The 68,401-nt window shown below is 49.8% G+C and overlaps 4 protein-coding genes across 6 annotated transcripts; 2 read left to right on the top strand and 2 right to left on the bottom strand.

The window, feature by feature from the left end:
• The first annotated feature begins 4,625 nt into the window (after positions 1 to 4,625).
• CLK3 (CDC like kinase 3) lies at positions 4,626 to 17,183 on the top strand. 2 transcript variants are annotated; one of them, XM_062584249.1, is made up of 13 exons: positions 4,626 to 4,685; positions 5,598 to 5,746; positions 8,285 to 8,498; positions 10,736 to 10,829; positions 11,103 to 11,169; positions 12,838 to 12,954; positions 13,391 to 13,557; positions 14,065 to 14,159; positions 14,539 to 14,668; positions 15,174 to 15,256; positions 15,647 to 15,726; positions 16,499 to 16,589; positions 16,774 to 17,183. In XM_062584249.1, the coding sequence occupies exons 2-13, from the start codon at positions 5,598 to 5,600 to the stop codon at positions 16,957 to 16,959; spliced, it is 1,473 nt and encodes a 490-aa protein (XP_062440233.1). In that variant the 5' UTR covers positions 4,626 to 4,685; the 3' UTR covers positions 16,960 to 17,183. The 2 variants fall into 2 exon arrangements, with proteins under 2 accessions (XP_062440233.1, XP_062440232.1); XM_062584248.1 differs by lacking the exon at positions 4,626 to 4,685 and adding an exon at positions 4,939 to 5,200.
• Positions 17,184 to 21,347: 4,164 nt separating this feature from the next.
• Positions 21,348 to 46,431, bottom strand: EDC3 (enhancer of mRNA decapping 3). 2 transcript variants are annotated; one of them, XM_062584246.1, is made up of 7 exons: positions 46,391 to 46,431; positions 43,709 to 43,890; positions 41,810 to 42,123; positions 35,680 to 36,015; positions 25,248 to 25,401; positions 23,161 to 23,378; positions 21,348 to 21,887 (listed from the first exon to the last, which is right to left on the bottom strand). In XM_062584246.1, exons 2-7 carry the CDS (start codon positions 43,870 to 43,872, stop codon positions 21,553 to 21,555), a joined length of 1,521 nt encoding a protein of 506 aa, XP_062440230.1. In that variant the 5' UTR covers positions 43,873 to 43,890; positions 46,391 to 46,431; the 3' UTR covers positions 21,348 to 21,552. The 2 variants fall into 2 exon arrangements, with proteins under 2 accessions (XP_062440230.1, XP_062440231.1); XM_062584247.1 differs by lacking the exon at positions 46,391 to 46,431 and having other exon boundaries at positions 41,810 to 41,891; positions 43,709 to 43,783.
• Positions 46,432 to 47,193: 762 nt separating this feature from the next.
• On the bottom strand, positions 47,194 to 53,803 carry LOC134144524 (cytochrome P450 1A4-like). The gene is made up of 7 exons (XM_062583523.1): positions 53,727 to 53,803; positions 51,334 to 52,207; positions 50,587 to 50,713; positions 50,019 to 50,108; positions 49,807 to 49,930; positions 49,098 to 49,184; positions 47,194 to 48,116 (listed from the first exon to the last, which is right to left on the bottom strand). The coding sequence occupies exons 2-7, from the start codon at positions 52,165 to 52,167 to the stop codon at positions 47,810 to 47,812; spliced, it is 1,569 nt and encodes a 522-aa protein (XP_062439507.1). The 5' UTR covers positions 52,168 to 52,207; positions 53,727 to 53,803; the 3' UTR covers positions 47,194 to 47,809.
• Positions 53,804 to 61,253: 7,450 nt separating this feature from the next.
• On the top strand, positions 61,254 to 65,645 carry LOC134144607 (cytochrome P450 1A5-like). Its single transcript, XM_062583664.1, has 6 exons — positions 61,254 to 62,099; positions 63,160 to 63,286; positions 64,006 to 64,095; positions 64,184 to 64,307; positions 64,753 to 64,839; positions 65,339 to 65,645. Exons 1-6 carry the CDS (start codon positions 61,266 to 61,268, stop codon positions 65,643 to 65,645), a joined length of 1,569 nt encoding a protein of 522 aa, XP_062439648.1. The 5' UTR covers positions 61,254 to 61,265.
• Positions 65,646 to 68,401: the final 2,756 nt, after the last annotated feature.

The raw sequence follows: 68,401 nt of genomic DNA, 5'->3' as shown, positions 1-68,401 counted from the left end.
GACTCACTGATCTCCAGCCTCTGTCCCTTGCACATGTCCAAAGCAGGTTTCTCTTACCAAGACCAAGTTTCTGCTTCCAGACCACTACGTCGTCATCTTCCTTTACCACAATGGCCAAGTCATCAACACCAAGGAGACCAAGTCCATTGCTGGCTACAGCCCTGTCCAGAATACACCCTTCCTCTTCAACATCCCTACTGGGGACATCCAGCAGCAAGAGCTGTCCTTGGAGTTCACTGTGATGCAGGTGTGCAGGATGGAGATGCGGCTGCGCCCGTGGCCGTGGTCAGAGGTTAGTGCTGGTGACCCTGCACACACGAGGTGGCCTGCATCGGCAGGGCACATTCATGCTCGGGAGCATCTCCAGTGTCTAGTGCTACCTGCTGTGTGGGGTCAGCCAACACTTGCGGGAGGGGCACAAGCAAGCCCAGAAGAGCTATTTCTTGCTGTTTATAGGAGGCTGCTGGGCTGAGCTGGTTCTTCTTGGGGTAATGGGTGTTTCTAACTCTGTTTGAAGGCCATCAGCTGTGCTCTACACTGCTTCTCCCCCTCTCCTACCACGGGCTCCTGTCCACTCCTGCAGCTACACCCTGGGCCGAGTACACGTTGGCCCCAGTGCCCCCAAGAGAGGGCTGGTGCTCTGGAAAGAGAAGTGCAGCCGCGGCCAGGCGGAATCAGCACGGTGGCACTCAATCCAGCCTGAAGCTCTCAGCCCCTTCCCTTAACCTTCCCTACAACCCATTGGCAGGGCTTGCTGGGACTCATCTGCTCCCTGGAGCAAGTGAATGGGCACCTCAGTGCTTTGTGCACGAACAGGGCAATTTCCAGGCATTGGAGAGCTGAGGTCTCAACACATACGTTGCTGTGGGAGAAGTCTCAAATCCATCTCCAGGGCTGGAGATGAGCTCTGGTCAGCACAAACCTCTCCTGAACTGCTCCCAAGGGAAACACGCCAGTCTGAGATGGCTTCAGCCTAGGAGAAAGGAGAAAAACAGGCTGCTGGGAGCACAGCAAGAGCCTTTCTTCACTGTGCGTCTGCTGGATGCTTGCTCTGTGCCTGGACAGAGGGAGAGCTCTGCCCATGTCAAACCTCAGCAGCGCAAACAGAAGGGTGGGAAGCCCCCAGGCCATGACACCTACCCAGTGCATTGCACCGCCAGTCTGCTGATGGCCACCATGGGGGGATTTTGCTCCTTCAACCCATGTAGGTGGCCCCGATCAGCCCACCTCTCTCCCTTTCCATCAAGTCCCACAGCAGTGAAGAACCTCCCCAGAGCCTTCCTCGTCCCTCGGGGCTAAGACACAGCCCAGCAGGTTACCAGCAGGCCCCAAAGCTGGGTCAGCTCCGGGAGGGGAGGCCAGGAAAGGCCAGCTGAGCTCAGGGAGAGCTGGAGCAGCTCTGCTGCTGCCCGCCCTGTCCTGTCTGTGCCCGCTGCTGTGAAAAGGGAAATACAAGGAGGTTTGTTATGCTAACTCCTCACTGTCTCCTGAGCATCAGCCCCAACCCGTAAAACATCAGTGCTGAAGGTACTTGCTGGATATTTTCAGTTAATTACCAGCCCAGATGAGTGGCCATTAAATAAATAAAGAGGTTGATACAAAGCACGACTGCATACATGCGTGTGGGAAGGGGAAATCGCTTCCCACCCGGGTGGTGCTCGCTGCTCAGCCGCGGGCCAGCGGTGTTTATGCTCCACCTTTAGGAGCAGGAATCGATCTCAGAGGCGGTGGCCCTGTGCCCGGGACAGCGCAGGGATGCCTCGCCCCAGCCCACCCCAGAGCGGGCAGGGTGCTGGGGGATTCGAGCTGCCTCCTCTCCAGGGGCGCAGCTCCTGGGCGCGTGGGGAAGGCGCTCGGGCACGCCGCGGCAGCGGGAGGACAAGGGTTTTGGCAAGGCGAAGTCGCCGGGTTGGTGTCTCGGGCAGGGTGCTGGTTGCAGGCTCTACCTCTCACGCCCCTTCATTCCTCTGCTCCCGGATTTCAGAGGCCAGGCTGGAAGTCCAGACAGGACAGCAGATGGGCAGATGAGTGCTGGGGCGCAGGCTCCCGCGGGCTGCCCGGCCTCCCGCCAGCACCCTCCCGCCAGCACCCACGCTATGGGGTGGGGATGCACCGCTGCTCCCATGCCGGGGACGGGGAGGCCGAGCCCCTGCAAGGGATGTGGCCGCCTGCCCTTCCCCTCCCCTCCCTTCCCTTCTCCTCTGCCCTCTGGGTTTTCTCCCGCAGTGGCACCCTCGGGCTCCGGTTGCCGTTGCTGCTGCCCGGGAGAGCCAGGGTCTCCCGGCTGCAGCAGCCCCGTGCGCTCGGTGCCTCTTGCCGAGGTTTCCCTGGGGTGCGGGTCTGGGCAGCCTGGAGGGCTGCAGGAAAACACAGAGCAAGTCAGCTGGCCGCGTGGAGTTAAGGAGGTCGGGGGGGGCTGCAGAGCCCCCGGACGCCCGCGTGCAGGGAGGACGGTCCTGCGGCGCCTCTCAAAGCCCTGCACTGCAGAAGCCGCTCCGGCCACGAGCACGTATCCTGCTCGGCACAGCACCGGCAGCGTGGCCCTGCGGAGCGCGGGTCACGGCTTTAAGGTCTTGGGAGGGGACCCTCACCCACGCTCTTGCCAGCACCTCCCAGCTCCGTCAGCCGCAGCAGCCCGCTGGGACTGGCACACGCGGTGGGTTTGCTGCCTGGCAGGCTGCTCGACAGCTTCAAGGCTAAACAGCAGCCAGATTTTCCTAGCGCCGAGGGAAGAGCTGGGACCCCCAACAGCCCCTACTCCCAGCCGTGCTGCACGCAGGTTCATCAGAAACGTCCCCCGCGGGCGCTGGCTCTCGGCCGCGGCTCTCCGCGGAGCTGCCGGCAGCGGAGACGTGGCTCTGCCCGCGCCCCGAAGCCGGCGGGTGGGACAGGGACACCCGCGGAGGCCGGTTGCCTCCAGCCCACGTGCGCAGCTCCCGTCTCTGCCCCGGCGGCAGCCTTGCGCCGCGTCCCTCCCGCGTCCCTCTCCGGCATCACCACTGTCTCCAGCAAGGATGCTTTAATCTCCAGCTCATTTTTTTTTCTACTTCTTTCTCCCGCCTGAGTTGCCTCAAGGCCTGGTCCCTGGGGAACACAAGATTCAGCTTAACAAAACAGCCCCTGCCCCACAGAGCCCCTTCGACACCAAGACTTGGCCATGCCAGGTCCGAATCGAGGGCGGGAGCCCCCTTCCTCGGCACAGAGCGCCCCGCGCTGCAGGCTGCCTCGGGCCGAAGGAGAGCCCGACACCCAAGGGCCCCCGCGCCCCCTCTTCCCAGCCCGCGGGGACCCCTTCCCCACGCGCCGCCGCAGCCGGATTCACGCCGCACATCCCCTGCTCCGGACTGTCGCACCCTGGTTCTGGCCTGGATCACCTGATGTCTCCCGCGTGTTCAAAACCAGAGCAAGGGCAGCCCAGGCTGGGGCTGGGCTCAGCCTGCGCGGGCCAGGGACGCCCGAAGGGGCTGCAAGGACTCCTGTGCCGGCGGAGAGGGAAGCGGGCAGCGGACGCGCGGGGCGACCTGCTGGGTGCTGTACGAATCATTTCCACGCTTCTCTCATTCGCTGCAGCCCGCGTCTAGACGGGATGGGATGTTGGGATGGCTTTCTCGCCACGTGCAGCGCCGAGCGCGCTGGGGCTGGCTCGCAAGGACACCTCGAGGCCCTGGTGCCTGGTGGGACCTAGGTGTCATTCCCTGTTGCTAGTCTGCTCCAGCTGCAGGCACTGCTCCTGCAGCTCCGTGGGCCTGGAAGTGCCAGCTCAGAGTCGACCTCTTCCAGGGAGGCCTGGGCCAGGGGGGGGACGCGGTGCTGGCGCCCAGCCAGCCTGTGAGATGCTCCCCAACGCCCTGCAAAGCCCTGACGCCTGCCCTGTGCAGCGAGAGCCCCGGCGGCCTGCAAGAGACAGGGGCCGACGCGCGCAGCGAGACGCGCCCCGCGTCCCGGCACCCGCGGGAAGGAGCGGCGCGCCGCGCTTGTCTCCGCCGGGCCGCGCCGAGAGCCTCGAGCAGACGAGGCTGTCGCTAGCTTTCGTCAGCCCTGAGCGCCCCGACGAGCAGCAGCAGACACGGGCGGACGCTACAGCACGCGAGACGGGGCGAAGCAGCGCGCCGGCCTCCGCGGGGCTGCCCCACATCCACGGCTCGGCTGTGCACCCCGCCTGCCGGGGCATCCCCGCCGCGAAGGAGATCCCAAGGCTTGGAGCAAAACAGCCCGTACGAAAGCAATGACAGCGCAGGCCCCGGGGGGCGGGGGAGGCCGGCCGCGGGCTTCCCGGAGCGGGGCGCGAGGACCTCGGGGTCCCCCGAGAATGGAGGGGGGACCCCCGCCCGCGCCGCGGCAGGGACAAGGACACCGATGCAAGCCAAAAAAAGGAAAAAAAAAAAAAAAAAAAAAAACAAGAAGAAGGGTGGCAGACGGGGCACCACTGCCAGCACGGCGCGCTCAAAACCCAAGTTGTTTAAAGCCCGAATCGGCGATAAATTCTCTGCGCACAACCCCCGTGGAGGACCGGGGTCACCGAGTGCCCGCCCAGAGCGGCCGCAGCGGGGCAGGGGCGGCGCGCGGCGCGCGGGCGGGGCCGGGAAGCGGCGGAAGCGGAAGCGGCGGGCGCGGAAGTGGGAGCGGCGGGCGCTGCTGGGCCGGGCCGCGGCGGCGGGCGCGGCGCTGAGGGGGCCGCGGCGGCGGTGAGCGGGGCCGCGGGGCGGGGGCACCGGGCAGGCCGCGGCGGGGCGGGGCGGGTCGCGCTCGGGCCCGCGCCCGGCGGGGTTTGCGGCCCATGAGCTGCCGTCAGCCGCCGCCTCCTGCCCGGGCCTCGAGCGGGGTCTGCGGCCTGGGCCTGGGCGAGCCGCCGGGGAGCCGCCGCGCCGCCCTGCCCTGCCCCGGCCCGGCCTCCCGGTCCGGCCGCGCTGGAGCTGCGCGGGCGTGCGCTCCCCCGCGGGAGCGGGGACCCCGGAGTTGCCTTAGGGCTCGTGTCTCCCGTGCCTTTGCCGCTTCTTACGGCTCTACGCTCGGCGCTTTTAAAAAGCACTTTCCAGTCCCCGTCTGGCTTAAGAGCCCCGCAGGATAGATTATACGTGGCCACAGAGGAGACACAGGGGGGCCAATTTATGTACAGATCGTCGTGAAAGGCACCGGAAAAATAAATGATAACGTTCTTCTAGTAACTTCAGCTTTCTGAGAGGACGCCTTGAAATCTAAAGTATGATTTAATGACGGCATTCCTGTAACAGTGTCAGTGCTGGCTGCGTGTTCGCGCGGTCGAATGTCTCGCTTCTGAGAGATATTCAGAAGCCACCTGGCAAGCTGTGTAGGTGACCCTACTTGAGCAGAGAGGGGGGCCTAGATGGTCCCCAGAGGTCCCTTCCAGCCCCAACCTTTCTGTGATTCTGTCACGAAGGTCTCGTTTGAATTCTTGCATGATTTTTTTGTTGTTGTGCCTTCCAGAGCTCTTTCCCGAACCCTTTAGGGCTGTCTTTGTCCCCATCCTTCTTGTTCCATGGGGCAGGAAGCTTTGTGATTCTTTCAGGAATTGGTCAGAGCATGAACCAGTCAGTGTTTTGAGCAGGTGCTAAACTGGAAATTTTTGGTGTCCTTAGATGCATCACTGTAAGAGATATCGGTCCCCTGAGCAGGAGACCTACTTGGGTCACAGATGGAAGAGGAAGAGGTCTCATAGCAGAGACTATGATGGAAGATTACGATACCCACCCCGGAGGGATTTTGCAAGGAGATCACGGTCTAGAAGGTAAGAGTTGGTTTCATCAAAGGTTAGCGCTTCTGCTAGGCAGCTGCTCCGCCGCTGGCATGCAGCTGCAGCTGTGGTGCAGGCTGGATTATGCTCTTAACATACGCTCGTCGCTGATCCTGATCAGAGCTAGCCCTGAGAGGTGACAGGTTTCTTTTCCTAATTGTGGATAACACAAAACTGTAAATCCCAGAGATGGAAGTAAATGGCGTATTTGTTTGCCTTCTCTTAGGCATTTCTGCCTCTGTATCTAGCCAAAAGTTCTTCCCAAAATAATGACATGTCTTTAATATTAATGACAGAGAACAGTCTGCCTGGAATCATGTTTCCCAGCTCTGATGGTGCAGAGGCATTAAAGTCTTTCTCTCTTGACAACCCGCTTTTCTTTTTTCCTCAAATTTCAACTCAAAGTAAAAATTCTTTTACCTCACCTATACTGTCAGAAAGGAATTATAAATATCTGCTCTATTATACCATAACTCAAACTGAACTCCCCTGTTCTGACCCTGGATTTTAATTTTGATCCTTTTGTTCAGTGTTTCCACGGTAACAAACAAATTAGCACACAGGTGCTGAAAGCACAAAGGATAACTATCATCTGATAAAAGATCTGTGGTGAGGGTTTGGGAATAGAGGCAGGAGTGCTAATAGGGAGCTGTGTGCTGCTACTTCATGGTGGGGAACAGAAATAGGTTGGCTGTCCTCGCTGCTGGGTGGTGCTGGAGCTTGTCCAGGCGCTGTTCCACTGGCTCAGCTAGCAACTGAGACTTTAACAGGGCAGGTGCAGCTAACAGGGAATTGAGTTCATCTTTGAATTCCTTAATTGCTCTATTGTTTAATTTCTGTTCTGGATCTGGGTTGTGCTTACTTGGAAGAAGTGCATTGTGAAATACAACTGATGGACACAGTGGACTTTTCCGTTTTCATCTGATGGATTATTTAGAACAGATTTGGATGAAAACCATCTTTTGCTGGGGGAAAACCTTTTTGCCCCTTTAGGCTCAGAGCGAGAGCTTCTTACAGGTCTGTTGGTCTCCTCAGTATCTGAGCCCTTCACATTCTCCACTGTTGTTTCTTAATCCTCTGTGTCTTGAAAGTTCACACTGAAATTTCACAAAGATATGTTTTGAGTGGAGTATTGGTGTGGAATAAAGCTATTTTTTGCTTGTTTGTTTTGGATAGTTTAGTAGTGACCTAAAGCTGCTGCTATCTTGGCAGACTGTGAAGCTATTTGTTCTTGATCCAAGACAAAATGAATCACCTGCTTACTGCACACACATCTGCGTACTGTTAAGCTGTCAGCAAGAGAGCCAGACGTTGCCAAAGTAGAGAGGGGGGAAACAGCGAAAGCTCCAATTTCCAGAGTGGAGCAGTTGCAACAAGGTGTTGGTCAGAGAGGCAGTTGCTTTTTGCGCTCAGCATAAGACAGCATAAAGCTGGCTAGTCATTGCCCAAAGTACTGCTGTTAATCACACTTTGTGTTTATCATCTCTCATGGAAAGTCAGTATGCTGTTTTTGTTTTCTCTGAGTTGCAACGTCTCCTACTTAAACCCTGGCTTGTCATTCAGTAACATGTGAATCAAGACTTGCAGTAAAGGTAGTATTTTATTAGATCAAGAATAACAGTTGGGGTAGGGAAAAAGTCATGCTTTTGGAGGTACAAGCAAACCGTGGTTAAGTGATACTGTGTTTGTTGTACTGTCTAAAAATGTAACCGTAACAGTTCTGCCAAGAAGGCCCATGGGATTAAACTGCGATCTGCAGAGCGTAAAGCAGGAGCTACAGAACTGTGGTTCTAGCTTGAGGCACTTCCAGCTCACAGGTGCTCTCTAACTGAGCGCAGAGGAACTGTTGGTGTGCTTCAGTTAATATGCACATATGGTACCTAAAACAGCTTATAGCTACCGACAAAGGGAACTTCGTCTTGTGGCCCTCCATGACGCGTGGTTTACTTCACGGGTTCGCAACCCTTGGTTGTCAGGGCAGGCAGGGGTTTGGCTAAACTGCAGAGTGCAAACCTTTTGTGGCTTTCACTAATGATCTGTTGAGTTGTTGTGCGTCTGTACATGGAAGACTTGCTATTTAGGGGACTCTGATCCCCACTGGGGTGATGACTAGTGCGCTTCTGCTGCGTTCAATTCTCATTTGTGTAAAAACTAATAAGAGTCCTTCCTGAGGGAAGAGGAATTAATGTTAGAAAAATACTTGCGTACGGTGGTGGAGGTGGCTCAGGTAAGGCAGGCAGCTCAAATCCAGCTCTGAGTATGTGGGTAGTTTCCCCTCTAGCTTCTTTAAATGTGGATGTGCCATGCTATTTTCTTTAGCTAACCTTCTCCTCCTCCTTATTGGAGAAACTTGCCTGAAAAGTGGCCAGCATTGGAGCTATAGCGGGGTGGCTGTTTGAAGGCAGGACGTTGCTGTTGTCTCCCTGCCACCAGGTAGTGGGAAGAAGAGCTCTTACTGTCAGCAGGACTCTGGTTTGATTTTTTTTTTTCCCGCTCTTCTGGCTTACGAAGGGTTTTTTGTTTGTAATGCAGCCATGACAGGATGCCTTACCACAGGAGATACAGAGACAGGCGGGACAGCGACACCTACAGATTTGAAGACCGAAGCCCGTCTTTCGGAGAGGACTATTACTCGACCCGCGCACGGAACTGGCGGCGGTCCAGAGGCAGAGAGCAGCACCGCGCGAAGAAGCATCAGCATCACTGCCGGAAACGCAGGACCAGGTCTTGTAGCAGTGCCTCCTCGGTGAGTAGCGTCCAGAATGAGTTCAGGATTGTTCACGTTTTTAACTGTTCTTTTACCTCCTTTCAGCTCTGAACACTCTGGGTGAGTACCGCTAATCCCATTTTTGTTTGTTTTGATTATGTGGAACATATAGTCCAAAATCTGTGTCTTGTTAAGATGGAAGCATTTGTGGCTATCGGGTTTGACTAGTCCAGCCCCTGTAGCTCTAATACACGAGGAAACTAAGCCGTGTTCTTACGGCCGGGGAGGGGATCGGTGAACGCTTCAAATGGTGCAAACGCATGATGTGTTAAAAAGGGTGAGTCTTGGGTGCAGGCCAGCCTGGCTGCCGTGTCGCTCCTTTTAAGGTTATGTGTGAGAAGGGTTTCAGTTCTGCATATCGGTGCTGCTCTAGGAGGTTTTGGTATGCAGCGATGGTACCAAGCACTCCTGTGAAGGCGTGTTGATTGACTTGTGCCAGGATCCTGTGCCATATAGGATCATTCAGCTGTATCAAGGCTTACTCTTCTGAGTCATTAGCCGTGTAGTTATTAACTCCTGTCCTACACTACTTAGAGGCTGCCACCTTCTGAGAACATGCACATGTCCTCTTTGGCTATTTTTACACAAGTGTCCTCGGACTTCAGCTTCTTTGAGAACTTCAGTGTTTTTCACCGAATTATAATGCAATATGTTATCCCTTGCCTTAGATACTTGGAGGATTGACAGGGAATATTTGGCACAGGCTGGGGAGACTTGCCCCAGGACCTGGAGCACCGTGGAAGTGTTGTGAGGTATCTCTGCTTCACTGCTTCTCTCGCTCCAGTAAGGAACGCTTCTGTCATTCACAAGTTCATTGTTTGTAGATGTTATTACAACCAAGTGACCAAGTCCTGATCCCTGCAGTTATGCTAGATAGCTGCATGGCTTGGAACTTCTGATGGTCTGTTGCTTTCCTCCCTTTATTTCTTTGCAGTTGACTTTTTAAGTTGCGCCTTAGAAAAAGGCCAAGTTATGATTAAAACTCTCTAAGACTGCGTGTGTGTGAGTGGCGGTACAATGTACAGGTTTGGCTGGCGTGATCTAAATCCTTTGAAGTCCCACAGCTGTCTCAACTGTTCTTTCTGCCTTCTTCTCCGTTTCAGCTGACGTTTAGGGTTTGTTTGTAGGTCGTTATTTTGAACTGGTAGGGGGGTGTGGGGTGCAGTAGAGAAGATGGATAGAAGTTCAGGCATGGAAGTTTAGAGCCTTGTTAGCATTTCTTTGGCTGCAGAGACTGTAACTTTTTTCTTTTTTTCTCCTCTTTTTTTTTCTTTTTTTTCTTTTTTTAAACTAACTAGAAAAGTTAAGGTATTGGGACAATTTGCTCTGTGGTCCCTGGATCCTTCTGGGAATGTTCGGCTGGTTTTCCAGTAGAAGCTAGTAGTAGCAGGGGTGATTGTGACCTCTAACCTTTAGCGGACACTGGAAGTTATGAGTGAAACACTCTCTGTCCTGTTCCTAAAGTTCTTCCAGGCTTAAATTTGCATCTCAAGAAAGATGTGCAATACTAGGTCTGTTTGCATTCAGTCAGGCTTGTAGAGATAGGATCAGCTTTGTTGTTGGTTCTGTGAAGAAGGGAAGGGCTGATTCGTAGCAGGGGCAGGATACGTCTCTGTGTAGCTGGTGATCTATTAATTGAGGTACAAGAGAGCAGACTGCACAATGGGAGAACTGCTACTCTGGCTTCTACTGGACAGCTTGTCCAAACTGACAACTTGTATACCCATCGTCACGTTTGCCAGCGGAGAAAATGACATTGTTCTGGCAAAGCCTGTGTTCTTCTTCCACCTCATTCCTCTGGTAGCATCCTCTGGTGCTGTAGAGGAACCTGCTCCTCTGTGGCAAATCTTGTGGGGAATGGTGGTGCCAAACCAGTGACTGGAGCTTCCCAGCTGCTGCTTCCCTTCAGAGAAGAGGGGGGCAATTTCCTGCTTAGAAGCTGCTGCATCAGACACTGTAGCTAATGAGAGAGTTTTCTTTATATACCTGTAGCTGTTGATTACTTTTCTGTTTTGAAGTTAGTTTGTGTCTTGACGTGTCCCTTGCAATATCCCTATCGTTATATATGCTGTGTGCCTTATGAAATGCTGGGATCTGGAAAATCCAACCACCGACGCACCGTCGTCTCCACCTTTGAATGACAACACAATCTGCCACTCGGAACTGCCCGCTGTGTGCGCTTGGTCGTGTGCCGTTTCGGGGGGCGGTGTGTACAGAGAAGCCAACAGAGCAGTAAGCGCAGCAGGAGCGTGGAAGATGACAAAGAAGGCCACCTGGTGTGCAGGATCGGCGATTGGCTCCAAGAGCGATGTACAGCCACCTTTCGTAAAACTTTACCTCTCTACTTTCTATCCCCATGTTAGACAAGATCTCTCTTTTTTTGTACTGGAGGGGTCTCTAGTATTTATTGGTTATAAATGGACTGACCAATAATTGCCTGAGGCAGACAATAGACACTTGAGTTTTAAAGAGTGTAGCAGTGAGAGACAATTTTTGTTTTGACATTTTATTGCTGTGAAATTGCAGGACCTCAGCTCTCGCCAAACCTCAGAAGTTCATATCCACTCTTGTTTTCTCTCCTAGATGAAATTGTCGGCAGCCTTGGTGAAGGCACTTTTGGCAAAGTTGTGGAGTGTGTGGACCATGCCAGGTAGGCACCTTTCACTTCCAGGTGACTTGCCTGCCCGTTGTGGAACAAGCTCAGATGTGCACAAGCGTGGCAGGATTAATGCTGCCAGTTTTATGTGGGCTTGGGACTCTACAGGACTGAAGTGTTGCCATCTCCCACTTGTCACCGTGGTAGAAGTTACTCCTCTTAGCAAGTGGAAAGGGGCCTCGTTCGTACCTCAGCCATCCAAGGTTGCAAACTGATGTGTTAATCCAAGCAGTGGAGTTCAGCAGCTGAGGGCTTAGACACAGACTCTGTTCTGCTGCCCTACAGTAAAAGCAGGGAATTTAGGCATAGAGATGGGACAGTCAGCTGGGGAAAGTGACCTCTTAATCTGCCAGAGTACTATTTTTCTTTTCTCCTCTTCTGCAATTACACCTGACCCTTGTCTTTCTGACCTGGGCCATGGGATGAGCGTAGTGCAGGAACTACTGGGATCCTCCTGCCTCTTCAGAAATCTTCCTGGCACAGTTGGAGAGGAGGTGTCTGCTGGAGTCAGTGACCTCATCGGCTGCTGTGTCAGGATGTGGTGTATTTGCAGGGCTTTCTGCAGCTCTCTTAGGAGTGTTACTGAGCAGTAATAGTCTTTCAGTGTGAGTACTTAACTACTGGACAAGTTGGAGTGAGGGCAGAACATCCAGAGCTCCCATCTGTTATTCAGTGACCTGCCTCTTCCCCCCCACACCTTTTTTTTTTGTCCCCATACTATCATATGGTCATCCCAAGCTTGCTGAAGGTTACCTCCTCCCTCTGCCCGTTAGTATTTCGTATTGAGTGATTGCCAGGTGCTTGCTCAGCAGTCTCTCTGAATGGCATGTGCAGTGTGACATGGCTTACCTAGAGGCAGGCAGTGGGTGCGTGGTCTGTTGTGTATCCTTGGGAAATTCTGTGCAGCTGTAAAGGCTTCTGCAATGTCCTCTTTGCTGTCTGGGCACTTCTGGTGCTGCTTGGCTTCATGCTAGTGAGTTTCTGTCTTGGCCTTTTCTAAGGTAGAAATAGGGTTTTGGTGGCAATTTGTGTAGCTCTGTGACTTGTTGCAGGATAAACAAACTCTCTTTTTCTTGGATTTCCACATTGGTTCATGTACACTCAAATCACAGATGTTTTCTGGTTAACTTGAAATACTGGTAATGGTTGGGACTCCCAGCCATGGACCGTCTCATAGCAAGCTGGATTTTGGCAAAGGGGAGGCTCCTGTTCCCACCAAAGACTGCACGAGTGAAGTTCCCTCTCCATGCATATCCCTTTCTCCCCCCCCCCCCCCACCCCGAGTTCCTGACTCCCATCAAGCCTGCAGCTGCTTTTGATCTGGGCCAAAGCTGTCTTGAAACAAATGGGAGAAGGAAACCCTGGAAGGGAGATGGAGAAAATAAGGCTATGTCAGATCCACCCCTTGTGTGTGGATCTCCCCTCAGGCCCAGCGGGGCAGTTCTCTGCTCCAAAACAAACTGGGGAACACCTGTAATTGAGATGTAAATCCTTGGCAAATCTTGACAGGACAGTTGGGACCCAGAACTGGCTGAACCTCTTTCCTGCCAGTTACTGTGGTTGTGTTTTCCAGGATATGCACTCTCAGTGGATTGAGGATGTGTCTGTGGAGGTGACTGCGGCTTTTTCTCTGACTTCATCCCTCTATCTCTTCCCTTACAGAGGCAAATCTCAGGTGGCACTGAAAATCATAAAAAATGTTGGAAAGTACCGAGAAGCAGCGAGGCTGGAAATCAATGTCCTGAAGAAAATCAAAGAGAAGGACAAGGAGAACAAATTGTAAGTTCCTGCAGCGGCCTCAAGATGGTCAGTGCTACTTTCTAGAGATAGGGCATCTGTGTAGACAATGTGCAGAGTAATGCTGGGCTTAGGACTCGAATACTCACTGTTTGTCTCCTGTGTTAAGAAAAAAAAATCTCTTCTGCCTTTTGGAAGAAGAAGGCCTTTCTCTACTTACGTATGCAAATACTCCTACTGAGCTTCTCTGCTGAGAAGAGCTTGCTGCCTTGTCCCATTTGAGTTGGAGATTTTTATAGAAAGGCATTTCAGCAAGGGGAGGCCTCTCCTGTGGAACAAGAGGCGTTGTGGTGCTTCTGAATCTGCTGGCTCAGAGCATTTGCTTACCAGCCACTTCTGGAGTAGGCAAAGGCTGGGAAAACTGCTGTTCTGTCAGGTCACTGAATGATGATTAATCCTCACATCTTTTTCTCTGCAGCTTGTGTGTCCTGATGTCAGATTGGTTCAACTTCCATGGCCACATGTGCATTGCCTTCGAGCTTCTAGGCAAGAACACTTTTGAGTTCCTGAAGGAGAATAACTTCCAGCCATACCCTCTCCCTCAGATTCGGCACATGGCCTACCAGCTCTGCCATGCCTTGAGATGTAAGTTACCTGGGACTGGCCTTCGGGCTTGCCAGCCGACGTTTGTTCTTCAGTACCTGCTTTTTCTACCCAGGCATTAATAATAGCTGAATATTTGAGGTATTTTTTTCCCCTTGTGTGAAGCTTATAAAAAGATGTGAGATGCTGGTGTCTGTGGAGGACAGAGCAGGGAAGTGGTCTGGAGCAGCAGTCTTTAAACATGCTCCCTTTTTCTTCTGAAAGGAATGGCAGGGAGACTTGTAAGCTCTCTTTTGCAAAAGTGCTTTGTCTGTACCCAAAATATCTAGCTAGGCTAAGATGTGCTCACCAGAATAGTTTGGGAGGTGCTGAGAAGGAGCTGGTTTGTCACAGTGTCCGGTGTGTGGCTGCTCTAGTCCAGAGCTGGAACTCCCCTGGGGGCTGAGGGAGCTTTGCTTGGTTCACGGGGCAGAGCTATATATATATGTATATGTATGGTTTGGTGTGTGTTTCTTGTAAATCTTTCTCTTCTCTTCCCTACCTTTGCAGTTTTACATGACAACCAGCTGACTCACACTGACCTCAAGCCAGAAAACATCTTGTTTGTCAACTCAGATTTTGACACGTTGTACAACGAGAAAAAGGTGAGTTATGTCTGAAAGAAAGGTGAATAGACAAGGGGTGACTTGCCTCCTCCTCCTGGCAGAAATTGGATCTTCCTTGTTCTGTATATGCTCTAAGGAGCTTCAAAGGTCTGTTCCATGAGAACAAAACGGAAGTTGGGTCTTTTCCTTCTCCAGTGTCTTCCAGTAGCTCTGAGGTTCGTTTCAGTGGTTCTAGTCCATGAAGTGGAGCATTCAGCTGCTTTCCTTAACGCTGACCAGAGACGTAAAGAGCTCCAAGTCTCACAATTCTATTCCTTCTGATGATTAATGCAGACATGGCAGTTCTGGGACTCCTCAAAGCTTGCCTTAATCCTGAACCAACTATTCAAAGCTCTGAACACTTCTTGTTTCTTTGCAGAGCTGCGAGGAGAAATCTATTAGGAACACAAGCATCCGTGTGGCAGACTTTGGAAGTGCTACTTTCGATCACGAGCACCACACCACTATTGTGGCTACCCGGCACTACCGTCCACCAGAAGTCATCCTTGGTGAGTAGTGCTGGGATCTGGGGAGCCTTAGCCAGCTGAAGGAGAACAGTTGTCCCAGCGGTGCTGTAGGATGATGCTGTCTCTAGGAAAATGAGCTGAAAGCTCAATTTCTGAACACGACTTGGGGGCAGCCTGTTCCATGCAAAGGAAAGTAAACCTGTGATGCCACTGCTGCGGGAAACAAGGTTCCCCACTGTCTCAGTGGTCCAAAAGCCCTGACTGCATGAAAATTATCCATGGCTAGTGTATGCCCTTCACCAGGAGTGCAGAGGGCTAAGAAATGCCAGTAAGACTTGTGAGCTGCTCAGATTGGCTCCAGGGGAGCATGGGGGTCAGCACAAACCGAAACGGAAGCGCCTGTCTCTTGTGAGACCGCTTGCCAGCCTAAGGCCCTGCAGAACGCACAGATAACTTCTAGGTTTGTTTTCATCCAGTCCTTGCAGTCCTAAATACAAAATAGGAGAAACCTGGTGGGAGCTCAAAGCTAGCTTTATTCTCTTTGCAGAGCTGGGCTGGGCACAGCCATGTGATGTCTGGAGTACCGGCTGCATTTTGTTTGAGTATTACCGTGGCTTCACGCTCTTTCAGGTATGACTCTTGCAAAAAGCTTCGTACCCTTAGACCAAACTAAGAAGCCTTAATATCTCAAAATGCTAGCGCTTAAATGGAGGGAAGGGAAATGCAGACCAGGCACTGAAAATCAGAAACTGACTTTCTGTGTGTTAAAATAAGCACAGGAAAGCCTTTAGGTTGAGAACTCATGACTTACTGAAAGGACAAGGTTCAGATCACTTTGATTTCTTCACTGTACCTGTGAAGAATAGAAAATGAGAAAGAGAAGACGAAGTTTGAATAGACCTTCATCATTCCTGACGGAAGCTTGTCTCATCTCACCCTGTACTTGTACAGGTTACAGACCTTTTGTTGTCAGATCTCCAAGTTCTTAAGTAATGCACCATTGCTCCTTTTCTTTTGCAGACTCATGAGAACCGTGAACATCTTGTCATGATGGAAAAAATCCTTGGGCCAATTCCATCTCACATGATTCATAAAACCCGGTAAGAATCTGTTCCTGAATTCTGACAGTCCAGTCAAGTGCTTGTCGTGGCGAATTAGTCAGAATATCAATTCTCCGTCCACATACGAGGCCTTAGCTATGTGGTTATAAACCTGCGGAGACTTTGTGTAGTCTAGAAGAGTTGCAGAGAGCATGTGGTGGCTTTTTTTTTTTTTTTTCCTTTTATGAACCTGACCACAGGCTTTAGGGAGAATGACTGAGCAGCTTATGTACTGCAGAGATTATAGTGTTAAGCCTGTAGGCTTAACCTAAAGGAGCTGTGGTGCTGTATGCATGTCGAGATGGGCAGCTATTGCTGAGAAGCCATCTCAAGCAATTCTTGATGCTTCCTAAGCCAAAAAGTTTTTTCTTTAGTTTTGTCTTTTTTTTAGTGTAGTAGCTGCCTGTAGCTTGCAGTGTGAGGGAACGGGTGAGCTGTACTCCTGCTCACGGCCTCTTTGGATCATAGAAACTATTGCCTGTTCTGTAGCTCTTTCTCTGTGCTGCAGAGAAACAGCAACTTTCCCTTTTTCACCACTCTAAGGCATATAGATAAAATGTTTTATTCTTCATTTACAAGGGAATCTAGCTTGACTTTTTGTTTCTCTTCTTGAGTAACATTTTGCTCCTCTCATGGTGGAGAGGTACAGAATGGGGGGAGGTATTGTCACTGAACCTTAGAGGCCGCTGCTTTCCCTCTGCCTGTGCAGATAAGCTTTTCTGCGTATGTATGTCCCCAAAAGAGCTCACTGAACACTCTCCCTTGCTCATAGGAAACAAAAGTACTTCCACAACGGGAACCTGGTGTGGGATGAGAACACATCAGATGGGAGATACGTCCAACAGAACTGCAAGCCCCTGCGGGTAGGTGTTGCTCAGCGGCTGGTGGTGGCTAGCTCAGGAGCGGGTGACAGCTGTGATGTGGTTAAAGGTCCTGGCAGCGTAATTGCAGCCACAGGCCTCTTTAGGAAGTGGAAGCAGATTGAGGTTACCCAAAGCCTTATCTTACCGGAGCGTTGCACCTCTCTCCCACCCTGTTCTATTTCAGACATACATGCTGCATGACTCACTGGAACACGCACAGCTCTTTGACTTGATGAGGAGGATGCTAGAATTTGATCCTTCCCAGAGGATCACGTTCTCCGAAGCTCTCCTGCATCCCTTTTTTGCTGGCCTCTCTGCAGAGGAAAGGATGCTGTGTGGTCGAAGCGCAAGCCGGGATCTGAGCAGATGACAGTTGGGGTGGGTGATTGCCTGCTGGATTTGTATATACCGGATTGGTCTAGCCTCTGCAGTTCAGCTCTGGTCACCCTCTTCTCTCTCAGAGTTCAGAGGTACTGGTGTACACTGTGACATGGACCCTGGATAGGGGAGGGGAAGAAAAGCTACATTGGAAAGCACAGATTTGTCTATTTATATGTTGTAAAGTTAAAATAAAGTGTTTCTTATTGTTTGATACTTCCCTGGTAGGCATGCATAGGGTGGTTTTGCTCCCAGCTTTCTTCTCTTTTCTGCAATGAAAGAAAGGAGGAGCTGCGGAAAATGATCAGGAAAGTAAGTAGCAGGAATCTTTGTTTCAGTGGAGGGCAAAAAGTGAGGATAAGTGGACCAGGCTCTCCCTGGTCTCCGTCCCTGCCTGCCTGAACGGTGTAGAGCAGAGGGGAGGGCTTGTTCCAGATGTGTTATCAGGCTCTAGAGCAGTAGCAGACAAATGAACAGTTGCACATGAATAGCACACATGAATAGTTGCGCTTTATTTCAGGGCATCCCCCAGTAGCGGCAGGAATGAGTCATTACAAACGTTAGGTCACAAATGAAATATCAAGCAGTTACATAGTGCAGTGATCTTCACATGTTAGTGACCAGAGCAGCACTCATGGGCAGTTCCTATGATGGTGGTTAAGGTTATGGTAGAAACTATCTCAAACATGGATAAAAAAATGTTGCATTCTTTAAATTAACTCTGGCAATAAAGGAGAAAGGGGGAGAAGACAGGGGCCAGACCCCCCCCCCCCGCCCTTGGTCTTGTAGAGTGCTCCACCAGAAGTGCTCACACCTGCACATGAGATACATTTCCCAGAGGTCAGGCCTGCGTTCCCTTCCTCAAGTAAGCTTTTGTCTCAGAGCAAAAGTACAGTCAAGTGCCCAAATCTACTCTCATCCTAGGAACGTGAGCACACAGTGAAGCTTTACTGTGCAGAACACAACCCAAAGCTCCCTGCTGCACCATGAGCGCTCTGCCCAGGTTAAGTATTAGGAAACATTTCCCTTATAAGAAAAGCTCACACACACACACACCCCTATTGTGTAAAACTGCCCACTGTATTTTCACTTAAACTTCTGGGACGGTGTTGCTGCACAGCTGGCAATACATGGAGCCTTAGTGCTTCCTGGAGCTCTGCAGCAGTAAGTAAAGATACGATCCCAGCTGCCATCCCTGCAAAAGGGTCTCCGCCTGCCTCAGTGTGGGCCTGTAACTTCAGCCAGCGGCACAGCAGCACAGAAGCTGAAAAACACCTTGTGATTTAGCCTTGACTGCTTTACGCTTTAACTGCTCTAAGTGTACAATCTACAGTTTAATACCAAATCCAGACAAGTCAAGAAACACTTGCGGCCTGGTTCAAGGAAAGCAGAAAGGTGAAACAGCAGGTTCTCTTAGCAAGTGGCTTGGGCAAGGGAAGGTAAAAATCAGAGGACTAGAACTAACATTGCTACAAAAAATGATCAGTGGATGCTCTTCCACCTTGTTTAACCCAGCTGCTGCTCCTCTGCCCAGTGAAGACTAGGTCTAACTGAAACAGTTCAAAGAAATAAAAGGCAGAGAGAAGCCTTGCATTTGTATTTTAAATAACCAACCCCACTGCTGTCCCTTACCAAGAGGGGTTGAGTCAGAACCACAGCTTGTTCAATGCCATTACAGTTCAAGCTGAAACATGGTTCACCTGAGGAATAGGTGCTTGAGTCTTTGCTCTGTCCTTCCTCTGGAAGAGGAACACCAACTCGAGGGCAGAGCGCTGACAATTCACAAAAGTCATCGAGCGGCTCAGTGTGAGCACTAAGGCTGTTCAGCATAAGCCAGTGGACATGGTTCAGTAGTCTGACCCTCAGCTGGGTAAGAAGCGCACAGAAACCAAGCGGGGCAGAGCCCTTCATCCTGCTGAGGTAGATACGGCGAGTTCCACGCATTTTGGCAGGGGAAGTGCTGTAGCTGAGAGCTTACACGCCTGCACCCTGCAGCAATTAGCCTAGTGCTCACAAGTCTCATGCTTGTAGTACGAAGCAGCTGGTTGCCATGTTCCCAGAAGAGACAGTTCAGTGGTGCTAGAGAGTAACAGGAGGTGGATCCTCCCCCGTTACTCAGGGTTTTCAGGCAAATTAATTATTCAGTTGCTTCGTTTCACCTAGGGAGGTCTCTTCCCTCCTCCTTTGATACACTTGGCCTTTGTTCTAAGCAGATGAAGGGCAGAGACAAGTGCCTGATCTATAGATCAGCATCGTCACTCGTAGCACAAATGGCTCAACAGTTCTGTTACACAGAACTCCCAACCTGCTTATCACCTTCACACATACAGAACAGCTAAACCAATAGATCCACACACACCAGCTGCCCCTACAACTTCAGCCTTAAAAGAAATCCAGTTCCCCCAGAGAAAAGGCACCACTTGAAGCCTGAAAGTCTCCACAGCTGCCAGAACAGGGTCTACATTACATTTAGGTACCGGTAATAGCTTTGGTGGGGGCAGGTAAGGTACCAGAAAAAGGCAGCACTTCAAGCACTGCTTACGCTAACAGCATCAGGAGCCAGCAGACAGGAAGCCAAGCCAAGCCACCGGCTGCTGGAGCAGGGCCCTCGGCCGTGCATCTGCCTCGGTTCGCCGAGGGGAACCGCTCCCGCTCGCAGAGCCTCCTATGTCACTCCAGGTTCAGCACAGCGCGTGCAGCCTAATTCAGCACCTTCAGCGAGCAAGAGCAGATCCAGCACAACAGATTTCCCAAACCAGCTGACTGACCGTTAGCTGGTCTCTACTCCAGGCATCAGAGCAGGACTCCACCTGGGCAGCACAACAAGTGCAGAAAAAGGTACCCAAAACACTTCCTAGTGACCTGTGGGAAGTCAGCGCAGCACAAGGCCATTTAGCAAAGCGACATGGGGCAGATTCCCCGCAGTATTTCAGACGAGACCGGCCTGCCACATCCCTCCGGAAGGAGGGGGGCAGCTCCCACAGCAACATCTGATGGCAAAATACAACAGTGATGACTACAAATAGCAATGCCTGGAGCAGCGGTGACCAGACTTCAGTGGACAAGGGCAAGCGAGGACAACACTGCAAGCACCGCCATAGTCACCCTGGGCAGCCTTGCCCTGTCTCCCAGCCTGTACTGCAGCCCTGCCTCATAACACGGGCACAAGGCCAGCGCAGACCCTCGTCCTAGTCCTCCTAGCAGGCATGGAGGGACATAAAACAGCATGTTCATTCTTCCCCTCTGCACATACATGAAAAAGATCGCTAAAGCATGAACAGTATCTAGGCTACCTTTCACTGCCTGCGCTACCAGGTCAGCAGATGTCCTATGCTCCCAATTCAAGTTCCCTGTGATCCCTCGGTGCCAATATTAAAGGCCAGAAGATTGTTTTTTCAGAAGTGTGATAGGTACCCAGCTACCATTAATATCCATGGGAACTGAGGGCCTAAGGCCTTCTTCAACCTGGTTCTCAGTGCATGGGTACACAGACAGACACATGCCCTCCCTTCATGCAGGCTTTGTGCCCAAAGGGAATGAATGGATCTATTGGGACCTACTTCCCAATGGATCCTGGAACTGCTTCCCAAGCCACATTTGAGTGTGGGAGGAATACTGCAGTGTCCTAGTGCTACCAGCAACTCACCCAAACACCATCTGCACCATACACCAAATAACACAGAGTAACACTACCCTGCTCCATCGTGCTTTCCCTGATTCATTCAATCACTACGCCAGAAAAAGAGGAAGGAAAAAAAAAAAAAAAAAAAAAAAAAAAAAAAAAAAAAGCACCAAACCTACTCTGGCTAGAAGAGCTCCTTTCCAAAACACACCTTGTTCCCCCAGACCTGGGGTCATTCATTAAGCAAACAAAACAAAAACAGAAGAGCCAGAGGACAAGCAAGCAAGGCCTAACTTCAGACACGGAGGTTCCCAGAGCACGTGCTACTTGAGAACTTCTGGCTCTTGATACAAGCTTTCTAAAAAGGAAACTTTCTCCTTGAGGGGATGGCGGGTCCAAGGAGGAGCAAGCTACAATTGCCTTCGTGAACATAAAACAAGAGAGAGGGAATCAAAAAGAACAACATAACAAAACCAAACCCTCCCTCCCAGTAAGACTGCAACGAAAGGCATTTCTACACAATCAAGGGGTGCTGTTCCCACAAGGGCGCCCTTGCTGGGTCCGTCTGCCCAGAAGGACTGAAAAACATGTCTCAGCTCTTGAAACCATCTGTCACTTGTACCAAAACCTCCCCCCCAAACATCCCCTATTAAACAGCCCCCAGGCTGGATCACGGCAGCAATAGCTGCCTTCACCAGGGACAGATACCCTCTTCCTGCATGTTCCTTCATACAATGGCACAAGAGAATGAAAACAGCTTTGCAGGAACATTCGCTTCCTTCTTTTTTTGTTTCATTTTATGATTTTTTTTTAAATACACAATGTTTCTTCTTGAAGGAAACTCTCCAGAACTTCACATCCTTAAGGCGTCACGAGTTTACTAGACAGGATCCACTGGACAGCTTATTCAACAGAATTCCTCCTTCTCTTCTCTCCCTTTGGAGCCGTATGGCTGGATGAGCTCTAAGTGGAGTGCAGGGGGATGACAAATTTGCAGCCGAAGGGCGAGTGGTAGTTTATTCCCACTTCCTGAAAGACCTTCTGGGGAATGCCAATGTCACAGAGGTACACGCGCCCTGCCCTCTCGCCCAGGGGCAGAGGCAGGCCCAAGGCCAGTGACCATTTGGCATCAATACCCTGCTCCATTTCATTTATTGGAGGGTCTATGCTGAGGACAGGTGCCCGGTTCTGGTTTGCCCAGTCCACAGTTGCTTTGTACCAAGGCTGATCTCTCAAAAAGGCATTTTCATGACAATCCAGGCAGTTGATCACTAGATCAACAGGAGTATCTGGGAGATCTGAAAGAAATACAGACATCGTGAGCATTCAGGACCAGACTGAAACCACGAACTAAGGCTCAGTCCCTTCTCTCCTTGCACAGCCAGAGATTTTCCTAGTCATACTTTTGCCTCCAGCACCTACTGTCTCACTGTGTACAGGCTGCCCTCACATTACATTGCTGTCCTTTTGCAGAAAACGCTGATGCCAACATTTAACAGCTCTTTAACATGCTGGAGAACAGCCACAGAGATTCAGATCAGAATCTCATCAAGCAGTCAGCAACTGGGCAGCCCTGCCCTAGATGCCACCTGCCAAGCTGACTTACTAGTCTGGCAACTATGAACAGCAGACAGGAACAGGGAAGCTCACTCACCACCAAAAAAATAAATAAATAAATAGGAGGACATTCTGCAATCTGTAAACTGAAAAAGGGCACTATATTCTGGAGCATGTTGATCACCTGTACTATGGAAGGGCAGCTGGTGTGCTGCAGCCTGTCTCGCTGATCTGCTGGTGCTCCCCTGCTCTGCACCATGCCCACTGCATTCCCCTTTGTCGCATGCATCATGAAATTCATGCTGCAGGGACTGCTGTTTTATAATTGGCAAGTAGCACAGCCAGCACAACACAGCCCTCCAGTCCTGTCACAATAAAATATATATATATATATATATATATATATATATATATATATATATATATATATAAAAATATATAAATATATATAAAAATATATAAAATTATATATATATATATATATATACACACACACACATACACACACATATATACAGCGCAGTGCCTAATTCCCAGGTTTGCTTCCCCCAGCAAGTTTAAACAAATTCGTTTTTGAAAACGATGCTGGTGAAAGGACAAATAAAAGCCAGCTCCCTCAGATGCAGTGTGTACTGGGGTATTCCAAGATACCTGAATTTTGACAGGCACTAAGACCAGTGAGGCAAGGAAGTCTGCTTAGTTTGAAGCACTAATTTGATGATCAAAAAAAGAGGTTGAGACATTGGACATGGAAGGCAACTGACTGGGCTGACTCAGGTCCATACTGCAGTTGCTCAGTGGTTATTAATATTGGAAATGTCTTAGTAGCACAACTGCTCTGCTTTCGGAGCACCCGTTGTCCCTGCTGTACCACCAGCCTCAAAGCAGCCACGAGCCACAGTGCTGCGGTGCCACTAGGTGGTGCAGCTCGACCGGGCAGGCACTGCGGGACTGAACTGCACAGGTCTCGGCAGCCTGCAGAGCGGGCAGCGAGCGGACCTGCTCCTCACTTACCTTTGACACTGGACACCTGCTGCCCTTGGGTCTTGCTGAAGAGATTCAGCTCGTTGGTGATGGATTCCAGCATCTTGACAAAGTTGGGCAGGAAAAGAATGACGTGGACGTCGTGATTGGAGAGGTGCCGTCCGCAGCTGATTCCCTGGGCCCCCTTCACGTGGGGGCCGCAGAGCAGGGCTACTGTGGGCCGCTGATGCACGTTCTTTGGGTTCAGCCTGAACGACAGAAATGCAGACAGAAAGGGCATGTTAATAAACCCCAAAACCTCTTACCTTCTTCCTATAAGAGAGAAAAAAAAATACAGTAAAATGCAAATTGACTGGGGTTTTGCAAATCTTCCGTTGTCTCTGGACAAAAAGGAACCACATCCTTTTGTGCTGCTAACACTAGCTAGCTGCCCTGCTTGCAGGTTCTCTTGAAAATTTACATTTTCAGTCAGCTTGTATGTTCCAAAGCAGGGGCATTTTTACTGGGCATGCAGTAAGCCTGAACTCTGTGCAGTTTCACTTTTAAGAGGCTTTTTCCCCTCCTGTCACTATGATTTTAGAAGTACCGCACTGAAAACTACAGTAGTTTGATGCAGCACAGCATAAACAACTGGCACTGCTCCGAATCCAGCACAAGAGACAAATCAGCTTTGCTTGCAGCTTGATTCTGCCATTAAAAAAAAAAAAAAAAAAGAGAGAGAGAAAAGAAACAGAAACAAACCACCTTGTGCCACCCAGGTTTTCATGCAGGAACTGTCCTATCAATTATTTTAAGTCCCATAACTAATTCCACATATCACAAGCTTCAGGTGCCAGAGCAAGACTGGATGGATGTCTTCAGTTCTCCTGCCTAACAGGTAAAAGGCCAAGCAGTCAGAAGAAACACAACACGTAGATAAGCTTCTGTTAGACACTAGGAATGCTACACATACACCCTTAAAAATATGGTGTGAGCCACCCAGCTGCTAAGCCACAATTAAAAAACAATTCTTCTCGCCAAGCCCTACCAACTGCAAAATAAAAGTTGATTTATTTTGATTTAAATGACTTGCAAGCCAGTAAGGGTGGTTTACACTAATATTTTCAGTTGATAGGGTGGGTGAAGCCTGGTATATTACTGCTTCCTGCTTTCAACCAAGTGATCAGATCCTGGATTGCAGATAAAGCATTACTGCTAGAACAGACGGAGACTGGTAAGGCTCGTCTTCCACTTCAAGAAGAAATCATTTGGAGCATCTAACAACATCTGGATACATGTACAATTATCTGCCCACATCAAGTATGGTAAGTGCATGCAAAAAGCGGACCTCTTCGAAAGAGGCTGCATATTTATCCATGCAAACAGGAGTAAATGCACCCTAGCCTTCTGTCAAACTGGGCCCTTGAAAAGGCAGAATATTCCCAATTTAGGTGTAGATGGCTAGAAGCTAATTTAACATTGTGGAGAGCCTGTTCGTTTTCACTAGCTGACTTCTATTTTTATTGCCATCATTAAACTGTAACACAAAAACAAAGGAAAGGTTTAGAGGTGATTTGTTTTGGGGTTTATTTATCATCACACAAGGACCAGCTCACATAAATTCTATGGGTTTTTTTTCCAAATCTGCCTTGAGTTTTGTTTGTGAAAAGCTAAGTTTCCCTGCAAACAGAGAGACAAATCTCTCTTCTCTTTACCCCAGGAGACACTTCCGCTTCTGAGACATAGAAGCAAAGAAGTCCTTAATAAGTCAATCATCTAAAACTATGTTCAACAGCCCTTTCCAAGAACAGCAGTGAGAATGTGGAAACCTACTGTCAGGCTTCCTCCCACTTCAGGAGCCTGCGCCTCATACTCGTTTCCATGATAGTTCGGAAACAGGATGACACATAAAACACAAGGCCTGCATGGCATTTGGATGAGTATTTCTTTCAGAGGCATGGAAGAAAGACAGATCACAGCTGTCTCCAACTGCAGGACCATTAAAGGACTAACGTGGACCCTTCTCTCGTTTATACTACATTTACCTCAAAAGAAACCTCGCAACTTCTCTTCTAGCTTTCCACCATTTAGGGGAACAAGAGGGCAAATCTACAGCAGAGCCAAAGGAACAGCTTTACCTGTTGGGTCCCCCGAGGAGGCTCAGTGCCATCTGACTAGCACACACTCCCGTCATCTCCAGCCTCCGCTCCAGCGTCAGCCCGTGTTTCTCAGCAACCGAAAGCAGCTTTTTATGAAGTTCATACGACACGCTTGGAACGACGAGCCCAGAGTCTAGGAGTCAAAGAGAGTGGAGGGAGGAAGACAGACAGAAAGAAATATCATCAGAGATTTTTCCCACCCAAAGGCTACAGCCTAGTAAGATTATATATGACAGCCCTTGTACATGACCACAACAAACGGGCTTAGCAGCCATGACAAAGGGCCTGCTTAGTTTTGAAGACCGCAGCAGCAGCTGCTCTCCCCATAAGCCATATTCCCTCTGAGACCATCACACGAATCCAAAATAACGCAACAGAGGCGGTCGGCTCGCTCTGTTCGTAACCACTGCAAGCATTATCCCAAGGGCTGCAACAGCAGCCGCTTCACTGACTTGTCCCCGGGCATTTGAGACGAGAGTCTGGAAATCTCCGATTGGGAAGAGGCTTGCCTTGTTCAGCCAGGAAGCAATTCAGAGCCTGCCTAAAACTGATACAACTTTCCTGCAAGCTCCGTAGCACCCCTACCAAATTCAGCTCAGCAGAGGCAGCAGATTTGTGAAGAAGGATTTCCCTCAATTCCTATTCATGCCATATCTGTACTGCCCAGCTAGACCATGGTACTCCGTCCAAAAGCAGCAGCTTCCAAACACAGCATGGGCAGCTGATGTTTCTTAAACTGCTCATTCGTGCAGCATTGTGCTAACTGTACTTTGAATGCACGAAGCACAGTGACAGCTAAACACAACTGCTGGGCTTGAAACAGTATGTATTTCCATGCAAATTCACCAGGCAGCTGGAAGTTTTAGGAATACACAGACTGCCTGTTTCCCTTGCGAAGAATAGCTCCTACAAAGACCTTCTTGACTTACAAACTGAATATTAAGGTCATTCTTAGTGGTCTCCAGGCCAAAAGTACTTTAGCCTGCTCCTCACGCTTCAGCATGCTTAAGTGTCCTCGTCACACCAAAAGTCACAAGAGAAGCTGTGAACCAGATATTCCCACCAAAAGAGTTTAGAGACTTTATGCTTACTGTCAGTGACAGGGATCAGCTGTTTCTCTAGTCTCTCACCAACTCCGAACTTCCAATTCCCTAATTCACACAGCACAATAAAACAAGATAGCCCACAATAACTAGGTAGCTGTCCCCACCACCAGAGCTGTGCCAGGTCAGAATGGCTGCCTTCAAACAAAAGCTGAATCACGATATACCAAAGCAGTAGGAGAAATCTGTAACTAAATTAAAAAAAAAAAAAAAAAGCGTATAGAAAGATACAGGTTCTCAGACACTTTTGTCAGCTGCTCTGTAAGCCAGGAAATGCTCCAGCATGGGGATCAGAGGAAAAACAAACAAGACTGGTTTTGTTAAGCACTGGGAACAGCGTCCTTCCCTGCACGGGGCAGCAATACCATCATTCCAGCTCACTTGTACAGCAAAGCTTCATGGTATCAGCGGGTAAAAGAAAACAAGCCTGAATAACTTTTCTGACCTGTTCTTCAAATAGTCCTTCTCCAAGCAGGCCAATCTGGCATCAATTTCATACAAACAGACCCTGCAGTAACATCTATAAATTCTCCCAGAAATAAATGCAAAGGATTCGTTGCTATAGCAAGGCAGCTTGCTCTGAGAGGAGTCACAGCAACTGCTCAGTAGCACACTGCAACAGTGAAGGACCAGGAAACCAAAAACAATTATTCTTTCAAGATGCATGGAGAAAGAAGCAGGTAAGCAAGATCCAGAGACAGGTGAGAAAGTTATTAAGGCAGTCAGCAAGATATCCTTGAGTATCCTCAGCTACAGAAATCAGTCTCTATTCTAGCTTTTCTCCAAAACAGTTCTGATATCCAAACCCCTTCCTTATCCTTCACTCTGTGCTTGAGACTTAGCACCAATGTAGACTCAGAAATACATGCCATTCTTCCCCCCATGCAGTCTCCTGGATATCTGTAGGTAGACAGATCCACAAGACCTGGATATCCGTAGCTGCCTCCCATCTCTGGGGCAGCAGAGCTTAATTCTCTTCCCCAGAAGGAATGGCCACAGCTTGAAGCAGAGCTGCTGGCAAGAAGAGTTCTTGGCTCCTGCTTGGAGCGTTCACAGGCACTGCTGAGCTGGACAAGCAGTGCCAGAGGCATTTGGGAACAAACAACTAGCAGCATCTCTGGCCGAGCAAAGGTTTGTGGAGTTTACTGGAGAATATCCTGTTGGTTCCTACTCTGTGGGATAGGCAGGCGGGGCACACAGGAGTCAGGCACGACAGGGGGAAAGCACCAGGGCTCACACTGATGTCCGCTGCAGCTTAGGGACGACACCCAACGGCAAGCCGACGCGCGACTAGAGAACATCGGCCCAATACTTTCATCGGCGCGCTCCGTTTCTGCGGCGTTAGCGGCCAACAGCCCAGACTCACGTTCACACTTGCATCAGCATTTCTGCCTCTGAACTCGGGGTAGACTTCATTCAGCAACACAAGTGCTCCTCACACCTGAGAGCAGGCGAGAGGGCTTGAACTAACTGAACTAACGGGAACATCACGCCGAACAAACACTGCTTGCCTACATCTACATGGAGTCAACCCCACTGCAGGTTTAACGGAAGCAAGTCTGGATTGGTCACGAGTTCATGCAAACAACCGTTCACCCTGCAGAAACAGTAAAAACGCAGTTCAGGGCACCAAAAATGCTAACGCAATCCTGGTTGTCTAGAGACAAGGAGGCAGAAAGTTATTTCAGTCTTTTTACAGACTTTGTCAGATCATTACTAGAAAAATTTTTATATGTCTTCTTGTTCACATTTCAGAAAGAAAGCTGAAAGTCACAAAAATAATTAAGGCCTGGTGTAAACGCTCGGCTGTGGTACGAGTTCAAAGGGATATAGTCACAGCACACACATCCGCTGAGAAAGGAAACTGTTGCTCACAAGCTCAGGCTCCCTTGCAGAAAAGCCAAACAAGAACGCGTTGCAACAAGTGAGAGAGATTCAAATAAGAAAAGCAGCATGTGTTTTAATTGTGAGGAGTTATCTGTACCACCATAGTTCCCCAAGGTGACAGTCAAAAACCACTAAGCCAAGCTACTGCAGAAATGGTAGGTTTTGTAAATCTTGAGGTTTTCAGAACACGGGCCAGTGAAACCTGAGGTATTCCTGCAAGGCAACAGTAAAATGTCATGGCATGTTTTATAGAGCAGATCAGACTAGATGCTCTGCTGAATCCTTCTGACCATCATCTCTGAACTTGCTGGTTAGTTCTCTACAGACATGGAGGAACCCAACGTGTTCAGACACTTGACCTTGCATGTTAACGGCTGATTAAGCTACCTCTGCTAATAACCTTTTATTACATGCAGCACATATGCAAGCATGCACATTATCAAAGTCATTTAAGACTCCTGATAGCACTTGCTGAACATTTAGAGTCATAAGCCACTAATAATCCTAAGCCTGTCACACCAGTCACGCACCTGCCTGTGTTCACACACCCTCTTAGCCTCCAGAGTCACGCAAGGCTCAGCTCTGGCTCATTCATATTTTTGCTACTTTATCAAGTCTCGTTTTTCAAGCTTGAGGGAGGACTCGGAATGAGTGACCCAAGGTCAGGATCTCGCCAAACAGCTTGACACGACACATCTTACACTAACCTGAAACACGGGACTCTCAAACTGTAGTTTTACTCAGCTTGAACTGCAAGGCCACAAATTCCCTATTTAAATTCTGCACAAACCTCCCAAATTCCTCCTTGGAGTTGCCAATCTGTATTTCTTATCTAACCTATTTAGCATGACTATTGCTAATGCTTTCTCCCTAATCACTGACATCTTTCCCTAAATCACATCCCTCAAATCATGACATTTAGAAAGCACGCATTGTACCAGATGAATTTTTACCAGCCAGATAAAACTCATAGGGGATTACTGAGAGGCAACTAAAGCGTGAGATGAACCTGCATTTTGTATCCAAAACAGCAGGCCTGAGTCAGTGCTACACTTTGTCCTAATTGCTCCTTCTCAGGAGCAGGCTTAAATGCCAAGAGAACTTCCCCTCTTTGCACTCACGCAAGGTCCAACCAGTCAGACTGGCTTATCAAAACCAGGCTGAGGGAGTTAAATAAACTCTGGCAGAAAGCAATCAAGGAGGCAACATGTAAGCCTGCAAACAATAACACTACTGCAACAAAACTGAACTTCTGCCAACTTTAATTATGTTTGGGTTGGACAGTGCATCTTTATTGTTTGGTAATGAAGGCAATAAAATAAATTAGCTATGGTCTTTTAATACTAAATAAATGCATTTTACAGCTGCTTGGAAAAAAAAAAAGCAGATATAAACTAAACAGTTCTGTGACACGCAGAGTATTGCTGAAATCTGATTAACCAAAAAGTATGCTCAGCTTAGGAAGCACACCCTGTCCTGGGCACTGCAACCGTAAACACGTTACCCCCTCAAGTCTGACCAGGCCATGCTGCACCCACACTGGCTACCCAGGGTGCAGAAAAACCACCGCAGGCCAGCAAAAGGGCTGAGCTAACTCTCCAGAAGTTAACCTGAGAGGAGGAAAGGTTTTCCCCCAAAAAGCCCAGAACAGCATTGCTCCGAGAAGTCTGAAGAGCCTCAAGTACTTTCGGTTACTGAAAAAAAGAGAGGGTTGCTCCTGCATGAGCTCAGCGCGAAAGCCCCGTGCCCTCCCGACGGACACTCACTCACTCTAGCTGCTGAAAGGAAGATAAGCGAGTGGCTTATGGAACAGATGAGACGGAACAGGACATAGGATCTCCTGAAATCTCTCTGTAAAGATACCAAGTCCTCCCCCTTAGCAATAAATAACACCCAGTCCATGGCTGCAACAGCTCACAGCCTTTCTAAGAAGCAGTTATACGAAGCAGGTATAATCTTTGTGTGTTTTAGGCAGAACAGATGCTATCAGTTTGCTTGCTGTCTTCTGCTGCTTGTAAAGCTGGAGCCACCTGCCTGTGGACTCAGGAAAAGAGTTACTTGCCCCACACATTATTTCAAACATGAATCATTTTCTTCACAACCTTAAAGGCTAGATTTTTTAATTATAATTATTAAGACAAATTATGCAGGAGTTCTGGCTTAAGTTCCAACGTTAGTCTCTCCCAGCACTATACACGATTCACTCCAGCTGAGCAGAAAACAGTCTGAAGGACAAAGCAACTTTGCCCCATGACCGCTTTGTTTTCTCCTGCTAGTAGACAGAGTGAACTTAATTCACACTCAAAAATTTCAGAATCACTTAGCACATTCAATATACAAAATCACTGTAAGGAGTCATCCATAGACTGAAGAACTAAAAACTGCAGAAAGTAGAACAGTCACTCAAGGACACAGCACAAAAAGGTACTAAAAACAAAAAAGCAAAAACAAAAACAAAAAAACAGAAAGCAAGAGAGAGATCTGCATCATCTACCAGAACAGATACATCCTTGGTTTCAAAGTCTCTTCCTGGCATATTAGTTTGTTGCTCCGCCTGCTGCACTTACTTCTCTCTCAAGTGAACATTTTCTTTTTCCATCTCCTTACAATGGAGTGGGAGGTGGTGAGGAGGCAGTTTCTTGATGCACAAGTTTGAAGTTTGATTAGGAAAGCACGGAGAAATAAATACGACACCGAGTCCTGCTTTCTCTTGGCAAACGGATGCACTCCTAAGTCAGATCATCTTAAGCTTCTATAGCATCACTGAGCCTGAAAAATCCCACTGTTTTCCAGAAGAGACACTGTGATGGAAACAACATGTGTTCTACAGTGATAGTATTAACTAGAAGAGAACCTGCTCAGAGCAGCTTTGGACAAAGCCTTACCAATACAGCAGGGGAAGAAAGTAATGCTTTGTCTATCTAGCATAGAGCTCTCCTCTTTACTCATCTCCGGGCGCTCATAAAGACACAATCTTGGCAGACGGCACTGCTCATAAAGCCAGGCTGCTCGGGTACTCAGACAAGGCTGCTGCCTGCATCTCCCCCTTCCTGCGCCGTGCAGCAACGTGGGAAGTTGAGGTATCCTGGCATATGAGAATTTCAATTCAGTTCGATGGTCACGGTCCCAATACAGGAGATTGTATTCTGGTTTAATCATCATGAACCAGAACACGATACGCATGTGCTGTGTGCTAACAGTGATTAAACAAAAGTTTAAGAGGATTGAAGAGAATGAACTGCAGTAGGAACCATTTGGACAGCCTGATATGCTTGAGATTATATGAGCAGCTGCTGCTGAGCTGAGATACTCCAGCCTACCACAAACTTCTCTAAGCTCTAACACATCTGCAAAACATTTGCTTTGAGACTCCTGCTAAAAGATCTGATCACAAAACATCATTATTTACATACAGAGAATTTCAAAGTTGATAGTCAAGAGAAGGGAGAGAGACAGATCTATGCCACCACAAACTTCAGTTTTCTAACTGAACAGCTCTGGAAGTAGAAAAAGACAGCTCACACCTCATAAAACAGATAAACCATCAGCCTTCCCAGGGAGAGAGATTTTTGTTAAACACTTGCACTTTCCTCTTCAAGCATCATGTAATGGGAAACAGTGACAGATCAACAGCAGCCAGCCCAAACAAGTGAAGACTAATTATACACCTGGGAGTAATTCACATATGGATCCCCAGGGAATGGAGTCAAGTCAGTCAGGACCAAAGACACGATAAACTCTATTGGCTCCAGGTTTCCTTTTTTTGTCTGGAAGAGATCCTCAGCTATATTCACTTTCTCTACTATAATACTTTCCATACAGCTCCTGCCACATGTCAGACATCCTGCACCACTTTGCCTCTATCACAGTTACTCCCTCTTACCTCTATTCCAGCATAACTTCTAAGTCAATTCAGCTGATCTGTTTTGGAGCAAATCTCAAAAAATCCTGCATTTTAGGAACAGCTATGTAGCTTTTAGTGCACTAGTGAAATTTGAGTTGCACCAAACCAAGAATCCACATCAGATCTTCTCTTGTCCATTCTTGAGGAATTCTGCAGGAAAAACGGCATCTTTTCTCTGCAAGGAAAGCAAAAAGGAGCAAGAAAAGCCAACCTCTTGCTCTATATTCAGACTACAGTCTGACCATTTCTGGTCACTCAGTCATTTATAGGACACACAAAGGTCTAAAACAACAAAGGAAAACATACTGCCTGTTCGCTGTACCCGAGAATGGCATATAGTGAGAAAGGATCAAGCAGCCTATAACATTTCCGGGATTATTTAGTGTACACTATTTCAAACAATAAGCAGTAGCCAAAGAAGGCTGTTCGTAGCCTCCTTTCCAAAACGTTCTTGTTTAGTGAGAAAAAACAGTTAAACTGCAAACCTTTGGAGATAAAGGATAATCATATTAATCTCTAAGAGCAGGAAAGCATGACTACAGAGACTTAAATATGAACATAAGACACTTATCCAACCTTAAGTGCTGAATTTGAACCAAAAGCTTCAAAATACCTACTGACTTACCATTCCACTTCTTGTAATACATATGCCAGCATAAATAGTTGACAGCCTGGTCCCATAAAATTACCTCAGTCCAGAGGATGCTCTTCTAAGAGCTGTTTATCAAGCCTTGCATACATCCTCCATAAATCAACCTACTTTAGCAACTATAAAATACAGATTAGGAGCCCTGCAAGATTAGCCCTTCAGAGAACTAGCAACACCAGTTTACTGGTTTTACCAGTTTTTACATGATTCTGTTTTCTTCCTACCTCAAAGGAACAAAGCATTTAAAAAGAAAAAAAAAAAAAACAAGGACTCTCAGATCTTTTCCTCTCCTACAATGACAACAGCTGGATATTAGCTCATGTCAATCACCAGCATCGTTTTGTTCACATTCTTGTAAGAGCAGACAGAATAATTACTACATCAGTCAGAGCTCTTAAGACCGTCATCTTCAATGCAGGCCTAGGGAAATGAATTATGAAGTACTTAGTTCTTCTACAACTAGAAAGTACTTTGTTCAAGTGCAGCTTCCCTTAGGAGGCCAGATACAACTCCCTAGAGAGAATTCAGAAGTAGAAATCCTGTCGTAAATACCCAAAATAATGACTTTCAGGGCCATCGGCACTCTCAGTTAATCTCGGCAGATCAAGAGCACTGGATATACCTCTATGCTTTTCAGTGCTGACTTGTTACAAAAAGAGCTAAACTGAATGCCAGAAGCAGCAATCAAATTACGACTGTTTACAAGAGCTTTTACTAGACAGCCATTAGCATTTCCTAAGCAAAAGTAAACTTCCTCAACTGACACAAGGGAAGTTATCCCCTGTGGGAAAAATATCTAGATACACACAGCAGTGGGACCCTTCTATTATCATTCCCAGGACCGTGAACATGCCCTGCTCAGCGCAGGCGACAACGAACTGTAGTTGTCAATACCCTGCCCATTGTGTAAAACAACAGCTTTTCTTGCAAACAAATCCAGAATACCATATGGGAGAATAATCACCAAACAGGAACTAATGAGGCTAGAGAGACCCTGCAACTTCAGAGAAGAATCACCTCCCACCCTCCCCACGCAGGCTTGCCAAGAACAAAACAAGGAAAGAGCAGTCCTTTCACTGGTCTTGCTCCTGCCAAGATTTTCCAGGGTAAAGGATGATCAAGTTTAGCAAACATGACTTCATTTTCATGTCCTGAATTTACTTACTGATGCTTGCTAGTTATTGCATGACAGAGTTTTCCTCCCAAGAACCGTACTTCCTAGAATACCATATTAGCCACCCTTTTTCAAATTGACAGCTAACAGTAGGTTAGCTTTTGTTTCAGACTAGACATACATAGAGGCCCCCGTCTTCTCTCAAACAAGCCAGCTGGAAGATAAATTGACAAGTAGCAAATTAAAAAAAACAAACAAACAATCAGGAAGAAGTATTTATTCACAGAGCACGCAGTCAGGCTGTGGAGCATCTTGCCACAGGACACTGTAGAGACAGCGAAAGCCTGAACAGGTTTAAGTAGTAACATGTCAAATTAAGTGGAAGAAAATAAATTAATCAAAAGCTATTAAGACTAAATTGTCACTTCTGCTTCAGGAAGTCTTAAGCTTGCCACAGCAGAGTGTTCAGGAGAAAGTCTCACTCCACGTTTACCGTGTTCTTCTGCTTTCCCCTCCGAGTCTGCTGCTGATTGTTGGAAACACGATACGGAGCTCATGTTCTTGAAATGTCAAAGTTCCTTTACTCCCACCTTTTGCAAGTGCTAAAAAGCATGCAGATAGGACACCATAACTATGCTAAGATCACAGGGAATTTGTATCTGAGTATAGGAGATAATACATATGCCAGTCTGTGCACGTGCATTTACATGCAGTAGAACTTCCTAACAGCAAAAATCCATTAACCTTAAATCAGCTCTTGGTGAAAGCACCATCACTTCATGCTTAAAGAATACGAGAAATACTAGTGAACGTGTAATAAGCAACAATTCTACCCTTACCCCAGAGGCATGGATTAGATAGCTGAGTATTCGCCATATTTAGCTATTTAGACTGCTGCCTCCTTGCAGTCAGACAACTCACTGATCCATCGTGCAACCTTCACCTCAGTCCACCAGCCTACCTAGCAGCAGACAGGACCAGAAATAAGAATTGCAGGAGAATGTTTGCACAGCAGCTAGCACTCAGGTCCTATGCTAGCTTCCTCTCGTGATACACTTGATGAATCCTTCAACTGAAACATCTGTCTGACAGTTTCTTCCCTTTTACTATCAGGACAAGTTAATAACACAAGTTAATATCGTGCTCATTTCGCTCTTTAAGTTTCTGGATCTTTCAGACAGAGGAGAGCAAATCGGAAGCGAGGGTGGGAGAAAATAAGACGACATCCATACATGGATGTTTAGAATTATGGATGGGAAGAATTATGGGTTTTGTTTTACACCAATGACATTTAAAATTCTTTAACATTTTTTCTTTAAAAAGAAAAAAAACCACATAAGTACTACAAAGCAGGCATCAGAAGCTCATGAATCTCCTGTCTGTTAACAAGAAAGCACAAATTATGACATGACCTGCTATGATGTACTAAAATTCTGAAGAAACAGTAAACGAGGCTATGGAGGTTCTTCATGCTAGTGAAATCAAAGCAAGGATTCAAACAGCTCCTGTTCAGTTTCTATTCTTTGTTTTGTTAGATACTGCAAGAAAAAACTTACCTTGCTGCTCCATCTGTATATTTTTAATCTCTAAAATAATGCAAGAAAGGTTGTATGTAGATTCAAGGTACAGATTCAGCCTCACATGAACGAATGCCCTTGCCCTGAGATGCATGCTCCCTCCCCTCCTTTGGGAAAAATCATGTGCCCAGAAAAGCTGCAGATAGAGCAGCCTTATGAGTAAGGGACCTGGCATACCGGTGCAGAACTCCTTGTTAGCGTTGTGAGGTACAACAATCCTCCTGTAGTCTATAGGCTCCGATTCCAAGATGTTCTCATCGTGCCGATAACGAGCAGGTTTTTCATTCGGGGTACCACGGGAGCGAGTGCCGCTCCTCCTCTCATAAGTTTCAATCTCTTCAAATACAGCTGCCTTGTCAAAAAGGGCCAGGTTCCCTTCAAAATCAAAATCTGTGTCTGGGATTTCATCAATGTCATCCCCAAAGCACTCATCATCTTTGCTCTTCATCTGCCCGTTTTTCAGGCCGCTCTTCTTTGGAGTCACCTGGTTTGGATGACGGCTACTGGATGACCCTAAACGTAAATAAAGAAAAAGTCACATTTGCTCACACACTTTATTTGTAAAACTTTGTGAGAGAGGAGAGCTCATGTCAGGACTCTGCTTACTCAAGGGATACTTGCTTTCCAAAGATACTGCAGACCTCATCTTTGACATTACTCATGCTAAGATAAGCTAACAAAATAGAACAGGAAGCATCAGGAGAGAGACAGACTTTCAGGGACTTTCCATTAGCAAGGTTAGAAAAACAAGCTTGAACACAGTAGCAAAATACATATTTTTCCTTGCTTTATTTTATTTAAGATAGTATTACATTAGCGATAAGATAATAAGTGAGTACTGGCCTAAAACAGCGTTCCTCTTGTACTAAGCTCATGTTCATGCAGGCATATGTGCTAAGACCTTCTTTGGAATTTCCCTAAATTTCAGAGGCTAAAATAAGAGTTTTCCTCTATTTCTAATAATCTGAACTTCCTAACTGCAGCTAGCAGCTTGATTTCAGGCACAGCAATTTTCAGGCTGCTGGAGACTACCTCAAGGAGTTTTATATACAACTGGATGAGAACAGCTTACTGTAACATCTCCTCAGACAAGGAGCCATGGACAGAGAGAGAGCAGGACTCAGGAGCTGCTGGGGTCAGAAAATAATTTTGAGGAGAGAGAAGACAAGGAATTCTGGCAAGAATTCCAGCATACGTACAGGAAAGCTTGGACCAGTCATTTGCATGCATAGTTTTGTGAGAAAAGGAGAGCTTTTCACTAACACCTAACTTCCATCCTCTGCCCTGGACAATGGATTCCCAAATCAAAGCTGATATACAAACCATTCCAAAGTGGTGTGCAAATGCTGTGGAGCTAGCAACTGCCGCTACCAGTGAGGGAATCGCATCCAATACTGCTGCTAACAGTGGCACAAGCATCGAAAAGTGGCTTAATAACACAGCAGGCAGAGTTCTCAGCGTGTTTCACCAACTCCAGGTCAAAGCAATATCCGAAGGCCTTTCGTTCAAATCAATAAGCTAGAGCCTACGCTGAGTACAATGGCAAAACGAGTCTGGCTCTTGTGTGAATGTCAAGTGTTGCAGCAACTCAGTCTGTTCCTGTTACCCAACAAGAGTTTTTACACTCACTGCCAGATTCTTCTGCAAACAGCTCCACTCTACCCTTCAGCTGCTCTGAAAAACAAAGCGTGGGGGTAGCAGCATCCCCATGCACCGGATCCATGGGACAGAGCAGCTGATGCAAACAGAGTGCAAATGCTGACAGAATAAAAAGCTGCACTAGAAAAGCTGGGAGAACAAAGGCTGGAAAGCTCTGCCGGCTCCCCTGCAGACACAACGAACGGGAGCCAAGACCACGTCCCATCCAAACGGGCCGTGCCAGCATTGTAGTGAGCAGCTCTTTAATCCATACCAATGGATGCCAGCTCTGAAATACTGCTGACTCTCACAACTGGCTCTCTCTTTACAGGCTCTTACAATCCCAGTAACAGAACTTGCATAGAATATGGCAGAGGCCTCATATGAATGCCAAAGTTATTTCGTATGCGTGTTCATGTGTATGCCTCTTCTTCATCTAAAGAGGCAAGAAGGGCAGCAGCTGGCACAGCCCAGGGCAGAGGGAGCCCTGAAAGAGAGAGCTGGCTAACAGGCAAAGTACCCACTACCCTCCAGGACCCTAGTGTGACACTAGCCCAGGCCATTTCCTGAAAGTTGCTGTTCTTAGTCGTGCATGCTTCCACAGCTTTATCCATCCGTCCATCACGCAGCTACAGAAATCCAGCTCCTTTCTGAGAACAACTTTGCATTGCGTGTATGCGAGAAGCTTAAGGAGAACAGCACATGGCTCTACATCAAGTTGGCAGCTTAACACTCCACAGAAAAGCACCTCCCTCAAAAGATAAACAATACTTCCTGGGATTTTTTTTTAAAAAAACCAACCCTTCCACACATAGTATATGAGCAAACACGAAGTCTCTAGCGAGTTGGCTGCCTTCCTGCGAGATCCCAGTGGGAGTGAGCTTTTACCGCCAGTCCTGGCGTGAGCGAGCGCTGTGCCAGCACGGCACAGAAGCCGTTGTTGTGTAATCTGCATTGCTATTTGTTGTTTATTGATTTCTGTCACACAAGTACTCTAAAGGGGGAACTTTGTCCCAGACTTGGCACGCTAAAGGGTATCGAAAGGTCAACTTCGAGTTGCGTTAAACCCACGCACTATATAACTTAAGTTCTAGATGACATCGTGGCCCATTCTTCCTTGACTTCTACATTCATCATCTTCTCACAGCCAGGACCTCTTCTGTCCCACTCTCAGAAGATTCAAATATCATTTGACCTCACATGTATATTTTAGAGGATAAAAGTTCGATTTCTTTTACCCCGTTTACGCTAAAAGGAATCCAGGCCCAGAATAACGTACATCTAGCAATCATACTTGCCCAACTTGTTTTAAACAAAATCTGTAAAAGAAAGTCTGATCTGAGGCTGTGCTCAGGTAAAAATGATGCAGCCTCTTTGTGCATTAAGGTGGTTTGAAACACTTACTGCTCTCACTCCAGACCTACCAGAAGCTGGCAAAATGGCATTATGTGAGGTAGACCTCCCAACACATCACATCCCACAAGAATAAAGCAAAGAGGGGGTTATTTCAGACATTTACATAGATGAACCTGAGAAGTTTGAAGAAGTTTTTAGGAAAACATTCAAAATAATCTGCTCAAATAGCTAGCTGTAACTAAGGAAGAGTTAGGTAACCAAAAACAACTTTAAAAAGAAAAGCACAGCTCTCATTCTATAGCAAGTACCACACAGTGTTCAGACCTGGAGAGAGGTAATGCTCTCAAACAGACTGGCTTGAAGATGATTAGGTCACTGAGAAGCATGTGCTTTCCCCCCACATTGTTCTGGCCTTCCTTCTCCCACCACTGACATCCATTAAACCATCTGAAATACTCTGAATATGTATCTTAAGAAAATGTCCTTTAAAAATGAAATTCTAGTAATAAACCTTGCTAGCTCAGATTAATTTAATAGGCACCAAAATCATAACTCTTTCAGAAAATTAATGGAACTGTAAGGGAAAATTTTAAACAAAAGACTTCTAGAGGTTCAGGAACTTCTCCACATAAATACAGCCTTCGATCTCCCTGTGTAATTGGCCTTGCACATCTTGCTTCCACACACCTCCTCTCCTTAAACACAAAAAAAAGGGAAAAAATAAGTCATGGAAATATGCTGGATATATACTTATGCTTCAATGACTGCATGATGAAAAAGTGGAAAGCAGCTTAGTCTGGGGGTCTTGGGGGAGAGAAAAAGCCATGCTCAATCCTGGTACAGTATGAAAGCTGGTTGAAGATTCTATGAACAGAGATAATAGATGCTTGACTTTGACATTATGCTGATTATACCTTCATATCCTCCTCATTAGTGCGCTAATTTGTATTTTTAACAACACTGCACAGCAAATAACATTTGTAATTACTTGTAGGGTGATATTGTAACAGGTTATAGTTATATAGGCTTTATATAGAAAAGCTTTACAATTTGTTTCTAGTTCCTTTTAGAGGAGAAACAGAGTCTAGCAACTGAGCAATTTTCAGTCAGACTGAGGGAAGCATATTAACTGGCATTACTAAGTTCTGCATCTTCCAACACCTGATGCTGGTGAAGCAGAGTAACATCTGGGGCGGGAAGGAGAAAAATCCCTGCTTCACTCATTACAATAACTTTGAGTATCACCGTGCCTTTAACAAAACTTTGTTAAAGAATTATTTGCTTTTATGTAAATAGGCACCAAGTACAATCCAATCCTCAAAGAAACACTGCAATAAAGAAAACATCAGCATGATTGTTCTTTGCCCTTTCAAGAAGAGCTGTTCTCCAGATAGCAATGGGCAAAAGAAAGATTTACGTATCAGTAACAGCTGGTACAATTTTAGTGTACTCCAGCTCCTGCCCCACCACATGATTTGTCTCTGCAGCCATCCACAGCTTCCAGTCCCTTCTGCTCTGCCACATCCAATGCAACATGCCTAAAAGCTCTCAAACACCATCTGTGTCTCTCCCAAACACCACCCCACAGAGCTTCCTCTTTTTTTTCTACCTCCAGGCACTTCCTTCTATGTCTTTGCTGCTCCTCTCCACCCTCCATTCACACTCATCTTCTCCCCTGCCACTTCCCAAATTCCTGTAACATCCACCTCTAGTGTTCTCACTCCAAACCAAGTTTACGCCAGCAGTGTCAGAAGAGGAAGGTGAGGTCAGACCAGGATGTCACGGTGGAGAATGGGAAGGGTGTTTTCTTTATTAATACTGTCCTACACACATGAAAAAAGTTAACACATCCTGAAAATAAAAACTGGTATTTCTCAGCAACACCAGCAAACTGGAAAATGAATTTGTAGTTTGTATCCAAAGCCATTTTGGAAGTACATAGGAATATTTTACTTCTGTCTTAAACAGAAGAGCTTCTGTGAACATCCTTCTTCAAAGTTCTGCAGTGGTCAGAAAAATCGCACAGAACAGCTCACAACATTTTAAAGTTCAGAGAGAATAATTTTGTTTCACAGTGTTTAAGTATTTCAAATCAGATTTGACATGGGAAACCTGTCAAGGTCTGAAACTTTATGACACAACCAACATCATATTAAAAAATATAAATCGCCCTGAACCTAATGAGTAAAGCCATACAAGCCACCTCTTCTCACCCACACGGTTCTGAAGGTTACTCCGAGCAGCCGGACTCCTGCAAAACAGTAAGTCTGCGGCCACGAGGCACCTAAATGCCACCAGCCTCTGTGAGCAAACAGCGACATCACAGAAACCCGCTACAGCCTTCTCCGCTTGTTACCTGGGTTAGTTCCAGGACCGCACAGCGTAAAACACCCTCACACCACCTCAGGCCCCCACCTGGAACACCCTGGAGAAGCCAAGGAAACTGTTAAAAACCAAGCACGTGATTAAGCATCGTGCTAGAAAGGAATCTGGCATCCACCAGATCTGCCTGTTTTTAGCTATCCCTCCACGTGTGTTCAAGAGGAGGCACAGAGAGTACATGAGTTTAACCTTTTCACCGCTATCCACTCTCCAGTTAATCAGTTGAACAGGACTAATCTCTCTGGAACTAGATTTCTGCCTAGCTGGGAAAGGTATTCCACTTTGAAATAAAAGGAAGGAAAAGTAGAGGGAATTTGCCTCCAAGGAATTCTAGCTATAACTTTAAGATCTACTCATAGAAGAAAAGGAGATAGAATTGTCTCATTAATCTCTATTGCCATCACACTGATGCAGACCATAAATTCTATGTCTAGCATACCCTGAAGACCTTCTTGTAATACATATGAAAGCCTAGAGAAACAGAATGCATTTTAAGAAAAAAAAAAAACACACAGCAGATGCAGTCAAACAATTTGCTTCACTTGATCTTAGCCAGTAAGAACATTTCACATCTCTAAGGTTATTTTCTGCAAGTATTCACACTTTTTTTTTTAAACAACTTAGTCCTGCAAACATTCCTGAAATTGCGTAAACATTCATACCAAATTTCATATGAGACTACACCATCATCAAATCATAAAAGACCTTCAGCTAAGTGCAAGGCAGCTGCAAGACCTATACTTATACCACTCTGAGGAACAGCTTGTGACGTCTTTATCATCAACATTGATTTCTCTTTTCCAGACCTTCAGAGAGCAATACAAGTAGAAAAGTAAACAAACAGTTTGAAATGTTCTTGCTGAAGCCTGGATGTTGCAGTGGTAACTCAGGTAAGTGAAAAGAAAAGTTGCAGGACAGCACATTTACTCACAGGAATTGTGTCTACGACGGAAGCCTTTGGATTGAGTCAATGTTTCCACGTGTCGATCCATGTAGCTCTTGGAGCACTGCTGCTGTGGAGAGATGATAACATCCTGATTCTTCATGTCTGTTCTCCTTGGAATATTCTGCGGGGCACTGCTGGAGATGGGCTTCTTTAACACTTTTCCAGTGCCATTCTGACTGGGACCCACTTGGCATCCAACACCAGGGATGCCCATTTCCGTCTGCTGCAGATCCCCACATTGTCTATTGTCCCCTGGCCCTGGGATCTCCAGAATTTTTAGCTCAGTAATGTCACCTGCCCTAAAAACAGGAAAAGAGAACCAGACATTCTGGAATTTAGCATTCAGGCTACTTTTATAAAAGTCAACCCCTAGAGGAAAACATGCAATATTCTACAGTATTTTTTCTGATGCCCATATCAACAAAAGAAGAGAAAGAATGGATTTTAATTCATAAACTTACAGGACACATCCCACAGACATCAAAATATTCAAAATTCAACTGATCTGAATCTTCAGAATAAGAACTCAAGTATTTGTATACTGGACCTGGATTTTGTTCAGGGTACTGCTCCTAGCTGAAACAGGAATCATTGAAGCAGACGTGATCAGCTTGCACAGATCTTCGCAAAAATTTGCCTTAAATATAGCAGTTTCTAGATAACATAATTAATCTCAGCCTTCAGGCTACTGCTTCTTGTAATCCATTTCTACAGAAAGCAATTCTTAAATTGGTGCAATTCATGCTCAGTCAAGGATGGCACTTCCAATTTCCTCAGAAGAGGAAACTAAAGTAATACTGCTTATGAGCCAAAACGAAACAAAGAAGAAACCACAAAGACCTCCATCTGCATGGATTGCAAGAAATAAATTGGAAAATATGGTCTTCCATTTTAGACTTCATAAGCATTTGTTCAAGTGGAATATAAAGTTACCAGCATTAAAAGTACCAAGTATTTGCCACATACTTCCACACATTTCCTGGAAGAAAATAGAGCCTTCCTCCTCCCCCATTCTCTCTTCAAAATCCTAGTTCAAGGAAGTGATACCCTAGTTCAAGGAAAAAGTGATACCCTGAAAACTATACCATAAAGTATTTAACCTCGTTCAAAAATACAGTACAGTTAAGGCTCTGAGTCACAGTAACATGCAAGTTGCACAAGTAACACGGAAATGCCCTGTGATTAATAGCTCTCATTTATTTTTTCTTTCAAACACAATGTTACCAGGAGCTAGTGGGAGGGAACTCAGAAGAACTACAATACAGTTCAGTTTCTTGGTTCCAAACTTTTCCAGTAGTTTTCTTTGCTCACTAGCCACCAGCCTTACACAACAAGATCACCCAACCAATGGAAACAGTTTTTAGTAGATAGAAATGTTGTCTACATGGAGAAGAGAGTGTGCTAAAAGATACAGGAGATGGATACTGATTTAATGATTGCATTTAATTAAATTTAATTGCATGTGGGCCAATAACCTTAATTGATCTACCACTCTGCCTTCTCTTCTATCATATTTTGAAGACATATATTACATAGGCTGAGGAAAAAAACCTTTAAGAAAACATGCCAATACCCTTCAACCATCCAAAAACTGAACAGAGAACATGTACACAGACACAACACATATATACATATAGCTTCAGCCACAAATAGCCTCCAGCTGTGAGCTACACCATTCCAACACTGTGAGCACAGAGCCAGAAAATAACAATCTTCTGCACACAAAGGCATGAAAATATTAGAGGCACTTTTTGTCCAAAGACGCTCAGTAGCGGTAACAAGATTTAAGGCAAAGGGCCCAGTTCTAGGAGAAGGGGAGGAAAATAAAATAATAAAATAAAGGAAATAGGCCTTGTCTGGAAAATATGGAAGAAAAACACTAACCTGAAGGTGACTTCTGGCACGAGGCACTTGACCCCATTATGGAAGGGCCGTGTCAGGGAAATGGTCTGGCTGACCTGATCCACAGCAGACACTCGTCCCTGGTAGACTCCCAAGCTTTCTCCACAGTTAATTGACACAATGCTTCCAAGCCAGTCTGTAGCCATGTTTCTGGCACACAATTGCTGTAAAGTAAAGAGACACAGGCCTGGCTGTAAAAGATGCAGAAAATGACAACCTGAATCAGCATCAACCGCGTCCCCCCGGCCCCAAATGCTGGCTCCCACCCAGGCTCCAGCTCGGTCAGCTTCTCTCTTCTTTGTGAGATGGAAATAACATCTATACAGCCACCAACAATCACAGCAAATGTGTAAATCCCTGGACAGCGCTTTGCCTATACATTTGTTTGTAACGACCAGAGCTCTGCCGCAACACAAATGATAGATAATGCTTGTAACACTCAGGCCGATTTCCTATAATGCTGTATTTTTCCAAAAATGAAGGAAATAATCTTGTAACTGATTTCAAGACTAAAACTTTCTAACAGCAATATTATTTGCTTAAATATCAGATCAAGTATTTAGCTCTGTCTGCATACTTTCTCCTAGCACCTTTGAACAGTTAATTTCTCTTCCCCTTCCATTTTAAAGTTTTGGCCTATAAATGCTAGGGGAGAATTGCATTCATGAAGACTTAGGAGTGATAACACTGACATCTGTAAATGCAGCTCAAAACCTACACCTTTAAGAGAACAGACAGATACAAAGGGAAATCTCTAGAGTCTCTGACAGAAGTCTCCACTACCCCTAGACCCAGGACTATTAGTACTACCGCTACAATTAAGTAACTGATAAACAAATAAATTGCACTGCTTTCCAGCAATTGCATTTAGTTTAGCAAATATAGAGGGAAAAAGAAAAAAAAAAAAGAAGAAAGAAAAACACAAACCATTAGTGCAGTAACATGCTCAGTCTTACAAATCTCTTGCAGTTTTGATGCCTGGCTGAAACTGTATTTCAAACAACATATTTTGAAGCAGCTAGGCACATCTTTTGATCTGATATTACTTTCTCTAGACAAGGAACACAGAAAAGTGACAGGCTCACTAGCATCAGAGTAGCATGAAAGATCTGAAAAACTCATAGAGGAAAATGACTACTGTATGCATCTGTTTTATATATATGCATACATCTATATGCCTTTTATTCTATAATCAACAAGAACATTCGACCAGAAGAAAAAAAAGCTTTGACTTCAAAGCTGTAATAGAAGACCATTCACCACATTCACTGTCATTTCCCTGCCTCAATTATGAATTTCTTAATCATCTCCTTGCACTGATGATACTTGCCCATTCTGTGGGACACGCTGTAAGGAATGGAAAGAGAGAAGATAATCCAGAAATAACATGTTGCTTTTCTCAGAACAGCCGGGCTACAAGCTGAAAGTCATCAACAGGAACATAAGTTGGAGAAACAAATAAATACATAGAAGAGGCAACAGAATACAAAGCTCAAGATAAGAGCAATACACACACGCACTTCTGTGGAAGTCATTTTAATTCTCTGGAAGCCCTTTGCGTCCTGAGCTTCTTGGGAAAAGATGCAAAAGAGAATGGAAACAGCAACCATACCTAGATGCTACTAGGAAAGACTCATTTCCCTTCTCCCTTCCCCCCTTTTTGGAAGATTAAAGCCAGGGGTCGCTTGCAAGAGAAACAAACACTATATTCGGTCATTAAAATCACAAACTCTTTAGCAATGGCCTCCTCTTTTCTGTTTCTGTGTCTTTATATTGACCACAATAACAACTGGATTCCAAGTTGATGATGGACTAAAGAAAAAAAATGATATATTTCAGAGTACCTGTGTTAAAACAAGTATTTCATTCTCTTTCCTGATTTTCATCTCTCATTTGGAAAGTCTGACATATGTGTGCACTTTAAAGGGATAGTTCCCCCTCCCCCGCCATGATAGTCACTTTTCAGCAATAGGGTATGTTTGGATGCAAACATAAAACAAACCCGTGAAACTTCTAATCTCAAAGGCTCTCTCTCTGTAGCTACTTTATCTGCAAACCATTTAGAACAGTGAATGAACTATGCAAGTAGAGAATGATTTACACATTGGCACACTGACAGATGTAAACAGCTGTTTAGGTACACCCAGAAAGTCAGACTTCCTGGCAAAATTACACGGAGTTTTGCCACTACAGTTGTCAGTGATATTATATATTCCCTCACACACTAAGTTCAAACGCAAATTAGAAACACCTCTGCCATTCTTGCAAGTTCTGAAGGGAAATCAGCAGCCACGCGTCTGCTCCAACCGCGTGTGGCACACTGCAAGAAGTAAACAGAGGTGGAAAGCAACCGAGCGCACAAAGAGCCAATGCAGCCGCAAGCCAAGCCGAGCTGCTTCAGGAGCGGGGAGGCCGCCGAGCCCCGAGGCCGCGGGAAGCGCTGCCGTGCGAGCGCCTCCCGCGGCGGCGGCGGCGGCCTGCCGAGGCCCGGGCGCCAGGCAGGGAAGGCCGCCAAGCCCGCGGCCTCGGCCCCCCCTCCCGCCGGCAGGCCGCACGGCAGCGCCCAGCCTCGCTCCGAGGGCCCCGGGGAGGCCCGGCCCGGCCCGCGCTCCCGGCCCCGCCAGCCCTGCCCGGGGCGGGAGGGCGCCGCCGCCGCCGCCTCACCTGCGCTGCCGTCGCTCGCTCCCCGCCTCACCCACCGCCCTTCCGCCTCGGCGCTTGCCGTCACTTCCTGGCCCGAGCGTCGCTCCGGCCGCCGACGGGCGACCATAGAGAGGCGCGGCGGAGCGCAGGCACGGCGCATGCGCAGTATTGCAGCGCGCCCTCGCCTTAGCGGGGGGACGCGCGGGGCTGCGCGAAGCGCGCATGCGCGGCGCTGGCGGAGGGGGGGGGGGGTGTCAGCCCCCCCCGCCCCGCCCCATGTGCAGCGCCGAGCACCGGGGCCCGCAGAGGCGCCGTGCGGGCCGCAGCCGTGCGCCCCGCTCGCCTCTCCATCACCCGATGGAGGTGCTGGAGCCACCCCAAAGCACCAGGCTCCTGCCCGCCCTTCAGCTCCCTTCACATCGGGTGGTACCAAAACCGCGGAAACCCAGAGGCAATTTTTAAGCTACCTGCTTCAGTTTTTCCCCAGAGGGAGAAGGCCCTCGCGCTGGGGCTACTCCCGGTTTTTTAGGGAGATCCCGAAGCAGGGCAGGCGCTCGGCAGAAGCGGCCCGCTCGCGCGACGGCCAGCCGAGGTTTGGCACGGCTGTCCTGCCCGTACGCAGGGGGAGGACCCGGCCCCGCAGCCCCCGGGGCTGCCAAACCCCGCTGGGAAACAGCCAGGTGATTCCCAAGATGGGGGGGGGGGGGGGAATGAACTATCTAAGACTTTTGAGAATGGAAAAGACAAGAGATGTGAACTTCTTTTTCATTTGATCTTTTCCCGGGAGAATAACACCGGCAAGAACCAAGCAACAAATTGCTCGTTAGCATTTATTGGGTTAGAAATACTGTGCGGTGCAGGAACATTTTGGCATAGAAACACACCTCGTACAGATTGCGGGGGGGGGGGGAAAGAGGTATTAGTCTGAATATATACATCTATTACTTGTGTGCTAAAATAAAAGTCATTGAAGTAGCAGCAGTGCATAGTCCAAAAGCAACAAGTGTTTTACTGCCCCCCTTACCGGTTCCCATCCCCTTTTCCTCATTCTTTTGAGTTGTTAGGAGCTGAGCTAACGACATCTCGGATTTGTGAACGGCCCGGCCGCCGTTCGGCGTGGCGGGTTGGGGCAGAAGCCTTCGCCCCCCCGGGAGCCCCCGGCAGGGCAGGGCGGCGCGGAGAGCCGGAGCCCCCGCGGGCCGCGGCGCTGGAGCCGGCTCCCCGGGCTGCGAGGAGCGGGCGCGCTCCCCGAGGCGCCCGGGCCCCAACGCCGCCGCCTTTGCGCGGCCCCGGGCGCGTTCGCGTGCGGTGAGCGAGCCGCCGGCGGGGCGGCCAGCGACGGGCTCCTTCCAGAGAGCGGTAGCTGAAGCAGTCTCAGTGTCTGGCTCAGAAAGCCGGCTTTATTCCCCAAAGTGCTGCTTCCTGCCCGGGCGCCGCAGCTCACGGAGAGCTCTTCACCGGGAAGCGCTTCCTAATCTGGAAGCACTTGGACTTCTTGTACTTCATTGTCAGGCCGTACTGGGGGGTGATGTCCACCTCCTCCCCGGCGCGGAGGCTGAACTCCAGCTCCTGAAGCAAGGTGGCCAGGAAGAGGAAGACCTCCCAGCGGCCGATGGACTCCCCGATGCATCGCCTCTTCCCCAAGCCAAAAGTCATCACTTTGTCGCTCTCGGTCCTGTCTATTTTAGACCCGTCAGCGCTGAGGAACCGCTCCGGGTTGAAGGTTGAGGGGTTCTTCCAAAGCTTCCTGGAACAGAAAAGAGAGACACCTGAGAAAGCTCTTTCCCCCCTCCGCAGCTGGGACAGCAGAGAGCAGGAGAAGAGCAGAACTTTTCTCCTTGCGAAGAACAGTGCTGCAAGGTTTCCTCATTTCACCATCCAGAAAGAAGGCCAGAGAAATCTAAAAAGGACGGATTCAGGCCTTGAACCTTTCTAGCGAAACTTCCCAACCTGTCCAGTTGCAGTCGGTGGCAACGCGTGCTGGCACACGCAGGAGCAGAAGTGATACCTCCGTGCAAGCGGGCTACTCAGCTACAGAGGTGCTGAGTCCTGAGCTTCTAAAATGACTGATGGGGGGAATAACCTCCTTTATCAACCTTTAGTCAACTTGCTCCCTCCAAGTGGGTCTCCGCTGCAGTGCGGCGGACAGGTGGGACAGGCCACTGGGCTCCAGAGCCCCTTTCGTTCACAAAAGCCGATTATCAGAAATAACAACGCAAGTCTATTGAATCCTTAATGCAAGGAGAGAACTGACCCTATTAGTGATGGTCATGTCAGCAGTCCCTTCTGACAGGGCATTTTTCTGCCTGAGAGAGGGAACGAGACAGTTCCTGTTGGACACATTCAGAGCTGTCAGCCCAGATCACAAGTGCAGCTTGGCAGGAAGATCTACCGATTCCTGATTATTCAGCAGCCAAAGCTGCCAACCCTTCAGAAACAGCCACCACGCACACGTGGTCAGTCCGACGCACTGAGGACACCTCCAAGCTGCTGTGCAAAAAAAGTCGGTAAGCCCCAGCTGCCGAGGCGGCCCGCGCAGTCCCGAGCGGCTGCACGCGCAGGAGATGTGACCCTCGGTTGTGCCCCAGACGCACACGGCTTTTGGTCTGCGGCTGTTCACCCCTGCTCTCACGACCTGTTCAGCTTTAGGCGTGTTGCTGTGAAGGACCAATCCGAGTGACCTTCGTGCCAAGCAGACCAACAGCGGCGGGCGATTCGGTATACTCACTCGTCGTGATTCACTTGCCACTGGTTGATAAATACGCAGCGGTCCTTCGGGATGTAGTAGCCATTCAACACAGTGTCCCTTGTTGTACTGAAAGAAATCGGGGTGCAGGAGGAGAGGTTAAGAGGAGACCTGCAGTTTTAGGGTAAAGCAAAGGCGGGCAAGTTCTAGAGGTGTTTCGTTTCCAATACCCTGTTTTTATTTCCAAGGACTTGCGAGGAAATACCCTGCCTGTATTTGAACTGGGAGATTATAAGTGTTCTCGGTTAATGCTTTTCCTCAACCAGAAGGATTCTAGGTTCGGGAAGCTGAATGAATCGTGACGTGGTTTCTCCCAGGGCAGGTGGAAATAGTCTTAACCGACTGTCCTACTGCAAGCAAAGGGTCTGAAGTGGAGCTGTCCCCAAACTAACAGCTCCGGCCCCAGGAGAGCGACAAGCAGAGCAGCTGCCGGCCTCAGATTTGGGCAGCGAGAGCAGCCACGTGCACCAAGCCAGCTCCGTAGCTGCACTAACAGCGACTGTCAGCAAAGCCGTAACGAGGTTTAACCCAAGGAATTTAGGATCTGCATCAGAATATATCCCCACAGCCTGTGCGGAGGTAGCCTACGATGATAACGGGGATTAATTCCCAAATTGTTATCAGCATAAACAGCACCTCCCAGAAAACAGCTCCAAAAAACTAGTAACGTGTCAGTTGTTAGCGTGCTTACCAGTGCGGGATAGTGAAGGGCAGGAAGGAGGAGTGCCTGAACATCTCCAGGATAAAGGCCTCTGTGTACGGCAGCGTGCCTCGGTCGGACAGCCGCGGTCTCCTCTGCCGGCCAACGGTCTGATCTGCGGGTGGTCGAGAGGAAGAAGCTGGTTGGAATCAGCCTTTGGCAGAGACATTTCAGCCCTGGAGAAAACGGACTCATGTGCTCACCTAGTTCTTCCTGGATCTTCTTCTGGATGTTGGGGTACAAGGCAAGATACATGAGACTCCAGGAAAGGGCAGTTGTAACAGTGTCAAAGCCTGCATAGACGTGGAAGAAATGCATTTAGTTACCTAGAGAAGGCAGGCCAGAGGATATTTGCACATCCCATCACTCTAGATCTTTTGGCCAATGACACACAGCTAATATTTGCCTTGGAGCTGTCCCCCCCATCAGCTATCTCAGGAAAGCCATCTGCTCTGGTCACCTGTCAGAAGAGCCTTTGTGAGCCCAGGTTCAGCCCCAGATACCAAGCACCGTAAAAGATGCATCTGGATGGCTTTGGCTCCGCTCTCCCCTCCTCTGCTGTGACCCTTAAGTTCAACTGCCAGGGCTAAACAGCAGCTCTCTCAAAAGCTTGTCTCAGGACTTTCATGGCCTCCCTGTCTATAGGGCTGCTGAAGGCCCTGGAAGTGCTCAGCTGCCTCCAGCAGTGGATTACAGCTCTTCAGCTGCCATGTCGGGAGCGTAGCCAGGACAGGGACAGCAGCAGGCCTTTAACAGCAGACACACTCTCACCCGCCCCAAAGAGGTCGTTGACAATGCTGATGATCTTCTCGTTGGAGAGCGGGACGCTTGTGTTCTCCTCTTTCTTGGTCTCCCGGCAATGCTCGATCAGCGAGTCCGTGATGTCCCGGACATGCTCCTGGGGGAACAGCCAGAGCAGTTAGCTAGACCAGAGAGATCAACGGCTGGAGGAAAACCTCTTCTCCCAGCCAATGTAGGACTCCTGATGGTGATTAGCTACAGACCCACGAGTTCCAGTGAGCTTTCCCTATGAGACGGGTGGGCAAGGGAATATCTTCTTCCCCCCGACCAGGCCAAGCAGACAGACAGCAGCTGTGACGCTTGCAGACACCTCTGCCCGCAGAGGCAGACGGGGCAGCGTCAGAGACGGCGGCTGTCTGGCCTGCCAGGTAAGCAAGGGGCAGCAAGGCTGTGTTACCCTGCGTGACTAAGAGCCAATCTTATCCATAACGAGCTATTTTAAAAATAGTTAGAGAAAGCAGGGCGAGCTTCAGCAAAATCAGTATCTCCAAGCAGTTTGCCGCTTCCAGCAAACAGCAGCACTGAATTTGATTTTTTTGAGCCTCTTCCAGAGAAACTATTTCGTTAGCCAGAAAGTGAAGTAAAAGCTTCACTTCTCTGATTTGTTTCAGTGCTCCTAAGGAACCAAACTCTGGAAGACAAAGGCAGTAACAGAATGAGGGGCATCAAGCAAGCCCCTGGGCAAAAGGTTGCCCAGAGCAATCTCCAGATTCTTACCCTGTCAAAACTAGTGTAATGCTCCTGGACAATTCTCTGCACGAAGGAGTTGAATCGCCTGTTGAGGTCCTTAAAGACTTCCATGGGGCGGCTGGGAAGATACTGGAGCACAGGGATGAAGTCAGCAGGGTTGCCAGAAGCAGCCACCTCTCCAAATTCATTGCCGAGATTCACTATGCTGAGCAGCTCTTGGTCATTGTGGTCATAACGTTTGCCAAAGCACATGGCACAGATGACGTTGGCCACAGAGACCACCAGGTACCGGTACGGGTCAAAGCTCTTCTCCTCTTCCATCACCTGCAGGAACTTGGTGACCAGGTAGTTGGCCTCCTTGGAGATGTGCTCCTCCAGGAGGCAGGTGGAAGAGGAGGTTGGGCTGGGGGCAATGGAGAAGGTTTTCAGGGCATTCTGGGCCAGCTTTCTGCGAGCTTTCCACAACTCTCCTGACTCGGGGCTGAAGGTCAGGCTCTGGCCATTTGAAATGTATTGGAAGCTGTGGAGATCAGGGCGCCCCATGAAGTCTTCTCCTTGTTTCACCAGGGCTTGCTTGATGGTGTCAAGCCCGCTGACCACCAACACGGGCCGGGTGCCGATCCTGATCTCCATCACGTCCCCATACTTCTGGCTCAGCTTGGTCAGGGCCAGATGTGGGTTCTTCCTCAGCTCCAGCACACTGCCAAGGATGGGGTAGCCTCTTGGTCCTGGGGGTCTCTTCAGCCCCTTGGGGACCTGCTGCCTGAAGGACTGGATGAGCAGGAAGATCAGGCAGAAGACTGCAGCCGCAGTGAGGATCTCGGTGGCCGAGAGAATGCCTTGGCTTCCCACCAGCGACATGGCAGCCTTTCTTTGCTGCTGAAGTTTAGAAACCTTAATACTAAAAGAAAAAAAGAAAATGACATTTTGGAGGGGGGGAAGGTCCATGAGGCACCTGTAGTTTTGAGACACGTATTTAGTTGTGAGAGCACAGGACTGTAGGCAACAAACCAAGGTGTAACTTTTGATCCAAACACTCCACCCAGAGACCAGGACTCAGGAGGCAATCTATAGTTTCTGCTCTGCTTTTCTGTACTTTAGCACCCTGGCATTCTTCAGTACTGAGAAATATTCCCCTATATCATACTTGTGTCCAAATCAAAGCAACTGCACATTTATCCTCACCAAAAAGTCATTAGGGGATGAAGTGATAATCTCTTGTCACTCTTTACTAATTGCTCCCCTAGATTTAAGCATCTTCCTGAATGCAATAGTGGAGCTTGCTCTTGCAGACAAGAATAAATATAAGTCTCACTAGACATATCTGTTTCTAGAAAACCAATTGCAGTTAAAAGCAGAGCTTAACTAGCCAGGAGTAAAAGGAGTAAGTCATATGGCTTTTTTTTCCTACATGCCAGGATAAGAAACATGCTCTTTTAAGTACGGATATTCTCTTTCCTACTGCAAAGTCTTTTCAAGAGCATTTCTCTATAGAAGAGTTGAACTGTCCTGATTTGAGTCATCTGGTTGCTTGCACTGAACCATCACTCACCTGCAAACTGAACAAAACAAGCAGGGGGTTGTTTAGATTATCACAGCCCTTACTAAAGATCGTTGACCAAGAAAACTAGCTAGTGCTGGTCTCTAATGCTCCATCACTTATAACTGAAAGGGCTGGAAAATGCAAAGACCCTTTTTTCCCAATGCACGTCCCAGAGGCAGCGGGCTCAGTTCAGGGTTGTCTAACCAGCTCTGAGGTGCCTCTGGGGAGGGGAGGGAGGTGCAGGACCCCGCATTGCCCATTGTAGTTGACAAACAGGGGGCACCTTGCTCCCGGCTCTGCCAGAAATCGCTCGGGTAAACCCTGAGCCACTGGTGGAAAAAGGCTGGGTCTGACATCCCACCTTCCCTGCTGCTCCCCTCTGGGGCTCGGGGCACCCAGGTGCCAAGGGGCCACCTTGGCTTCAAGCACAACAGGTCCTTTCGTGGCAAGGAGCCCTGTGGGGCTACTGGGGTCCCTGCTTATTTGGGAAAGAGCCACCTCAGCCCTGCCGGAGCAGGGAGAGCCAGCCCGATGGCGCAGCCTGGCCCGGAGCCGGGACCCCCGTCCCAGCCCAGCCCTGCGGAGCGCAGCTGCCCGGGGCAGCGAGCCCTGTGCGCAGGGTCTTGGGACAAGCATCACCCAGCATAACCCAGGCACCCCTGGCTCTTCCAGAAACCACCCACCCAGAGGCTCGGGGAAGGACGCTACGAGCAGCCTGGCAAACTATGGGGCCACCCCGGGAAAAAAAAAAAAAAAAAAAAAAAAAAAAAAGAGCAGCCCCCAGATTTCCAGCTTTTTTTGGGGGGGGGTCCCCTGGGAAAGCTGTCGGGGAAGAGCCTCCCCAGGCTCCAGGCGGGGGGACCAGGGCCGGACTCACCTCCGGGGCGGGCAGCGCCGCTGTCCCTGCCGCGGCTCGGCGAGCGCGGGGCCCGATCCCGCCGCAGGTACCCGCCGTCCCGCCGCGCCTGCTTTATATGCATCGCCGCCCGCTCTGATTGGCCCAGGCGCCTCCCGTCACGTGTCCGAAGCCTAATCAAAGCCGACGGGCGGCCGAGCTCCCGAATCGCTAAGCCGCAGCCCCCCGCCCCGGCACCTCGGGGGCGGCGGGGGTCGGACCCCACGGGGCCGCGGGTGGGCGGGGGGGGGGGGGGGAGGGAGCAGACTCCGCGCAGCCCCGCGGGAGGCTCTGAGCCTCCCCCGCGGACGGGGCGCCCTCCTCCCGCGGGGGTCTGCGGCGAGCAGCGGCGCGGCCCCGACGGCGCGGCCGGGGCCGGGGCCGGGGGGCGGCGGGGCCGGAGGGCGGCGGGGGCCGGAGGGGGGGGGGGGGCCGGGGGCGGGGGGGCCCGTCGGGCGGCGGCGGGAGGCACGGCCGGGTTAAAGATCGGGGCGGTTCGCGTGAGAAGCCGCTTGGCTGCGGCTCCCCGCTTCTCCCCGTGCAAACAACAGGGCGGGGAGGTGGCACGGGACGTGGCGGCCCCGGGGGGCGCGGGGGTGCCGGGCCGAGGGGCATCGCGTGCGAAGCGGCCGGGATGTTTGGGCAACCTGCGCCGCCCCGGTCACTCGCAGTCACGCTACGGGCAGGCTCTTAAAGGCGCCCGGCGCCAGGGCCAGCGCCCCGCCGGGCAGAGCCCCCCGCGCCGCGGCCCCCGCCAGCCCCGGCGCTGCCGGAGGTGGGTCGGGACCGGCCCAGCCGGCGCTCTGCAAGGGCCCCGGGATGCTCGAGGAGCTGGGGCACGTCCCTGAGGTCCCATTCTGCCAGCGGGCCTGAGCACCACGAGTCAGCCGCTTTCTGCTCCCGTGCTCTTGCTCCGAGCATCCAGCTGCGGCTCCGTCCCCTCCCGGCTACACGCAGCCCCCGCGCCCGGAGAAGGGCTTTGGTCTGCTCCGTTCAGCCCTCCAGGCTGACGAAGCGTGCCAGTCCCAGGCGGCAGGGGCCGGGGGGGGGGACAGCGGGCTGCGGACCCCAGCGTCTGCTCCCGTCTGTCCCCTGCCACCTACTCCTGCCACCTCGTTTTGCTCCGGTGTTTTTGCTGCGCAGAGCCACAGACCAAGAAGGGAAAATGATGCCAGGGATTTTCTGGCAAACGAAGCCTCCCTCGTGCCTCCCTTCCAGGCAAGCGGCTGAGCAGCCGCTTTGCGGCGGGCCGCAGCGGGACCTCTCCCCCCTGCGGGGCACTGCCAGCGCACGGGGCCAAGCGGGGGCTGCTCATCCTCTCGGCGGCTCGCTTGCGGGCCGCAGGACTTTCCCCTCGCTGCCTTCCGAGCCGGGAAGCCGCTGCTCTCTCGTAGGGCGAAAGACACCCGCGAGAAGAGCCAAAGGCAGCTCAGGCTTTCGCCACGCCACGGGAGAGGTTTATCCCCCCACCCCCCACCCCATGGGGAGACATGAGCCAGCACCTCTCCCCCCCGCCCGACGGCAGCGGGCAGCGCGGAGCAGCCCGGAGCGAGCCAGGGGTCACGGCACTCGCCCCGACCCGACCCGACCCGGTTAAAGATTGGCCAGGTTCGCGTGCGAAGCCGCTCCGTGCGGGGCCACCGCCTTCCCCGCGCCTCCGCGGGCAGAGGGGCGACGGGGTCCGCCGGCAGGACGGGCCGGGCCGGCGGTGGGGCCATCGCGTGAGAAGGGCCGGCACGCCGGAGCTCTCCGGACAGACCTGGGACGCCCCGGTCACTCGGAGTCACGCTATGGGTGGTGGTGGGGGGAAATGGCTTTTAAAGGGCCAGGGCGGCGGTCTGCCATCCAGGAGCCGGTGCCGGGGCCAGCGCGGCGCCGGAGCGGGTCGGCATCAGCCGCCGCGGCCCCGCCGGGCTGGCAGGGGGTGGCAGGCGGCCCAGCGCCTGCGCCCGCGGGCGGCGCGCGAGCGAGCGGGCAGCACGCCGCCCGAGGATGCGGAGCACGCGCGGGCCCTCCGCGCCCACGCGCGTGCGCCTGCGCTGGCAGGCCCGCGGGCGCTCCCCTTCACCCCGCGCGCTCCTTCGGCCACGGGACGCGAGCAGACGCGCGCGCGGGTCAGGGCACTAGTGTGCCCAGAGACTCGGTCGCTTCCTCGCACGCGCACCTGTGTGCGTGCAACGGCCCAAGAGGCTCTGTCCCCCCCCCCCCCCCGCCCCCAGCACCCCGGCGGCTCGGCAGCCTGCAGAGAGCAAGAGAGCAAGGCAGGCTGGCGGCGCGGAAGCCAGCGCGGCAAGGGCCGCTGTGGGCTGCGGGTGCCGGGGAGCACGTCCAGCTGCCCCGGGAAGGGAGGCGGCGCGGTGGGACCCCGCCGTGTCCCGGGGAGACGCGTCGGTCTGCAGAGGCGCGCGAGCCCAGCTGCAAGCTCAGCGCTGGGCGAGGAGGACGTGTTTGGGGTGGGAAGCTCTGCCTGGCACGCAAGGCGGCAGCTCTTAAAGCTGTTCTCAATGGGTGCCCGCGCCGGGAGACACCCTGCCCTCTCCGGGCTTGGCAGCAGCGCCGCTGGCAGCTGGCACCGAGGAGGCCGGTGGCAGCTGGGGCGCAGCCGGGCTGCAGGGATGGGCAAGCGGGGCGCGAGGAAGCGCCCTGGGACGTGCACGAGCGCCTGCACCCGCGTGGGCTTCCTGATGCCTCCCCGAGACCCTGCCGACCCCCGGGTTCCCCGGGCCTTTTAGACACGACGCGCTGGCAGCGCCCGCCATTAATGATCCTAATTAGACCAGGCGTTGAAAGCTTTTATTAAATATTAGCTCAGCTTTTACCTGGGCAGAATTCCCGCTCTGCTCTTTGTGGTTTTCGAAGCGTGAGCGAAACCTGTGGCCGAACCCCAAGGTCTGGCTCGTTCCTTAGCTAAGGGATGGCCAGCCCCGTGCCCGCAACTCGCCCCGCAGGCAGCCGAAGGGTCTGCCGCAGGCTCGGGACGAGCCCCGCCGGTGACGGCTCGGACACGACAGCCCCCAGCCGAGCAGCTGCAGGCCCGGGGGGCTGCGCGGGAAATGCCAACGGCCCCGCTTCCCCCCCGCCGCCGCTGCCGCCGCTGCCGCGGGGGTCATCAAACCCCCCAGGCAGGCAAAGGGGAATTTCACGTTGGCAAAATCACGAGGGGTTTTGTATTGCTGGCAGGGAGTGGAGAAGAGGGGCCGGGGGCCGGGGCGGGCGTCTCGCGCGAAGCCTGTCCCGGGCGGCCGGCGCCCGGGGTGCTTTTGGAGGGATAAACGCCCGCAGCCTTGCCCCGCGCTGCCCTGTTCACCTCTCCTATCTCAGCGGCTCACCTCCTCCCCGCCGGCCCGCCACTCCTCCCGCTCGCTGCCCGTTTGCCCCGGCGAGGCTGGGGAAAGCGAGCCAGCCGGCTTCTCACGCAAGCCTGGGCAATCGTTAACCTGCACCTGCCTCCGCGCTCGGGCCACCAGGTCCTGCCACCGAGACCTGCCCGATGCTTCTCCAGGATGGACAGCAGCCAGCACAGCCCTCCGGCTCCAGATAACCTTCTGCGAACGCTTCTCCTCGGCGCTCAGAAGCAAAGCTGAAATGAGGAAGGAATGAAAAGGAAGCGAAAGAGGGAGCATCTTTCTGCTCCGTACCAACTCACGGTGCCCTGGCAGCTCCCACGCGGGGACAGCCCTGGCCCCGGCTCCAAGGGGCACAGCAGAGCCGGGAAGGACTTGGCCAAGGGGACCTGGAGCACCGCAGCCCTGGGGTGGCTGCGGGCGAGGGGTGAGGCTAGGCAAAGCCTCCTCCGTCCTGGCCAGCCTGGCGAGTCAGGCTCAGTCTGCCAGGGTGGTCCCTGGCGGCAGCAGGCATCCCAAAAGGCAGACAAGCCGTGCCCCTTCGTGGGGCGGCTGAGGTGGAAGGGTGGCTTTCGGTAGTCTTTGACACCAGTGCTCCAAATCACGGCGCAGGGAAGCTGGTGCTGAAAAAACCTATGAACCCCGAAACGGCTCCCCTTTCCACTTCCCTTTACCTGCAAAGTTTATTTCTGCTGTTCCCTGTGTCTTTGGGTTGGCTTTGAAGGCAGAAGCCAAAAAAAGGCTCTTTAACCGCATTCTCTTGGCAGTGGGATCTCACCCCGCTTTCCTAGGTGGCCGCAACCTCATTTTAAGTAAGCAGGTCCATAACCCATCACAGGAAGCACTGCGTTGTTGGAGGAAGGACCTAGAGCAAGGGGGAAATCTGGGATCCGTGTGAGAGGCGTGATCTTTGTGTGCTAAAACTCACCTAGGGTCATTCACAGGGGCCAGGTGGAATCCAAAACAGGGGCCACAGGAGCGGGGTGGCTCGGCAGCTAACAGACTCCATCTGGCCCAAACGATCTGGCTGAATCCCTCACTGTATAGCTGATACTTCCCAGCTCTTCGCTGCTACTGCTTCCACCTCTTCAAGCTCAGGGAGCTTCTCCGGGCACCACTGGTTCAGAAAATCACAGTCCAGTGTGGGGAACAGAGCGAGCTCTTCACTAGAAAAGAGACTGTCCCTATTCTCCATGTCTTTTGTAGCAAAGCTCCTGCTAACATCAGTGAGAGCAACAGCAAGTCCTGAAGGGACTGGACTCCTTCCCGCAACTTCAAAAGGGGCGAGCCTTGCTCCAAGGTCTGCTCCAGGGAAGCTGGAGAGCTTAGCCGCAGCTGGGGAAGAGCCGGGTAGCAGTCAGGGCCCGGGGAAGCAGAGGAAACCTTCACTTTGCAGCTATCTGAGCTGCGGAGAAAATACGGGTGCGAACAGCAGAAGCTTAAATGTGTGCTCTACTGCATTACGTACCCGCCGTTCCTGCAGCTCCTTTGACAGCATCTGCCACCAACCACCACAGCAGTCAGGGTCTTGTCCTCTTGGTATTGTGCCGGTTGTGTTTGCCTTGGGGGGGGGGGGGGGGAGAGATTGAGAGAGGGAGAGAGAGAGAGAGAAGGAAAACGAGGGAAGGGTTTGAAGGGAAGATAAAACCCCGCTTCATCCATGGGGCCAGCTCAACACAGCTAGGCTCGCGCACCCGGTGATCTCAGGAGATACTGCTGGGAAGTTTGCTGTGGAGCATCTTAGGTCAAAATGAATACACCTGATGCCTGGAGAAGCTGGGCTTAAGCAGGACCACTGTCCCCCCAAGATGGCACATTGCCCTCGGATTGTCTGTCCCATACAGCTGTCTTTGGGTTAGAAAACCAGAGGAGATTTATTCCTAGTCAAGAAATATCTCACCCTGCATCATTCCTGTGGCTTAGGGATTGGGGGACACCAGGGTGGAAAGCTAGCCTTTTTTGGAGTCAGAGAGCCCAAATCAGCTCATCTCCTTGGCTTCAAGAGGAACTGCTGACATCCTGAGCAATGAGTGCTCTTGGGTCTGTGGTGGGCTTGCACTCTGCCCAAGAAAGGTCTCAGGAGAGTTGACACCAGCTCGTGAGGCCACGTAGCTGACCCTGAGGGAGCTGTACCCCTCTGCGCAGCAGCGTCCTCGTGGTGGACTGAGCGGGAGGTGCTCTGCGTGTTGCCCTTTCCCCGGCCTCCTTCTTGCCCTCTGCTGCCCCCCCCCCCCCCCCCGCGCTCCTGCTCTCCTTGAACTTTCCTCCCTGCTCAGTTCTCCCTGTTCCCAGATCCTCTCGATTTGGCCCCAGGGGCTGGCGAGTGGTGAAATTCAGCAGGCAGCTTCTCACGCAAACCTGGGCAATCGTTAACCTGAGCCTGCTGGCAGGTGCCATGGGAGGGGAAGGAGGGATGTCAGGGAGAAGGACTGGGGTGGGAGGCGCTGCACTGCACCCCCTCCCCATCTGCAGACTCCCCCAGTTCCTTGGCCTCCTCTTTGTCCTCGATTTCCATCTGGGCAGTTTTGTCTGCACCTCCAAACGCCTCCAGAGTGGGGTTGGAGGTAACAGCTCTGTTTGTGGACTTTCACTCCAGGAAAGAGTCTTCACCCCAGGAAAGGTCTTTGGGGAAATGCCCGCAGAAGAGCTAGCAGCTCCATCTTTATAGGGCAGGAAGATGAGAGCATGTTCCTGTTCCTCCCTAGGGCAGTGCCACAACTACCCCTTCTACCTCCCCATCCTAGGCTCTATGGAGGGACATGCCCTAAGTGGCCAGAGAAACCACTACTCATCTCTCTCTCAGAGTTGAGCTGAGGAAATATCTGCCTTGCTTTCTTGGGCTGGCTCCAGCCAGGCTCAGCCTCGTTTGTTAATGGATAGCCATTCTTTTGTTGTTTCCTAACCTGTTGCCTCCTATGACCACGCAGGGATAAGCACCCAGCCAGGTCGTGTATATAAAGCCAAGGTCTTCCAGCTTGCAGGACAGGAAGATCCAGGTGGCAGAAGAAGAGGATCCAGTCCACTCTGCAGGGCAGGTAGGCAGGCAGCCGCTGAACACGCTGTCTCTCTGCCCCAAGCCACGGGCAGTAAAACCAGCCCTCTCAACCAAGAGGAGCTGCAGGTAGGAGCTGGCTGCTCTCCACGGAGAGAGCCTGCATGCCTCCAGTTTGGCTGTTTACCCCCTCCTACAGACAGGTCTTTGCTAGACAGGGCACCAGCTTCTTTGAGTAACTCTTTGAGGAGTTACTGTTTCTCCCATCCTCCCTCCCTGTGTTTGGGGCCGCAGTTTTCTGTTCCATGTTGCAAATGTTGTCTCTTCTGGGTAGGAACTGTGGCTGTTCCAGTAGGTGTTGGGAGCCTGGGGTCCACCAAGGGGTGAGGCTCTGAGAGTAATACAGAGTTTGCTGAGCCTAAGAAAATTCTGGAAAAAAAGATTTGCTAAACTAAACAGCAGATCCCATATCTTCCGGCAAGTTATGGCAGGGTTCATGCTTCCTTGTCCTTAGCAGGCTGCAGGGGAAGGGTAAATCATTGGCTTCAGAGGGGCTGAGATCCCCCATAAGAGATAGATGTGTTTGAAGTCTTTGTACATCTCCAGTTTTTACCCCTTAGAAGTACCGGAGTGCTGTACAAGCCCTGGAGGGAAAGTGAGACAGCCAAAGCAGGGCAGGGGCAGAGCAAGGGCTCGGCGATCAGATCTCCCCATCGAGTCCTAAGTTCTGGTTTGAACCAGGGCAGCCAGAGTGGCAGAGACTGAGAATAGAAGCAGAAAAATGCAGAGCAGAAGGGGGAGTCCAACACCACCTGGGACAGGTCCACACTAGAGACCTAGAGCTGAGGCTCCTGCAAGAGCTGAAGGCAGTTACACCTCTAAGTCACTTTACAAAGAAGCTTTCATAGAGGCAGAGAAAGGACAGTGATTTGTGTGTATATATATCCTTTCATCTTAGTGAAATAAACTGAGAGAATATGAGCTTCAGCTACATTACATAGAGATTTTATTTAAGACTGATTTGCTTAATCACTCTTAACAATTTAATACCTCTTAGTTCCTATTATCAGCATCAAGAGCTAGAAACTTCTGCTGGACTTTACCTCTCACTAACCCTAGCTCTGTGCCACCCTTCTGGTTAACTTCTTCAGGAATTCTAAACTTCAGCAGCAAAGAAAGGCTGCCATGTCGCTGGTGGGAAGCCAAGGCATTCTCTCGGCCACCGAGATCCTCACTGCGGCTGCAGTCTTCTGCCTGATCTTCCTGCTCATCCAGTCCTTCAGGCAGCAGGTCCCCAAGGGGCTGAAGAGACCCCCAGGACCAAGAGGCTACCCCATCCTTGGCAGTGTGCTGGAGCTGAGGAAGAACCCACATCTGGCCCTGACCAAGCTGAGCCAGAAGTACGGGGACGTGATGGAGATCAGGATCGGCACCCGACCCGTGTTGGTGGTCAGCGGGCTTGACACCATCAAGCAAGCCCTGGTGAAACAAGGAGAAGACTTCATAGGGCGCCCTGATCTCCACAGCTTCCGCCTTGTCACAGATGGCCAGAGCCTGACCTTCAGCACTGAATCAGGAGAGATGTGGAAAGCTCGCAGAAAGCTGGCCCAGAATGCCCTGAAAACCTTCTCCACTGCCCCCAGCCCAACCTCCTCTTCCACCTGCCTCCTGGAGGAGCACATCTCCAAAGAAGCCAACTACCTGGTTACCAAGTTCCTGCAGGTGATGGAAGAGGAGAAGAGCTTTGACCCGTACCGGTACCTGGTGGTCTCTGTGGCCAACGTCATCTGTGCCATGTGCTTTGGCAAACGTTATGACCACAATGACGAAGAGCTGCTCAGCATAGTGAATGTAAGCGATCGGTTTGGGGATGTGGCTGCTTCCGGCAACCCTGCTGACTTCATCCCTGTGCTCCAGTATCTTCCCAGCCGCGCCATGAATTTATTTAAAGACTTCAATAAACGATTCATTCGTTTCCAGCAGAATATTGTCAAAGAGCACTATGAGACCTTTGACAAGGTAAGAGCCTGTAGGACCCTCACTACACCAGGACTGAGTTCTCACTCCCTGCCATTCTGCATTAATGGGTTGTTTTTCCACTTGCTGTCAAGTGGAACTATGTTAAATCAATAGATATCTAAATTCTTGCAGATATTGCTGCACCTAGTACGAATTCTTCAGGCTTCCCTGTCCAGCTGTAACCTACTCATCTGTAGTCTCATGCATGTGCAATCCAGCACTGCAGTCCTCCTCCATGGCCGTTTGTGATAGGGGCAGTTTGCTGGTTGGACTTCTGACCTGTCAACAGAACCACCTGCCACGTGTGCCCTGGAGCACCAAGATCAGGCTATGGAGCTCTGCTTAAAGGCACTGCCCTTCTCCTGTCTTGGGACTCCCTGATCAGGTCTGTGCTAGGTGTTGATCAGCACCAACCGTATCCCTCAGTGCTCCTCAAGCACATTATCTAGGTTAGGTTTACAGCCTGTGGCCCATGGACCATTGAAGGATCCTTTCAAAAGATTACTAAGCAAGCTAGTGCCAGGAGGCTGATATTCTTTGTTCCTTGGTGCACGCTGCCTTTGGGAGAACTTGGGAGAAGGTACAAATCGAGAAAGATTGAAAAAGTTACTAGCTCACTCATTTCAGCATGGATCTAAAAAAAGCATGGTGTCAGTTTACCAGAACTGACGCTGCTGTTCCCCACATCAGCAAAAGGAACATTTGTTACCTCTGGGAACTGAACTGCTGGGCCATTCAAAGGGGTCATCGTAAGACCCAGTGTGGTCACATTCCTCTAATAAGCAGCTCCTCTCCTTAGGCTGGCAGAGAGTTATCCCTCTTCTGTTTACCAAGAAAGCTATTGCGTTGTTTTACAATTTCAAGCCACAGCTGTCCATCTCCTCATTTTCATAGCTTGGAAAAGCAGTGTGGACCAAGGAGGGAAAAAGACTATATCCTCCAGAGCTGATGTGCTGCTGTGGCTCCCATAACAGAGGATTTCTGGCAGCAGGTTGTTGTTCATTAACACCCAAGTCCTCTGCTTCCTGGGTTGACATGACTTGTCTTCTTTTCCTTTCAGAACAACATCCGAGACATCACCGACTCCCTGATCGAGCAGTGCCTGGAGAAAAAAATGGAAGGAAATACTGTCACACAGATCCCTAAGGAAAAGATTGTCAACCTTGTGAATGACCTATTCGGAGCTGGTAACTTTACCCACTGGTCCCTCAACTACTGCAGATTTTCTCAGGCTCCTCATATTACAGTCTTTGGTGGTTCTTCCAGAGACAACCTTAGAGACCTGCATGGGCAATTAGCTGTGGAGATAGGCTTCAGGGAAAAGTGAAGGGCACGGATCATGGTTCAGTAAGATTTCACAAACCGTAACGGCTTTTCCTAAGAGAGATGTCCGTTAACGTTTCATACAGTGATCTTGGGTGGGTCCTAGCCCCTTCTTCTGGGTCTCTTTGACCCTCCAATTCTTATCAGAACCAGATCAAGGTGATTTCACACATTTCAGTGAAACCAGTGCCTGGCTACTGTTAAAGGAGGGAAATTACAGCATAAAAGCAATCAGGGTAAATGAAGCTCCTTAGAGCCGTGACATAGAGATGTATCACTGGGACTGATTCCTCTTTGGGTTGCTCTGAGGAAATTCCCCTGATTCCAAAGGATTTATGCAAGATAAACCTGACATATTGCAGGAATGACTCAGGATGCCTAAGTGCAGAATGGACTCCATGAATATTTCTTAGCAAAGCTTTCTGTAACGGGACAAAACACCTAAGCCTTACTGTGTGACCAGGAGATCCTCTGCTTTCTTGGTCATCCAAGACTGCTGCACATGCTAATTAGCCAGCAAGCCGCACCATGCGCCCTGCATATTGTACAAGCCTGGTCTACATGCTTTTTCTTCTCTGACCAGGCTTTGACACTGTTACAACTGCCCTTTCCTGGAGTCTCATGTATCTTGTGACACACCCTGACATTCAGAAGAGGATCCAGGAAGAAATAGGTGAGCACATGAGTCCGTTTCCTCCAGAGCTGAAATGTCTCTGTCAAAGGCTGATTCTAACCTGTTTCTTCCTCTTGACCGCCTGCAGATCAGATCATCGGCAGAGAGAGGAGACCGCGGCTGTCCGACCGAGGCACGCTGCCGTACACAGAAGCCTTTATCCTGGAGATGTTCAGGCACTCCTCCTTCCTGCCCTTCACTATCCCACATAGGCAAGTGCCGAGATTGCAAAGGAGATGAAAGAACAGTCTGTAATTACTGATGTAATGACCTCAGGCATCGTGTTACAACCATCCAGGCAGCTGTACAGTGGATGGCAGTGGGATTACTATCAGTTTATAGAGTAATAGCTACACCATGGGCTGGTGGAGTTCACAGCCCTTATGCAGGCCCACCTGGTGACTCCTATAGTGCAATCCTTACCCTCTGTTGACTTTGTTGAAGGTACTCCAACGAGCTTAGATAAGGGTTGCACAATCCAGCTCATGGAAAATGCAACTGCCTCTCATAAAGCCATCTCTGTGGGCCACATCCCTACTTCAGCAGCATCAAGGATTACACCAATAGTCCCCTGAGGATGTAGAAAAGCCTGTTTGGTTTGTAATTCTGTGTGATTCTGTGATTCTAAATTCTCACCATCATCTTCTCTCTCTTCAGCACGGTCAAGGACACAGTGCTGAATGGCTACTATGTACCAAAGGATCGTTGTGTGTTTATCAATCAGTGGCAAGTGAATCACGATGAGTAAGTAGCTCCAGAGGCAGAAAGCCTCCTACAGCAATGTACAGGCTTCTTCCTGGTCACCTAAACACTGAGGAAGGTACACAAAATATTGGCTTATTGGCTTGTTTGGAGCTCTTTGGTTTCTCTTCTCAGATAGGGAAGGCAAGAGACACTCAGGAGCCAGCACAAGTCTGAAAAGGAAATAAGTAATGGGACAGTTAATTCCCAAATTCAGGGAGCTGCAGAAGACAGTTGGGTCAAAGGGAGGTGTAAGGAGAAGTAAGATGTGGTCTAAGTATTTAGAAATGAAAAGTGGTGCTCACATAGTGATCTTTATGTGCAGAAGTAGGGTGAATCTGCTCTAAGATTCAGAGAAAAGAGAGCATGTAAGGCATTACTGTCTTCAGGGATATTATAACTGACAACAACTCCTGACTTTCCTAAGCTACCGCCTTCCAGTGCCCCCCTGCTTCCAAGGTAGGAGACACACCATCTCAGGATCTGACATTTTCCATTCCAGGAAACTTTGGAAGGATCCACTGGCTTTCAACCCAGAGCGCTTCCTCAATGCTGAAGGGACTGAACTTAACAAAGTGGAGGGGGAGAAAGTACTGGTTTTTGGCCTGGGGAAAAGGAGGTGCATTGGGGAGCACATTGCCAGATTACAGGTCTTCCTTTTCTTGTCCACCCTGCTCCAGCGGCTGGAGTTCAGTGTTCCTAATGGCAAAAAGGTGGACATGACACCTCTCTATGGTCTATCAATGAAGCACAAAAGATGTGAGCACTTCCAGACCAAGCTGCGTTTCCCTATGAAGAGCTTGAACTGAGCTTGTCCATGGGCTAATCCATTGCCCTGGCAAATGCCAGGTGAGGCAAAGGCCTGGGTGCACTTGCAGTAAAACTGGATCTGGTAGAACCCTTTTGGGGCCATCTAATAAACTGGAGATTGAAGATTCTGTCTTTTATCTTGCTCACTTTCTAGCATTTATTGGATTTTTCAGTGTGAAGCATTTCTAGTGGTGGATATTCCATCACACATAGTCCCAGCATCACAAAACACATTTATGGAGTGTGTAGACCATCTGTTGCTGTGGGGAAAGGGAATATATTCAAAAACAGATGACTGCTGAATTTCTGTCTGAATACCATTTGCTTGTATTTCTTTCATATCACACTTTAATAGGTGAAGGACAAATGACCCTTGAGATATTCCCATGGCCCCCATTCATGTTTAAGAACTTGGCTGAACTGACGTCCAAGGGCTGGGTGGAGCTGTGGGTGTCATTACCTAGGTACAGCCAGTATCACTGTTTCTGGACTACTCAGGGGACAGATCTTCACTGGCTGAAATTTATCTTTGCTATAAATGTGTCTTCTGTTCATTCTCCATTAAGGCGTTTGGAAAGATTTTCTCAGGTGTTTGAAGAACTTACACATTTCACTCCTGTAAGAAGAGATACATAGCAACAGGTTATTTTGCAGAGATAAATCCCTACTCCAAGAGGATCAGAATCACATGGGATAAAAACCAGTAAGAGGGTAGAATCCATCATCTGTCTTTGATTATAGCATAACCTGGCATGGGAATGCCAAAGAGCTAACTGAGGTAGCCAGGACGTGCTAATGCAGGGCAGAAATTTTGGAAAAATGCTAATACTTCTCCATATATTTTAGGAAAAGTTTGTTCCCTTGATCTATATGGGGTTTATAATTGCCCAACTGACAAGTGTGGGTTTTTTTTTAGGGTAAATGGGCACAGGGAAATCTTGTGGTTATTGATAAAGCTTCTGAAAGTTACCTCAAGGGCAAAGCCCATCAGCTCTGATGAGTCTTGCGTGCTCACAAATGTAAGAGCAAATCTATAACCTGGGCTACTGATTTCAGTTGGGAAGAAGAAACAGGTCTTGGATGGGGTGGAAGAAGAGTCTACCGTAGCAGAAGGGAAAGAAGTTGATGCTGAATTGGGCTGGAGGAAAGCTTCTCTGCAGGGACTAATTGGTCACCATGGTCACTGCCAGCCCTGAAGGACACCTTTACCCTCCCACTCTGCCCACCGCTGTTGCAACCAGAGGTTTCCATACCAGGGCAAGGAGGGATGTAAAAGGTTTGTGTCCTACCATGACTGTGATAGCCATCGGTTCTACTGCGCAGCTGATGTGAGTTTTGTAGTCTACTGGGGCCAAATAGCCGATCAAGCAGAACAGGCAGTCCCTGGTTGTTAAGAAAGTCAGGCTGCTAGTATTCCTGGATGGGGCAACAGTGTTTTCACAATGGGACAGAGAAGGAAAACAAGACCTTCTCCAGCTCGAACCTGTGAGTTTACACTGGCTCTTAGTCAGCCCATGCCAGTAGAGCCAGACACCTCATCTCCTTGTCCTAGTACTGCTAGTTGTTTACTTGCACGCAAAACTTCTTAGCCAACCCAATAACTGGCAAGCAACAACACATGAACAAGCATAACCATTCAGTGCAACATGCGCTGCTCTTGAATCTGATCCCATGGGCTGCATCTGCTCAACCATAACCACAGACCCTGACCAATAAGAGCTTCTTTCAGGTCTGAATACCAATCACTCATCACTCATTGCACAAAAACTTCCAAGAAGAGAGAGAAATGAAACAGCGTATTGGGGAATGAAATGGGGAAGGCGATTGCCCAAGAACTCAGGGAGATTCCAGCAAGAGAAGGGAGGTGTTCAGACCCGCTAAACAAGCCTAGATGAGAAGGAGTAGCTCTTTGTCTCTCTGTGTCCAGGTGCTGCCCGGTCTTCACTAATAGGTATAGAGGTTGATGAGGCAGTAAAAATGTCTTTGGAGATCAGGTGTGGACAGGTCAATCTCTGCTCTGCTCTCCACTGATGGGTAGAGCTGTTCTGCAGAAGAGAAACTCTGGTTAGGTTTAATAAGGATATTGATGGAGCCACTTTAAGTTTGCTGCAAGAGGCAGGGTCCCTTGGTTCCAGCACCACCATTTTGTTATGAAACATTGAAATGATAGAGCCTCAGGCCCTCCTGAATTCATTTAACCAGCCTGAGTAGCCTCATCTATTGCCACATGGGCTTTGTCTTCGCCATTCAATGTCACAGTCTCGATACTGGAGGAAAAACAGGGGTAAGGACGGGGAGATCCAAACCATGGTTTGAGAGACAGGTCTGAGCTTCAGCATATTCCAGCTGCCCCTCAGGGGCCTTGGAGGAAATGTAGAAGGGCGGTTTAGAGCAACCCATAAACTCCGTTGTCCAAAAAACATCACCTCTACCTATGCAGGGACCTAGAGTCATGAAGCCCCTCATCACAAGGGCCATCCCAAAGCCAGCATTCAGCTATAGCATGGAGTGTGTGGGTTCATCCCGGAGAGGGGCCTGGGTCTCAGTGCTTAACCCACCGATTCAGAAGAGAGCCAGAACTGTCACGGAACTGGCAGCAGCATGTCACACCATCCCTGGGCAGCGGAGAGGCTCTCATGGACTGGGCCCAGCATCCCTGTAGGAAGTTGCTTCCCCTCCAGCTGCAGCCCTCCCCGAAGCCATGTGTGAACAGGCGATGCCGAATCTGACGTAGGACCAGAGGCCCCTTTCGCTG

The sequence above is a fragment of the Rhea pennata genome, chromosome 10 (assembly GCF_028389875.1).
Source record: "Rhea pennata isolate bPtePen1 chromosome 10, bPtePen1.pri, whole genome shotgun sequence".
Taxonomy (NCBI): domain Eukaryota; kingdom Metazoa; phylum Chordata; class Aves; order Rheiformes; family Rheidae; genus Rhea; species Rhea pennata.
Note: the sequence above shows the minus strand (reverse complement) of the source record. Positions and strands in the feature narration are given on the sequence as shown.

What these genes read in the sequence shown, in the direction of transcription:
- LOC134144607 (XM_062583664.1), top strand. Translation starts at nt 61,266, where the DNA reads ATGTCGCTGGTGGGAAGCCAAGGCATTCTCTCGGCCACCGAGATCCTC. An exon ending in GAGGATCCAGGAAGAAATAG is followed by an intron (nt 64,096 to 64,183) that starts GTGAGCACATGA and finishes GACCGCCTGCAG; the next exon opens with ATCAGATCATCGGCAGAGAG. An exon ending in CCCTTCACTATCCCACATAG is followed by an intron (nt 64,308 to 64,752) that starts GCAAGTGCCGAG and finishes CTCTCTCTTCAG; the next exon opens with CACGGTCAAGGACACAGTGC.
- CLK3 (XM_062584249.1), top strand. Translation starts at nt 5,598, where the DNA reads ATGCATCACTGTAAGAGATATCGGTCCCCTGAGCAGGAGACCTACTTG. An exon ending in AAGGACAAGGAGAACAAATT is followed by an intron (nt 12,955 to 13,390) that starts GTAAGTTCCTGC and finishes TTTTCTCTGCAG; the next exon opens with CTTGTGTGTCCTGATGTCAG. An exon ending in AGAACTGCAAGCCCCTGCGG is followed by an intron (nt 16,590 to 16,773) that starts GTAGGTGTTGCT and finishes GTTCTATTTCAG; the next exon opens with ACATACATGCTGCATGACTC.
- EDC3 (XM_062584246.1), bottom strand. Translation starts at nt 43,872, where the DNA reads ATGGCTACAGACTGGCTTGGAAGCATTGTGTCAATTAACTGTGGAGAA. An exon ending in CCGTCGTAGACACAATTCCT is followed by an intron (nt 36,016 to 41,809) that starts GTGAGTAAATGT and finishes ATTTACGTTTAG; the next exon opens with GGTCATCCAGTAGCCGTCAT. An exon ending in CTCCTCGGGGGACCCAACAG is followed by an intron (nt 23,379 to 25,247) that starts GTAAAGCTGTTC and finishes TCTGTCGTTCAG; the next exon opens with GCTGAACCCAAAGAACGTGC.
- LOC134144524 (XM_062583523.1), bottom strand. Translation starts at nt 52,167, where the DNA reads ATGTCGCTGGTGGGAAGCCAAGGCATTCTCTCGGCCACCGAGATCCTC. An exon ending in ATTACACTAGTTTTGACAGG is followed by an intron (nt 50,714 to 51,333) that starts GTAAGAATCTGG and finishes CTGTTCCCCCAG; the next exon opens with GAGCATGTCCGGGACATCAC. An exon ending in CAACGACCTCTTTGGGGCGG is followed by an intron (nt 50,109 to 50,586) that starts GTGAGAGTGTGT and finishes ACGTCTATGCAG; the next exon opens with GCTTTGACACTGTTACAACT.